This window comes from Phoenix dactylifera, unplaced genomic scaffold (genome assembly GCF_009389715.1).
Source record: "Phoenix dactylifera cultivar Barhee BC4 unplaced genomic scaffold, palm_55x_up_171113_PBpolish2nd_filt_p 000716F, whole genome shotgun sequence".
Classification (NCBI taxonomy): Eukaryota; Viridiplantae; Streptophyta; class Magnoliopsida; order Arecales; family Arecaceae; genus Phoenix; species Phoenix dactylifera.
The window spans coordinates 126000-188667 of NW_024068095.1; the positions used below are offsets into that span (position 1 = coordinate 126000).

The following is a 62668-nucleotide window of genomic DNA, read 5'->3' on the forward strand; positions in this document are numbered from 1 at the left end:
CAACTTATTATCAATCGAATTGATTACTCGTGATTCATAATCACTTTCCAACCATCGGATCGGTCAATACTTCTAGTGTGTGTGACCCCATAGGTTCTATTCTGACTGGTAGTAAGATATATTGTGATCTCTATCACAATATCATTGAAAACTCCTTTCAATGGATTGGAACGATTCCAACTCTACTCATTAGGGTTAATCGATCATCGAGATAATCCCTGTGAGTCCCACCATCCACCAGTGACACCTAGCAGCATGTAGTGGCTACCCAGCAGAATAGAATGGTGAACCTCTAGGTGCAGTCAATATGTGATACAGTCCTACTATCGTGGATCCCTACAGTACGGAGGTCATGGACAACTCGTCAAATCCCATCGTCTGTCATATGTGAAGATTTATTCGACTTAAGTTCGAGAGTGGAAAACTCTTTTTACACTGTGCATACTGCTCCGGCCGAGGTCTTACGAACTCAGTCTTATAAATCACATAGGATCTCTCCTTATCTATCAAGGTCGATAGATTCCTTATAGGTGCATATCCTACTCCTACAGTGAACCTACTGCAGCCAATCTACACTGCATGGACCCATATTGTTGCCCAGAGATGGTCACCCAAGAGGGGGGTGAATTGAGTGTTTTAAAACTCTTCGGCTAATTAAAAATAAAACACACAAATATATGAAATAAGGTAATGATAGTGGGATGAGAAGAGACAATCACAAACACACGGTTTTATAGTGGTTCGGAGCTTCCACCGCTCCTACATCCACTCCCCAAAGCGCCTTTGGGTATTTCCACTATAATCCAAGATTACAGTACAGTAGTTTTGCGAGTTTACTACCCAACTCGTTGTTTTACACCGGGCTCACAACAAACCCTAAACCCCCAATTTCTCTTAGGCTTGGGACGCCTTTCCCTTGTTCCAAGTCCCTTGACTTGAACAAGCACTACAATCAAAGAGTTTACAAAAGAGAATAAAAGCTCTAAAAAGCAAATATATCAATTATGAACAATTTAACCCGGAAGAATCTTTTTGCCGTTGGAAGCGTGGGAGATGTTGATTCTTCCGATGTGGAGCGCGTAGGATCGAGTGTGAGCTTTGAATCCCGAGCGTACGAGAGCGGTTGAGCTTGAAATCACAAGAGAACCTTGAATGCACTTGATTTCTACACTTTAATGCTCTTACTCTCTTGAACTTTTCTCTCTTGAATGATTTTGCTTTTGGGTTGGTGAAGAGTTGTTGAGAACCACTTAAGAGGTCCCTTTTATAGCCCAAAAAGCAAATATAGCCGTTAGAAACAAAAAGAGAAGGATTTGAAATTCAAACCAAACCTGAAAAGCTGTCAGTCGCGTCCCAGGCGCTCCGGGGACGTCTCTGCTACAGCGAGAGACGTCTCGCCTACAGGATTTTACTTTTTACTTTATCTGGGGTCGACTCGGCACTTTACGGGGACGTCTCGGCTTGTCTGCACTTTTTGAGTGGGGACGACTCCGCTTGTTTGGGGACGACTCCGCTTCTTTATCTTTGAAAAATATGTCCTCTGGAATTTCCTGAGAGAGTCGACTCCGCTCTTTCAGGGGACGTCTCGGCTTGTCTGCACTTTATGCATGGGGACGTCTCCGCTATCTCAGGGTCGACTCCGCTTCCTTATCACCGCAGAAACCATTCTCTGGAAAACCCTGAGAGAGCCGTCTCCGCCATCTTGGGGACGACTCGGGAAGTCTCCTTTTTGCTTGCGGGGACGACTCCGCGTACAGCGGGGACGTCTCGCGCATATCCCTTGAAAAACGTCTTTCTGCCGCCACTGAGAGAGTCGACTCCGCTACTGAGAGAGTCGACTCCGCTAACGCGGGGACGACTCGGCAGGTGCCGGGGACGTCTCCAAGTGTGCCAGTTCTTCCTGTTTGTGCCAGAGACGTCTCTGAAACTATCAGGAGACGTCTCGGCTGTCCCTGAACTTTTTCTTTAGCTCAAAATATTCTTCAATAAATTCATAAAAATTATGGGAACTTGCCTAGACATTTCTTAACAATATTCTAAGTAAAACACATGAATTTCTCAATTGAATTGTTAAGATATAATGGAATTTTACTCTAGTGTTTTGTATTCATCAAAATCCATTAGGGGGTCAACAATCTCCCCCTTTTTGATGATGACAAAACACTGAGTATATGCAAAATTTGAAATTTAAACATATACACAGTATTGATCAGATATACAAGTATAATGTTTTGATTTGAACTAGATACAATGTGCATCACTCAAATTTCCTTGTGCATAGGATTGATCTTTATAGTTCTTAAATGATTTTATCATATGAACTGAATTTGAATCAAGTTAGAATGAAATATTGATGCTGAAGATAATTGAAAGCTATATTCTTTTTGACTCCCCCTTTCTTTTCCGGAAGGGCAATTATCTTAAAAATCAATATTCTTCAATAACCATATTCAATATTCTACACCCCCTTTCAATATCCATATCTTTCAATATTCATATTTCAATATTCTTCAATAACCATATTCAATATTCTACACCCCCTTTCAATATCCATATCTTTCAATATTCATATTTCAATATTCTTCAATAACCATATTCAATATTCTACACCCCCTTTCAATATCCATATCTTTCAATATTCATATTTCAATATTCTACTCCCCCTTACAATATTGATACCTCTACTCCCCCTTACAATATTGATACCACCACTCCCCCTTTTTGTCATCAACAATGAAGGGGACAAATTATCCTTAGGTGCTTAAGACTCAATTTATAGTAGAATTCAGCATTCATTTTACTCCCCCTTTGATATTCAGGTTGTGCTCCCCCTGTTTCATATGCTTTGATAAGTTGTGCCAAATTTAAATACTTAATGTATGTTTTGAGATTCTTATGACACATCAAGAGGCACATTCATATTCACAGAAACACATCCACAGAAATGGCAATGTACACACATTTTTCAAAAAGGGATTGTATTCATGTATCATTGTGAGATTTTGAAGTCATTACATAGTCAAAAAGAAGAAATCATTACAAGTATTGATTTCTAATACAAAAGTGTTTCAAAATGGCCTAGGATTTACAAAAAGAAGATCCTACTGGATATCCATCATCGGCGTCGTTCCTCATGGTGCCTACCAGTTGTACTTTGTGCATAAGCCTTACAGGCTGCATCTATGAAACCATTGATAGAATCCATGAGGGTCTTAAAGTGATCTCCCTGTGACTTGTGGAAACCTGCCACAAGTGCTTCAAACTCTAAGGTTGCCATCTCAATTCTGCCTCTAAGTTGGGCAACTAAGGTGCCCACATTGCCATCTGGCTTTGTCAATTCTTTGAGGCTCTTGGAAATGGCCTTCAAGCTGTCCTTGAGCTCTAATGATCTGCAGGTTTCGGTGGCACCCACCCCAATTATTTGTTGCTCTTGGGCTTCAATTTGAGCTTTAATATCTTTCAGCTCTTGTCTGATGGGGGCCAGCTCCGCAGTCATCATGGATCTCATCTCCTCCCTCATCTGCTGACAAATGACAGATGCTAAGGTGTGCATCTGCTCCTCTGATAGGAAGGAGGTCCCACTGACTGGAGGAGGTGGTGGCATGGATGTGGAAGGTCCAGCTGAGCTGGAGGGAATATCAGGGATGTCCATGTGGCTAGGTGGAGGAGAGTGATGGTCAGACTCATGATGTGGGATTTCAGGCTCTATGGTTTGTGCTTTTCTTTTTGGAACCTTGACCCACGACCCATCTATCTTGTGAAATTCCATTCTTCTCATTGAGCCCTCATTGTAATAGTCGGTGTTTCTTAGGGCCTTTGCAGGTTCATTTGGTGGAATGGGAACCTTGAAGTGTTTAAATATTAAGGTAAAGATCATGCCATAGGGTATACTAAACCTAGAATACCTATGACATTGGGCAATGTAATTTAGCATGAGTCTAGGGAGGTTTAGGGGGATCCCTTGTAGGATATGGTGCATTATAACTAAATCTCGCTCCGAAACAAAATCGAAGCGACCGGTTTTAGGAAATAGGACCCGATTGACAATGCTTAAAAGAAGTCTCATTTCTGCATTTAGGTCCTGGGAGTAGACAACATCAAGAGGGCCGCAGTCCTCTCTTCCTAGAATCAAGTTTAGGGCTATTTCCCTTTGGGGATGTGAGGTCGGTGCCTCACCGTCCTTAGGAATTTGTAGGACAGTGGATAGGACATCCTCATTAATTTCTACCAATGTCCCTCGGACATATGCAGTGTACCCTAAGTCCCCTAAGGCCATATCACTAAACATTTCTCTAACAAGGCCGGGGTAGGTTGAGGTTTTGAGGGTGCAAAGGTGCTCCCACCCTTGGGCTCGGAGTCTCTCTCCAATAGAGAACCCCTCATGATCTAGAAAGGAAAAATCGATGTACCTACCAGTCGTGACTGTGCGATTTGCACAGGAAATCGTCGTGGTTGGCGGAGCAACCGGAGGAGAAGGCGCGGAGGGTTCTTCCCGCCGTTCCTCACCGTCGCCCGCTACTCTAGGTCGCCTCCCACGGGTTGTCCTAGCTTTCTTTGGTGCCATGGATGCTAGGGTTTGCGATTTAGGGCAAATGGAAGCTAGGTTTTGAGGTTGAGAGCAAATGGAGGCTAGGGCTTTCCGTTTTGGTCGGGAATGAGGGAGAAAGCTCGAGTCGGCTCGAGCGATTTCGACCTATTTAAAAAGTCCTCATTCGGTCCCCGAGACGTCTCCGCGACTAAGGCGAGACGTCTCCCCCTGGGGGGACGTCTCGGCGACTTGCCAGAGACGTCTCCGGCACAAAAAAAAATTCAGACTGCATTTCCAAAATTTTTGTTTAATCACCCTAATCAATCATGATTTCTTTTGATAAACACAGAGTGAATTTGTTTGTGATCCTCCCCCTTAATATTACATCTTATAATGATTTGATAATGATTTTTAACTTATTAATGTTGAAATGAGGAATGTTTGACCAAATTTCGAATATCCATGATATAGGCTCTGAAAATATCTCTATAAAGAGTCCAAGGGAGGGTAACCATCCTCCGGAAAGTCAAACAGTTCGTCATTTAGCTTAGATGAATTTATGTTTTCACTTATGTTTGCCTTGAGGTGGATTACTAGTTCGAGTAGCAAAGCAATGCAATACAAGTTCAATTCATTTGCTAGGACCATACAAGCTCAAAGCATTCCTTAAGAAATTGAATCTATCTTTACAAAGGGGCTTTGTAAAGATATCAGCTAATTGATTTTCAGTACATACATATTCAATCACCACATCATTTTTCAGCACATGATCCCTAATAAAATGATGCCTAATCTCTATATGCTTTGACTTAGAGTGTTGGACAGGATTTTTTGTTAAGTTGATTGCACTTGTATTATCACACTTAATTGGTATATTGTCCATTTTAATACCGAAGTCTTCAAGTTGTTGCTTAATCCAAAGAACTTGGGCACAACAGCTTCCGGCTGCAATGTACTCAGCTTCAGCTGTGGACAAGGCAACTGAATTTTGTTTCTTGCTAAACCAAGAAACCAAGTTGGCACCCAAGAATTGACATGTGCCACTTGTGCTTTTTCTGTCGAGTTTGCACCCGGCAAAATCAGCATCGGAATATGCAATTAAGTTTATATCAGATTGTTTAGAGTACCATAAGCCTACATTAGATGTCCCTACTAGATATCTAAAAATTCTTTTAACAGCTTGCAAGTGTGATTCCTTAGGACATGCTTGGTATCTAGCACACATACAAACACTGAATAATATATCTGGTCTACTAGCAGTAAGGTAAAGTAAAGAGCCTATCATACCTCTGTACAATTTGCAGTCTATACTTTTACCTTTTTCATCTTTGTCAAGCTTGCAACTTGAGCCCATGGGTGTGCTGATTTCTTTTGCATCCTTCATCTTGAATTTCTCCAACATTTCTTTGATATACTTGGACTGACTGATGAAGATGCCTTCCTCTGATTGTTTTATTTGCAGCCCAAGGAAGAAGTTGAGCTCATCCATCATGCTCATTTCAAATTCTCCCTGCATAAGCTTGGCAAATTCTTGACAAAGACTATCATTAGTAGCACCAAAAATTATATCATCCACATAAATTTGTACAAGCAATAAGTCATTTTCTTTTCTTTTAATAAAGAGGGTTTTGTCCACATTTCCTCTCTTAAATTTGTTCTCAATTAGAAAATTACTTAATCTTTCATACCATGCCCTAGGAGCTTGCTTAAGTCCATACAATGCTTTATGCAATTTATACACATAATCTGGATGTAAGTGATTTTCAAAACCTGGAGGTTGTCCTACATAAACTTCCTCCATTATATAGCCATTTAAGAATGCACTTTTTACATCCATTTGATAGAGTTTAAAATCCATGAAGCATGCATATGCTAAAAGCAGTCTAATAGCCTCTAATCTAGCAACAGGAGCAAAAGTTTCATCAAAATCTATTCCTTCCTCCTGATTATATCCTTTGGCCACTAGCCTAGCTTTGTTTCTTAATACTATTCCATCTTCATCTAGTTTATTTCTATACACCCACTTGGTGCCTATAATTGAAACATTAGGGGGTCTTTTTATTAGAGTCCAAACTTCATTTCTTTCAAATTGGTTTAATTCCTCTTGCATAGCATTCATCCAATTATCATCTTTTTCAGCTTCTTCTAGTGATTTAGGCTCTATTTGTGAAACGAAAGCAAGATAATTACTAATGTTTCTTAAAGAGGATCTAGTTCTTATACCTTGTGAAGGATCACCAAGGATTAGATCCTTTGGATGACCATGTGCATACCTCCATTCTTTAGGAAGATCTTGATTTTTTGATGGAGGTTGACCTTCTTCATCTTGCTGATTTGTATCTTCCTTGACCTCATCCTCATGTTGTTTGTCTTGTATGGAGAATTCCTTCATTCGGTCTTCAAGTATACCTGCATCACCATCTTCTTCTTTTCTAGAAGAATCTCCATTAGTTTCATCAAAAACAACGTGAATAGATTCTTCAACAACGAGAGTTCTCTTGTTGAAGACCCTGTATGCTCTACTAGATGAGGAATAACCTAAGAAGATCCCCTCATCTGATTTAGCACTAAATTTACTGAGATTGTCCTTTCCATTGTTTAAAATAAAGCATCGACAACCGAAAACATGAAAATAACTTATATTTGGTTTCTTACTTTTTATCAACTCATAAGGTGTTTTCTTTAAGATGGATCTAACTAAAGCACGATTTAAAATATAACATGAGGTATTTATTGCTTCAGCCCAAAAATACTTTGGTAGATCCGATTCGCACAACATGGTACGAGCCATATCTGCTAGTGTGCGATTCTTCCTTTCTACCACCCCGTTTTGTTGAGGTGTCCTAGGTGCCGAGAAGTTGTGATTGATACCATTTTCTTCACAAAATTTTTCAAAATACTGATTTTCAAACTCGGTACCATGATCACTCCTAATTGCTTTTAGTTTAAGATTGAGTTCATTCGAAACTCTATTATGAAACTTAATAAAAGCGGGAAAGGACTCATCTTTATGTGCAAGAAATGAAACCCATGTAAAACGTGAAAAATCATCAACAATTACAAGACCAAATTTCTTACCCCCTAGACTAGTAGTTCTAGTGGGTCCAAACAAATCCATGTGAATTAGTTCTAAGGGTTTTGATGTTGAAACTATGTTCTTAGACTTAAAGGAACTTCTTGTTTGTTTCCCTAATTGACATGCAGCACAAATTTTATTCTTTTCAAAGTCTATTTTTGGTAGCCCTTTGACTAGATCCTTTGTAATTAATTTAGAGATTAAATCCATGCTAGCATGCCCTAACCTACGATGCCATAACCAACTAGTCTCATTGACTTTGGGATTCATGGCTACAAGACATTGGCCATCCTTCATGGTGAGATCATCAAGATCTACCATGTAAACATTTCCATGCCTATGTCCTGTGAGTATGATCTCATTATCAATTGGACTACTAATTATGCATAGTGACGATTCAAATGACACTTTAAAGCCCTTGTCACAAAATTGACTTATACTTAATAAATTATGTTTTAGTCCATTAACTAACAATACATTATCAATAAATGAGGAGGGTGATATGGAGATTTTACCAACACCAATAATTCGTCCTTTAGCATTGTCTCCAAATGTGACTAATCCTCCTTCTTTTGATTCCAAGGTGACGAGGAGACTCTTGTCACCGGTCATATGCCTTGAGCAACCGCTATCAAGATACCACATTCTCTTTTTATTTCCGGCTGCAAGGCATACCTGCAAAATGATCATGTGAAGCTCTTAGGTACCCAAGTTTTCTTGGATCCTTCGTGGTTAGTGTGGTTGGTTCCCTTAGGCACCCATACTTTAGTTATGTTTTTGGCTTTCACAAATGTACTCTTGTTAGTTTGGATTTTTCTTTGAATACAAGAGTAGGCTTTATGTCCATTCTTTCCACAATGAAAGCATGTAGGTTTTTCAGTTTTTACATCTTTTGCTTTTACAAAGAAATTCTTTAGATACTTTTGTTGTTTATTAGTTTTATATCCTAATCCGGCTTTATTGAAAACAGCTCTTTGATTTGAAAGAATGAGATTTAATTTTTCAGAGCTTTGTGTGAATTTTTCAACAATTGGTTTGTACTTATGTACCTCATTCTTGAGATTCAAATTTTCTTTAACTAGTTCTTCCTTATCTTTTTTAAGAGATTCAACATTTTGTGCAAGTGAGGTATTATTATCGAATAGGGATTTTACTTGTAGATTTAATTCCTTAATTAGTGTATTTGCCTTTTCATTTTCAATGTTAAGTTTTGAGTTTTTGATTTCTAGGTCAATAGTGTTAATATTTTTAATGCTCTCCTTTTTATTTAATAGATTTTCAATATCTTCCTTTAGTTTTTGATTAGAGGCTTTTAATTCTTTATTCTTTGCTCCTAACATACTACAATCACCCATAAGTTCTTGAAAAGCCTCATATAATTCTTCTAAAGTAAAATTTATAGTTGGGTTTTGACATACCTCATCGTCTTCAAATGCCATGAAGCACAAATTGGTGGTCTCTTCCTTTTCTTCCTCGGAGGATGATGTGTCACTATCATCCCATGTTGCCTTTAATGCCTTCTTCTTCTCCTTTCCAAAATACTTCTTTTGTTGAGGGCATTTGGAACGAACGTGTCCCGGTCTCTTGCAATCATAGCATATGATTGGGTCTCTTTCTTTTTCCTTTTCTTTTTCCCAATCATTTCTCCCTCCAAATTTCTTTCTTGGGAAAGGTTTCTTTCTTCTCATGAATTTCTTAAATTTTCTTACTATCAAGCCCAAGTCCTCATCTTGGCTTTCTTCTTCACTCTCACTACTCTCTTCTTCACACACACTTGAAGTAGCTTTGAGTGCGATTGTCCTTTTCTTCGGCAACTCTTCTTCATGTTGCTTCATTGTGAGCTCATGCGTCATCAATGAGCCCAGTAGTTGTTCTAATCCCAAAGTGTTGAGGTCTTTGGCTTCTACGATTGCCGTGACCTTTGCTTCCCATGCTTTCGGCAAAGACCTGAGAATTTTACTCACAAGTTTCCGGGTTAGTATAAGATTTACCCAAACTCTTTAGACCATTAATTATATCGGTAAAGCGAGTAAACATGCATGTGATGGTTTCATTAGGTTCCATCTTAAACAATTCATATTTGTGAACTAGAATGTTCACTTTGGACTCTTTGACTTGATTTGTACCCTCATGGGTAACTTCAAGCCTATCCCATATTTCCTTGGCGGAACTACATGTAGAGACTCTATTGAACTCATTTACATCTAAAGAACAAAATAGTGAGTTCATGGCTCTAGAATTGAGTTGAGCCATCCTATCATCATTCTCATCCCAATCCTCCTCAGGTTTGGGAACTCGAATGCCATTAACCACATGTGATGGTTCTTGTGGTCCCTTGACTATAACCCTCCACAAGGCATAGTTTTGTGCTTGAATGAAGATTTTCATTCTAGTCTTCCAATAGGTATAATTTGTCCCATTGAAGAGTGGAGGTCTATTGGTTGCTTGCCCCTCGGCAGGAACATTGTTAAAGGGTGTTCCCATCTAGATCTTTGGCTAAGACGGTTAGGTCTTTCAAGAAATACACAGAGCACCAGCTCTGATACCACTTGTTGCCCAGAGATGGTCACCCAAGAGGGGGGTGAATTGGGTGTTTTAAAACTCTTCGGCTAATTAAAAATAAAACACACAAATATATGAAATAAGGTAATGATAGTGGGATGAGAAGAGACAATCACAAACACACGGTTTTATAGTGGTTCGGAGCTTCCACCGCTCCTACATCCACTCCCCAAAGCGCCTTTGGGTATTTCCACTATAATCCAAGATTACAGTACAGTAGTTTTGCGAGTTTACTACCCAACTCGTTGTTTTACACCGGGCTCACAACAAACCCTAAACCCCCAATTTCTCTTAGGCTTGGGACGCCTTTCCCTTGTTCCAAGTCCCTTGACTTGAACAAGCACTACAATCAAAGAGTTTACAAAAGAGAATAAAAGCTCTAAAAAGCAAATATATCAATTATGAACAATTTAACCCGGAAGAATCTTTTTGCCGTTGGAAGCGTGGGAGATGTTGATTCTTCCGATGTGGAGTGCGTAGGATCGAGTGTGAGCTTTGAATCCCGAGCGTACGAGAGCGGTTGAGCTTGAAATCACAAGAGAACCTTGAATGCACTTGATTTCTACACTTTAATGCTCTCACTCTCTTGAACTTTTCTCTCTTGAATGATTTTGCTTTTGGGTTGGTGAAGAGTTGTTGAGAACCACTTAAGAGGTCCCTTTTATAGCCCAAAAAGCAAATATAGCCGTTAGAAACAAAAAGAGAAGGATTTGAAATTCAAACCAAACCTGAAAAGCTGTCAGTCGCGTCCCAGGCGCTCCGGGGACGTCTCTGCTACAGCGAGAGACGTCTCGCCTATAGGATTTTACTTTTTACTTTATCTGGGGTCGACTCGGCACATTACGGGGACGTCTCGGCTTGTCTGCACTTTTTGAGTGGGGACGACTCCGCTTCTTTATCTTTGAAAAATATGTCCTCTAGAATTCCCTGAGAGAGTCGACTCCGCTCTTTCAGGGGACGTCTCGGCTTGTCTGCACTTTATGCATGGGGACGTCTCCGCTATCTCAGGGTCGACTCCGCTTCCTTATCACCGCAGAAACCATTCTCTGGAAAACCCTGAGAGAGCCGTCTCCGCCATCTTGGGGACGACTCGGGAAGTCTCCTTTTTGCTTGCGGGGATGACTCCGCGTACAGCGGGGACGTCTCGCGCATATCCCTTGAAAAACGTCTTTCTGCCGCCACTGAGAGAGTCGACTCCGCTAACGCGGGGACGACTCGGCAGGTGCCGGGGACGTCTCCAAGTGTGCCAGTTCTTCCTGTTTGTGCCAGAGACGTCTCTGAAACTATCAGGAGACGTCTCGGCTGTCCCTGAACTTTTTCTTTAGCTCAAAATATTCTTCAATAAATTCATAAAAATTATGGGAACTTGCCTAGACATTTCTTAACAATATTCTAAGTAAAACACATGAATTTCTCAATTGAATTGTTAAGATATAATGGAATTTTACTCTAGTGTTTTGTATTCATCAAAATCCATTAGGGGGTCAACACATATGGCTAGAGACCATGCATGTGTGCAGTCAAACTACAATAACCTCACTGTGAGTGGCCGAAGCACCGCAGGTCAAAGGACCAGTCACACTACTGCAACATCAAGTAAGTCACTGACGAGTGGATAGACATCCAAGTGACTTCTTGTATTGGTCACGCTCAGTACCCTTGTTCTCTAACAAGCACCTGCACTATTACTTCAGTGTCTCCACACCGTGGACTTAAGTCTTGTCCATCCATAGGGAAAGTAATGTGTGCACTGATCTCATCGGATCGATCACCGTCCTCGTGATGATCCATCGATCAGGAGCGTTTAGAAATTAATCACTAATGATACATGGCTCAAATTCTCAACTCTTGAGAATATGCATCATCATCTTATTAATTCCTTGGACGATTCATAGACACAATAACAATATGAATGAAAAAGATGCCTTTCATTTATTCAATAATAATAAAGTCAAGTACAAATTATGTCCTAGAATTAATAATGTGTCAGCCAAAATTGGCTTCTAGGGCATACATCTAATAGCTTCAACAGCTCAACCGAAAAAAAAAAAGCTGGCTAGAGGCTATTGTCTTCCAGCAATAAATCCACCTCATATTTATGAGGAGAAAGGGCTGTGGTATCTACCAACCACTTGCTCATGCAATTCCCCACAAGGAGTAGAGTAGGAGAAATCTGAGGTGACTAGATGATAGCTCGTCAATGCTACATGGCTACCCTCAAGAGAAAGAAATCCATAGAAACCCTACCGATAGAAGGATTGGACACAAGGGACAAACTGAAGGAGCAGCGAGGAGAACTAGCCGAAGAGTTGGCGCAGGTTCCCTTAAAGAAATATGAGCCTGACCAAACTGTTTGGATCAGCTCCAACTTGAGTGAAGAAAATCGAGGTAAAGTAATCAATTTCTCTACGCCAATGCGGATGATTTCACCTAGTCGGCCCAACAACATGCCGGGTTTAAGCTCCAAGGTGTTGGTTCGCAAGCTCAATGTGGACCCAACTCATCGACTTGTGTAATAAAAGAAGAAAAACTTCATCGTAGAAAAACAACAAGTCATCGACCAAAAAGTTGACAAACTCTTGGATAACAGTTTTGTTCACGAGGTGAACTATTCTGATTGGTCAGCCAATATTGTACTTGTAAAAAAAACTAACAAAAAATGGCAAGTTTGCATCGACTATACCGACCTGAATAAGGCTTTTTCGAAAGACAGCTTTCCACTCCCCAAGATTGATTAGCTCGTAGATGCAACCTTTGGACATCAATTACCAACCTTCATAGATGCAATCTCTAGGTACAACCAGATCCAAAAGACATCCGAAGACGAGTAGAAAACAACCTTTCTCACTAGCAAGGCCTCTACTGCTACAAGGTAATGCCCTTTGGCTTAAAGAATACAAGGGCAACTTACCAATACCTCATCAATAAGATCTTCAAGGAGCAGATCGGCCGAAACATGGAGGTGTATGTGGATAACATGCTCGTAAAAAGCTAAGTAATGGGGCAGCACATAGCCGACTTAGAGGAAACTTTTGCGACCCTCAAAAGGTACCAAATAAAGCTCAATAGGACGAAGTACGCCTTCGGAGTTGTCTTAAGAAAATTTCTGGATTTCATATTGACACAGCGAGGCATTGAGGCAAATCCAGAGAAGATCTGAGCAGTGCAGGACATATAACTCCCAAAGACCGTCAAAGAAATTCGGCGCCTGGCTAGTCAGGTCGCCGCGCTGGCAAGATTTGTCTCCAAATCAGTGGAGTGCTGCCTTCCGTTCTTCAAGATCCTAAAGCATCCAAAGAACTTTCAATGGATCGAAGAGTGTCAAAAGGCCTTCGACCAACTAAAGAAGTACCTCAGCTCTATCGCCTTTCCTCACCAAGCCATAAGTTAGAGAAATGCTTTACTTATAATTAGTCGTTTCTCCTTCTGCTGTGAGTGTGATCTTGGTGCAGGAGGAAGAAGGATGCCAGAAACTGATCTACTACACAAGTAGGATCCTACAAGATGCCAAGACCAGATATTCTAAGTTGGAGAAGGCGGTTTATGCTCTCATCATCTCAGCTCGGAAGCTCCGCCCATATTTCTAGACCCATTCAGTCACAATCTTGACCGACCAGCCAGTGAGGCAAATTATAAGAAAGCCCAAAAATGCAGATTAGTTAGTGAAGTGGGCAGTGGAGCTCGAAGAATTCGACTTGGAGTACCGACCTGGGCCGTCCATCAAGGCACAAGGGTTGGCATACTTTCCGGTGGAATGCACCATCCCTAATGAAGATCCTGCCGAGCTCTCCAAAATAAAGACCACAGAGTGGTTATGGATCCTGCACGTAGACGAGTCATCAGACCTAGGGGGCAGTAGGGCTGGGCTCATACTTTTTTTAAAGCCCAGATGGAGTAATCATAGAGTACGCTCTGCGATTCAAGTTTTCGACCTTAAATAAGAAGGCTAAATATGAAGTGCTCATCACCAGGCTCAAGCTTTCCGGAGCATGGGTCCAGCAGTTGAAGGTCTTCAAAGACTCACAATTGATCGTCGGCCAAGTTCGAAGAGAATTCGAAGCTCGGCGGCCATCGATGATCATATATCTACAGAAGGTAAACGATATCACTTTAGCCTTTCATAGCTTTGATATACATTAGATTTCTTATACGGAGAATGCAAGGGTCGACCTGTTGTCAAAACTGGCCACCTCGAAGATTGTCGACCCGACCAAAGCTACATCTTTCGAAGTCCTGGAGAAGCCAAGCATCAACGAGCCCGAGGTCATGATAAACACTATTGCCGAGCCGAGCTAGATTGATCCCCTCGTCGACTTCTTGAAGGATGAAAAATTGTCTATGGACTAGGGTGGAGCCTGCTGGATGAAGCGACAAGCCTCCCACAATGCTCTCCTTGATGACAAGTTATATTGGAGATCATTTTCATTACCTCTCCTCAGATGCCTTTGTCTGACTGAGGTAGATTATGCACTTCAGAAAGTGCATGAGGGCATCTGTGGAAATCACTTGGGGAGAATATCCTCGGCCTACAAGATCTTACGGCAAAGATACTATTGGCCCACCCTGCAAAAGGATACTGTCGACATCGTCAAGAGATGCAACCAATACCAATGCTAGGCAAGCATCCAATAATGACTAGCTGTGTCGCTGACACCGATTAGTGCCCTTTAATTATTTGCATAGTGGGGAATCGACATTCTTGGACCTTTTTCAAAGGCAATCGGGCAGTGCCAGTTTTTCTTTGTGGCGGTGGACTACTTCACCAAATGGGCAAAAGTCGAGCTAGTGGCTTGGATTACCAAGGTGAAAGCTTGAAACTTTGTTTGGAAGGCCATAATTTCTATATTCGGACTCCCTCGAGTGATCATCACCGATAATGGGCGTCAGTTTGATAATGCCCAATTCACAGAATTTTACACTAAGCTCGGAATCGACCACCGGTTTACTTCGGTGGCACACCTCCGATCAAACAGAGAGGCCAAAGTAACCAACCGAACAATTTTGCAGGGACTGAAGGCAAGACTAGACTGAGTAAAGGGCATGTGAGTTGAAGAGCTCTACAGTGTTTTGTGGGCATATAGAACCACGTCTCGAGTCCCCACCAAAGAGATGCCTTTCAACCTTGCTTTTGGAACAAAGGCAGTAATCCCATTAGAGATTAGGCTTCCGTCACTTCGGGTGAAAAACTTTGATGACCAAACAAATCTCGATCAGCTCCGAGCCAACCTTGATCTATTGAAAGAAACTAGAGAGTAAACTCAAATCTGCATGGCAAAGTACCAGTGGAAAGCAGCTCGGTACTACAACTCAAAGATCAAGAGTAAGATCTTCTGACTTAGCAACCTCGTCTTAAGAAAGACCGAAGTATTCTGACCAAGAGAGCTCGAAAAGCTAAACCCAAACTGGGAAGGCCCATACTGAGTAGCCAAATCAATGCGACCTAGAATATATAAGTTGGAGCACCTTGACAATGCTTTGATCCCATGAACTTAGAATTTCGACAATCTTCATATTTATCACCAATAAGGTTCGTTTGTATTTCAAGTTTATTCCTAATAAACTTTTTCTCGTTATGTCTCTATCTTTTAGATTGGGCAAGTATAACAAGCATTTTGACTCAAGACACCCCACGAATGCCTGGGCTCCGAACTAAGGAGACACCCCAAATCCGTCCAGGACATCCTCAAGCCGAGCTCATTTGGAGTTCTTCTAGACTTGAACTCTAGAGAGAACAACTAAGGAGACACCCCGAATCCATCTGGGACCTCCTCAAGCCAAGCTCACTCAAAATTCTTCCGGACATAAATTTCGAAGAGGTCAACTAAGGAGACACCCCAAGCCAACTTGGGACCTCCTCAAGCTAAGCTCACCTGAAATTCCTTCGGAGACGAACTCCAAAGAGGTCAACTAAGAAGACACCCAAGGCCGACCGAGAACCTCCTAAAGCCAAGCTCACCTAGAGTTTATCTAGAGACAAACTCAAGAAGGATCAACCGAGGAGCCCAAGATAGGGCAAAAACCCTTGCCAATCCTGTGGTTGGAATTGAATATAAGAAGATGCGTCAAAGGAAGGTTCAATGCTACAACCCAAACACAAGCAAAAAGTAGACAACATAAGCAAAATCCGAAGTCAGGTATTTTAGAAAATTCTTTATTTTCATTACTTTTAAATATATACATTGACCTCGACAAAGGTCGGGCAAAAATAGATGTACATCAACCTCGGTAAAAATCGAGCCAAAAATGAAGTACAAGCCCAGTCCAAAGCAAAAAGGTAAAGTAGTGAAGGGCTTCATTCTTTGCCTTCACCCTCACCAACATCGCCGTCCTCGCCATCTTTGCCGCCTCTGCCGGCCTCACTGCCTTCGCCGTCCTCATCGCTTCTTTCACCGAAGTTAGGTTGAAGGTCGAAAAAGTCCATCTCCGGAAAGAGTTGCTGGTCCCGAGCTCAACATTCCTCAAAGCCCTTCACAAAAGCATCAGTCGCGTTCTCCTCGTAGTCGTCCTTATACTAGTCTTAAGGAGAGATATTCCTCAACTGCCTTGGCAGCCCTCTACTTGGCTTGGATGACGAGCTCCTTGGCCTCTACGACTTACCCCTTAGCTCAGATGACAAACTTCCAGACCTTGTTAGCCTTTTGTTCAGCCTAACCTAGCTTCATAAAAAGCTTTGCGGCCTTTTGCTTGATAGCTTTGAAGGCCTATCTGGCCGCAGACAGTTGAGATCTCATTGCATGATTGAACTGATTCATTTTTTATGAGCAAATATTAAACTCATTCTTTCTACAGCTGCATAATTTATACTGTAGCCTTTGAGTGCGATCACTTCTAACTTACCGTCCATAAACCATTAAGGTCTTTATTGAGAGAGCTGCTGAGGTCTTTATGGGCCTCTCCTGTGGTTACCTGAGCTGAGGCTATAAAAAGGCTCTAAATCTTCGAACTTGAGCACAACATATCACACCTGAGACAAGCCTTGTACAACTACTTATCAGATAGAGAACTTCCACTTGCCCACTTATTTTTCCACTCTTTTCCGCTCTCAATTTTTCTATCTTTTCTTTTTGGATAATAAAGGAGAGTTAATTGGATTAGATCTTCACACAATGATGTCATGATAGGAGGACTAAGCTGAATTTATTGTACCTTAGAGATGATCTCACAGTGAAGTTGCACAAGAGGGATATTTATACCCTATCTCAACAATCCAGCTGATGGTTAAGAGCAAGCGCGACGTAGATCAGATTTGATAAAATCCATCACATGACCCTTACTAAATTGAGTAAAGTTTGATTACAATAAAATTCAACATGTGTGGATGCACAGATCGAAGGAGAAGAGTTAGGTCAAAAACAAACCGAAGGCCTAGGACTTGGCTATAATTAGCTACAATATGTAGAAGTAGACTAAGATGACTAAAACATTTTGAAGGATAGCCTCAAATATAAAACTGCATCTTAGCCAAAAAAATACATGATTATCTGTCTAACAGTTGTGGAGCAACTATACTAAGGAGTGTGCATAATGAGGCATACGTAGCGCTAGTTACTAGAATTGCTAAGAATAGAAGCCAGACATGAGAGCAATCATCAAAGTGTGTATACACTATCTATTAGTATAAATAAGTAGAATTGTACTTTGTAATAGATCCTTCAGCAATCAATCCGATGCATATTTATCTCATCTTAGTATTGCTTTACGTTTTATCCTAGAAATAGGCATAACTTAGCTTTTTACTATAGCCGAATGCTATATCCCTACCGTAGCTCGATGCTATACCATTAATCTCTCTTCAAATAGTAGTGTAATGGTGATGCAAATTTTTGAAAATCAAGGCATCCAAACCTACGCTACTTTTATCCTTTCTTTAATCCCGATCATCATATTTCCAGCTGATCAGATGCCGGTGGTATGTCCGCACACAATAACCTTGATGCTGTTGAAGATTTGGTGCCTTTCTCCGCCTACCAATCGAGTTCCTTAGGACCCCAAATTTCCTGGCACTCACTTGAACGGGATAGAAAAATCACAAATGGAGGTGAAATTTGTTCATAAGGTAGCCTTTTAACATGCCTCATTCCAAGAACATCTTCCTTCCCATTTATTTTTTTAAGCTAATCTTGTTATTAATTTTTGAAATTACTATTTTATGTAATTATTGGTAATTTCTAGGAACTACATCTCCAATAAAAAGCACTCCATGGATCAAGGTGGAGCAGAGAAGATGAATGTCGGCGCCATTTTAATTAGACATTTTCGTTATATATAAAGAGTTAACAAATTATATTATTTACTTTGAAGAACATAAACTATGGGATGAATGACCTTCTTATGACACAACGTTTTAATACATTGGAACACAGAAGAAAAAATGTTAACCAGAAGGAACATATGGTTGTTGACAATTACACAGATGGCAAGAGCAAGATAGGTCCAACGTAGGCACATAGCTATAGGCAGTTAGTAACTTCATGAGCTAAGGTGCAAAACCTCTATTGAGGAGTCGAAGAGGATTGCGAGCCAACCGACGCTAGACCAAGCCTTCCAACTCCGACTTGATCAAGTGACTCAATTGACATAATTTGACAACATCCAGGGTGCCATGATATAATCAAAATGGATGTTTGACACGTTATGTCATTTAGGAGGCCGCCAAGTGTCAAAATACAAGCCCCCTTCCCTTATAATAAATTCCAGCAAAAACACGCTTGTCAACCAGCATATATATATATATATATATATATATATATATATATATATATCCACCATCCGATGCTGCCATGCGTCTACATCGAGACACCGAACACCGTAGATAATCTGCTGTCACATGTCACGCGGTAAGGAGCAGAGCCCATGGGTCGCCTCCTCGTAGAAAGACGTCAACGTTGTCCATTTTCCATGCAAAGCCACGCCATTTCGTCCAACTTTCCTTGGGTGGTCGTGCTCCTCAATCGGGTGGAGTTCACGCCTTTCCACAAGAGAGAGCCCTCGAGGTGCCGCCAAGGACCACATAATGCCACTAGCACTAAGAGAGCATAAAATATACGTGCCTAATTGTTCCCTCGAGTCCTCCGAGCAGCTTTGCAAATTATATACATAGCAATTTATGACCCAACCTTAAATTTATTTAAATAAATTTTTGCTTAAGATAAATAGATCCAGCATAAATGAGCCAATCTGTCTGGAACCATTTACTAAGTAGACAGGGTTCAAATTTAAATTCTTGACATGTTCAACGAATTTTAATACTTATTTAATCTATTTCAAACTTATTTAACCTAATCTATTTAATTTATTTAACTCATTTTGAACCTATTTAACCTGTTGAAAACTTATTTTACCTATTTAACCCATTCAACCTGATTTGGCTACTCTTTTTTTTTTTTTCTTTTTTGCTAGAATCCTGATTCGGCTACTTTATCAAATAGATTATACATGTCAGGTGCAACAACCGAGGAAATTCAAAGGAATACTAATCTTGAGGATCAGGTCATTTTAAAGGGTACGAATTGAAGATATCCCCTGGACTGGACGCCAATCAATATTTTCCATTTTAGTTTCCTAGTTTACCGGACTCTGTACAAAACTTTACTGATCATGATATCTGTACAAGGCTTATTGATTTGGAAGCATTCTGGATGTTGGTGGTTGGAATCAAAATAACTGCTTCCCAGAACGAAGCCATTCTTTAAGTGATTCCTTGGAGGATCAACATTGAAAAGACAATGCATGATCATGGTGTCTTAATTAGAAGTTCTATGGCAGCACTTTCTGGAAAAACCTTCAATATGCCTGTTCATACCTGAGTTTATACCCTAATCTTGTCCACTCTTTCCTTCTGCTTTATACTGAGGTTAGATCACGGGCATAACGAGATGTTTGATATGCTGATAATTTTGATAGTAATCAGCTATATCACTCAGATCAGATGAATAAAATACCAAGTACCGACCAATAACCATGTGCTATAAATATTACCAAAAAAATCTATATGCTATAAATGAGTCATTCTCTTTTTTGCAGTATTTCCCCTTTCAATAAGTTATTACTCATCTTGGATGCTTAAAATCAGAGTTACTAGGTCCTCCAACTTGACTCCAAATTTTCTTATAAATTGCATTATTTCAAACCAGAAAAAAGATAAGTTGCAAAGAAGGAAGACTGAGGACATCAAATAAAATAGCAAATCAGCCAATGACTAGAAATTTATTAATTCATTTTCCAGATCACAAGATTGGTTCAGAACATTGTTAAGATCGGAAAGTCCATGGAGTGTGTCTTCAAGATCATTCGTGATCGAATTTTATAGCAACAGCTGCCATCAGCATTGTTCGGGTTGCTATTTGATGGTGCTTTTAACTTTGGCACCAAGAAAACAGAAGCTGTGAGGACATGGCAGAAATTGCCCACCGGAGTAGGTAGAAGTGAAGGTGATGGGTCCTCCATCAGGCATTGCAGGTAATTAAACTCAACAAAGTGGAAGCAAGGAATCATGATAATAAAGCCTCTTATGCCTTAAGGGAGCTAACTTGAGGCAGCCTTCCCAGAAAAAGAAGGGCCTCTATTTCTGGATAAAACTAGAATACAATAATTCTCTTAGGACTCGTTTGGTTCATAGAAAGAATTTTTTCTCACCTAAATATTTTTCTTGGAAAGATTCCTGAGAAAATGGTTTTGGCATATTTAGTTGATCATAAAAAAGTAGCACATTACATAGTGACTTATGTTTGGTTGAACATCTATTTTTATGAAAAAGTTGTATGAAATACCTATTATACCCATAATAAAGAAAAATATCTATTCATAGATTTTAATGGCTTAAGGGTAATTTTGGAAAAAAAAGGATCCCAATTACCAACTGGTGGGAAAGTAGCTTTTTCATGTCCCCCATAGATTTTTTTCTCATGAAACATGAAAATCTTATTCTCATGGAAATGCTACTTTTCCATCTCTCTTTTTTAAAAACTCCAATCAAACAAGAGGCATTTCTTTATTTTTCCGTTGACCACACTTTCTCCCCTTTTTTTTTTCTGCGAACCAAACTGAGTCCTTAGAAGAATTAGTATGTCCATGTCTCTATGACCATGTAATGGGAGAATAAATTAAATTAATCCTTGGAAAAACCATTAAGTAAAAAAGGCAACTAAAAGTCATACTACATCGTAAGTCATTGAAATTATTATGGACAATGACTGGGAAAAATTAATTGCATTATATTAGATGCTTCAAAAAGATGCCAATACTATACAAGGTGGTTGTACACTTTCTAAATTTGATATTGTATTAGGGAATTACCCATTTCCTCATAACTTCTTGCAAAGAGTTGTGCTTCTACTCAATATCCTTCACAGCATCCTGTACCACAATTAATAAAATCAATATGAGAAATACAAGAATGTAGACATTCAGAATTTTTCAGGAAGCATAAATTAAATTCTCAAACATTTCAATTATATCCTAAAACCCTTCTAAGTCATATAGTGAAATTTCCTGTAATCCAAGGTCTGTTCTAATTTGCTTACTAAATACATGCACGGCACATAGTAACGTACATAATTGTTCTTATTCAGCACTAATTTTCAGTTTCACCCTAAATCTTCACTTCCCTGAACTACAAATTGGCAATTACATGCATGACAAGTAGTCAGTGAAACAGGAGTGAGTATAGCCATTACCTTTGCAAGCCGAGTTACATAGGCTGCAGCAATGGCTGTAAATAACAAGCCTAGTCCAAGAGTCACTAATTGGTCGTTTCCTCCTGGTAAGCCCACATCTGACTCTTCTTGCTACAAGGATAAGGGAAACAAAAATCATGGTCAGACAGCAAGCTCCCTCTCAAATGTATATGTTAAAGGAATAAAGATCGAAGCAAAAAGAAAAAAAAAAAAAAAAATCCGAGCAAAAGATAAATAGCATCTATCAACAAGTAAAGAATGGAAAAAAGAGATGAGTTTTTTCATGAGAGTGCAGATGGTTCTATTGCCTGATCAAAGTAACTGATATAGCATATCCTTTGCATCCCGGCAACATGTGAATTATTGCAGCTAAACTGCCATTTATATAATTGAAGATTACAGGTCTCTCTCTCTCTCTATCGCTATCTATCTATCTATCTATCTATATATATATAGACATATACATCCATACATATATATATATATATATATATATATATATATATATAGATATAGAGAGAGAGAGAGAGAGAGAGAGAGAGATACATACATATACATACATATATGTATGTATGTATATGTATACCAATAATTTCTGTCCAGAAGCGATATGAGCCCAAGAATATGATTGAACAAATCCAAGCTATCTAATAAAACAGATTTAATATAGAGCTCATAGCCAGCCCGGAGCATTAACCCAGCCTGACCTGTTATGTTAAAAACTTCTTAGTCAGGTTAGAGCAAAGGAATTCTTGGAATCTGAATCCAACATGCTCACTGAAAGAGAGAAAACAAACTCCCATTCTGTTATCTACTTGGACCATCTTCTACAAAAACTAAACCACTTGTTATGAACAGTTGGGAACCAATTAAGATGAAATAGATTCATTTTTCGGTTCAATTTGAAATACCAATTTCAAAGGGATAAAGAGTACAGACGCTAGGCTTCTCTCCTTCTCCCAACCTGATTTGAAAGTGACTCTCCAAATCTCATGTCAAACTTCATCAATTGAGGAAACCATCCAAATTAATTCAGTGCTAGCAAAGACTCCTATCAATGATTCCTATGCTACATGTACTTGTTACTTTTAGATGAATTTTTCCCAGACTTGGAGCACCACTACAAAGGTCTCATGCACGGTTTCATTCCCAACCCATCATATCCAGTTTTTTTTTATCCATATGAGTGCTCTACTTCTCATGCCACTGAATGAAATGAATGCCATTGGATGAGATAGATGCTTGTAATTATATTGTTCCTTTAAAGCTTGATCTAGAGTTTGCATCTCTTATTTGAGAGGATTATCTAGTGCACATGGTTTAAGGTTTCATTCGCTAATAGTATGCCCTTGAGATTAACTAAGATCTTAGTTTATCTCGATTTGAGATGGAAATCCTGAAAAAAAAACTATAACATAGATAAAACAATATAGGAATTAATATTTTGGCCAGTGTAGTGCAAGCTATCTATTCTATGCATTGGTTGGGTGTCACAACCCAGGACCTCAAAGTATTATTTGGATTCCTTGATCCCATATAAGTACTCAAGATCTACCCAGCAAATAACCGATGTGGGACTAAACACCGCCCGCACGGGTCCTCACACTAGAACCCTTTGTTGATAAACAAATCAACCATACGATCACTAACAAAAACCTAATATTAATGAAGGTAAGTTTGAAGCATTTACACAGTGAAGTTGCACCCCACCCCCTCATTTAGAGGTGGTGCTGGACTGTCTGGTTTCAAGCCTTGGGAGGCATTTCTTAAGGGTAGGACATAGTAACACTTGGTGGCAGTCCATCATTACTTTTAAGAAGAAGAAGAAGATTCAACTATGTAGATACATTATCAGGAGCACAAATAATGACCTTAGTATTTTTTTTCCTTTTTTTGATGTAAAGGATGAAAGATCAATCAGAAATTGATGACTATAATATGGATATTGACATCAAAAATTTGTACTTTGTTTGGATGAGGAAAATTGCCTCATATAGAAACTTTGTTGCCCAACATATTCAAAAATCTCAATAAATTTAGTACTCTTTCACTGAACTTCTCTGTGTTTAAACAAACTATCAATAAATAGATGAAAATACAAAGCGACTTTACCTGAATGATTTTTCAAAGTCAGATTTGTAAATTTTTGAATCATTTTTTCCAATCAATCATTTTATAAGTTTTGCGATGTTAACAAGTTTTTGTTTCTTCATCTATGTGCATTCCTTTGCTGTGAAATCAGATAACCAACTATTTCCATGGCCATATACAAAGAACAAGACCAAGTGCAATAAGTAGTAGAAAACTAACAAAAAATAGATCAAAGCAAGGTTGGCAGAACCGGACCGAACCGTCTGATTCGGCCCACACCAAGCCGACCTAGTGGAAAACCGGGTCGGTTTGGTTGTTAAAATCAGGACCAATCCCGAACCGGCCGAAAGGGGCCAAAATCGGACCGAACCGACCGAAACCAGTCGCAAACTGGCCGAAACCGGAACCGGTTCCATTCGAACTCGATGCAAGCCATCCGGCTCCCTCCCCCTTTCCTTTGTCTTATAAGAGGATGTTGGAAAGGCCTTCTAAACTGGGCCCCTCCTTTCCTTCTTCCGTCTTATAAGAGGATGTTGGAAAGGCCCGAGAAGGTCTTCCCAATGTTATGAACCCTTCTCTAAACATCTCTCCCTTCCCCCCACGACGAAAATTACACTGATTTAGCATGATTTAAGGAAGATCCAAGACTAAATAAAATGTACTTCCTCTTTTTTATCTTATACTCTATTTTTTGGGAGGCTCTAAAAAATAACTCAAAATTTGCAAAATAAGAAGAGATCATGCCAAAATTTTCGATTTTGATTTGATTTTATAATATGTTGTAGATCTATAGATGATCTATACGATGACATAAAAATTTTTAATTTTTGAATTATATATATATTTTTAAAATTAAAAATATATTTTTTGATTAAAAAATAAATAAAAAATCTAAAAAAATATAAAATCAGAAGCGTATTTAGGTGCACGTAAGCTACTCTCCAGCAAAATTTGATGTACATTTACTCAGATTTTGACGCGATCATGCGCACAGTGGCCTAGGCCTAAATTTACAAAAAATTAAGAAATAAATAGTCTTTTGATGAATGCCCAAAACCTAAAAATACATGTAGCATCCATTGTTGGTTCTACATGTATCTAAGCTGAAATTAATTTTTTAAAATATTTATATTTAAATATTATTTTGAATTTGAAAAATAATTAAAAATATATAATTAATACCAAAAATTATGAAAAATTAGTATTACGTAATACATATTTAAGAAGTATTTTATGAAAAAAATATATTTTTCTAAATTTATGGTACTTAAACAATTTTTTTAATTTAAAAATTATTAAACATATATATCAGTAAATAAATAATAAAAAAAATTAGTATTATGTATTAGATAAATCAGATATATTTTTTGAGAAAAAAATTACCTACATTATAACAAAATTTTGCTATTTTTAAATAACTGATAAACTGACGTACTTGATAAACCTGCAGGAATGAAACCATCAAAGAAAAAGAAGCCAGAGCCTGACACTGATTGGGATCATGGACAAATACTCTCGAGTCGGCACCATTGGAAGTGCAACTGGAGCAACACAGACTTCAAGAAAGAAGAGGTAACTAGGTTGAAGCAGCACTTAGCTAGTGTTACCCTGACATATCTATATGCCGAAAATACCCACAGGAGGTTCGATAGCTGATGAAAAAATACTTCGTTGATTTCAAAACAGCAAAAGATAGGGTTGCTAAGAAGGCGAAGGTGGACCGTCGAGCGGCAGAGCCACCTTCCTATCAGCCAAAAAGTCAGAGGCATCCTCTTCAAATGACGAGGTACAGATCCTTACTGTCATTCAAGCGAGTCTAAATGATCAATCAATGGCAGTAGGATGAGCCTGGATGTCTCCTTGTCCAAGACATTCTCTTAGAGATATGATCGAGAGAAGCTTAGACGAGGCCACTATGCTATCCGGTCGACTCAATCAAGAAGACTACATCTATCCTCCCAATATAGCCCGACAGAGAGAGACACGAAGGATAAGCAGGAGAGAGTGGCACAAAAGATAAGCAGGCAGAGAGTGGCACGAAGGGTAAGCAGGCAGCAGCTCAATACATCAAAAAAAATAAAAGGCACCTGCAATCCCATGGAGAGTATGGAAGAGGAGTCAATTCATTCAGATTTAGAGACCAGTAGGAATAGTTTTAGTGATCATAGATCTGCTGGTCAGAGAAGAAGTAGAGGACATGAGACCACCTTTTATGAAACAGCTACAGGGTGGTCTCCAATTCATCTGTGAGTCCTAGTTTACACATGCTACACAGAATAGGGACCACAGTGCACGATTTAGCAGAGCCCGTAAGGATGCGATTACATATAGGAGACGGACTCCTCGAGGTCATTCGGAAGGACACGATGTAGCTGAAATGCCTCACAAGTGAAGTGGAATCCATAGACGTATCAGGTTTCAAGTCGCATACTGGATTCTATTATCCGCAACCACAAGCAGTCTATGACCCACACGAATACGGATATGGATATGGTGCATCTGAGATATCTTCTGGTGGCTACTATCCTACGCAACCTGGAGCATCTTGCAGGTTGGATTTTGCTGCCGGTTTATTTGGATTGGCCCCTTCACAATAGTTTTATCAGCCAAAGGATACCTCTAAAACTCAGAGCTTCAGCGAGAGATCCGAAAGTGCTTATAACCTAGAGCATGTTCTTTATATGATGATCCTACAAGACTACAATCTGCTTGGTTAGAGAGATGGGCTAATGTGCCTTCTGACTATGCTAATGATCTGTATGAGAGGCATCACCACTCGACGAAATTTTAGATATCGGTATATATATTGTATTATAAATATATGTAATCGATTGTATTTTATATTTTCAACTCACTAGTTGATTTTAGGATATGTCATGTTGCTTTTTGTAGTATACAATATCTCGCTAATCATTTTATATTTTGTATCACTTTAAAACAACAAGATGCATCATTTGGAATCATAGAAATATCAAATCATAGAAACATCAAAAAAACATTAAATTAAACTTAAAATCATTGAAAAAGTTGAAAACAATTGATTACCAATTAATTAAATTTGAAAAACTCAAAAAAACGTGTGTCGGTTCCGATCACCCTGCTTGCCGACCGGTATGAGTCCTATTACCGGTTCGGCAGACCTTGGATCAAAGTCACAGGAAAGTATTATGGATGTATTAATAGATAAGGGTGGTGGTTGACACATCTACCCTAAAGAGGCTACGATGGTAAAGCAACTTACAATTTCATCAAAATGCCATATCCAAATATTACTGAAGCATACATAAGTCCACTTAATAGAAATGAAAACCTTTAAAAAACTTACAATGATGGCTCGCCCAAATGCACCTGCACTTACATAAGCCCATGTTCCTGGAAGCATCCCCAACCAACTGCATACGAAGTCATATTTAATTTCTAAGCTACTGATAGAAGTCAAAAACTCAAGAGCATGGAAAAATCAAAATTCTTGATTCCAATCTGTTTAACCAAAAAGTAATTCGCAAAGGCAATAATCAACTAAGGTAAATTATTTAAAAGAGAAACAACCAAAACTTTTAACCTTAGTGAAATCATATAACAATGATTGATCTAATATCCTCATCATACAAGCAAGAAGAATTATAAGTTCCATTTGGGTTATATCACATTCAAACAAGGCAAAATCAACCTGTCACAAGATAGGTACATTTAGTTACACCATATGTTCATAATTACGGTAACTAGGTGAATCAATTGCACATTCGTATAGCTTTCACAAAGTGGGTGCACATTCAGATACAATGATTCACCCTTTACTCTCCATGTTTAGATAAAATTTGAAGTTTTGAACCTTATATTTCCAGAAAATTGTAGAAGGGCTGGTATATTACATTCTCCAGTCTGGTATCTCCCTCAGCAAAAGAGAATGCAATTCGAGAATTTGATCCTATGTTGGAATATACTTGCCTAATGACATACAAATGTTATTCTCCTTTAGATTAACATAAACTACTGGATGCTTGCATAACCTCAAGTGTGATGAGATGTAGAGGAACTTGTTTCCTTTCTGTAATGGTTTAAGTTTTTCTGTAGCTTTAGCATTGTTCTTCTTTTATGTCAGAAACTACCACAGAAAGAAGGGTGGGGCAGAATTAGGGTGAGGAGGGAAATACTGTGGGTTCTGCACATCTATCAAAACATATTATAAGTTGTTATATATGTCTGTTTTTTCCAAATACTTTAAACATGGCAGCCTCTCTTTTTTCTCTCATTTTCTCTATCTCTGCTATTTTATAATTCTCCGATTCTTCTCTCCAATTTGTAGCATCAGTTTGAATTTGAGTACTTAACATTTCCTTTGTCTCTAGGGTTGATAAATATAGAACCAATCAGCAGTTAGTATGACGGTAATATTAAAAATTGTCAACTGACCTGCCTAATACATAAGGCACAAACTTCACTGATGTCAAACCATATAGATAGTTTCCAAGAGAAAATGGGAGCAAAGGACTCAAACGTAGAAGTGTAACAACTCTGAATCCATTCTCTCCTATTGCCTTATCAATTGCCAAAAACTTTTTGTTTCCTTCAACCAATTTGAGAATACGCTCACGAGCAAAATATCTAGCAATAAGAAAGGCCACCGCTGCAGCCACCTAGCAAAGTCAAGAAACCATTGTGAGAATCTTTGGAAAATCACTTTTAGTTTCATTTGAGTCATCATGAAAAGCATTCTCGAAAGAAACTTACTGTCCCACTGATCGAAACGATAATGGTCCCTGTTACACTTCCAAATAAAAGTCCCGCCGACATAGTTAATGGAATTGCTGGAATTGCAAGAATCTAGAATAAGATGAGCAATTCATGTTAGTACTAGCAGGTATAGGATGCTAAGGAATAGATAAGGCAAAATGTGATCCCCCCCCCCTCTTTTATCTGCTTCCATAATTCCTAAAGAAAGTTGCATAGCTATGCAGAGGAGAAGAAAGATATAAATTTAAACATTTAATAATTATAAGGCATATTAATTGACAAGACTTTGTGCAGAACTGTGAAATGCATAGAGAAAATAAGAGATGGGAAAACACAATACATAATTTCCTTCTTGTATTGAAAATAGAAGGATTAGTAGTTGCAGCCTTTCCTACACCCAAAACTACCCATTAAAATCCTTGCTCCATGATATTTCCATGATTCCATCATTTCTATTAGTCCCTTAGTGATTCATTGACCCACTGAACGATAGCTGGTAGAAACACAATTTAACCTCTAGTAGTGCAAATGGGCATAAGCAAAATTTGATTCGTCTAAGAACTCGAGAAACAAATGATGAACTACCTATTTAAACTCATAGAGAAAGGTAAACTACGTGACATGTGAATAGATGCCTGACTAGTTGTTTTAAATTCACGAAGCATCTTCTATGCACTACAGTCATTGAATAATTATAAATTTCATAACCATAAATAGATTGTTACCCCTAAAGAGTAGGGTTCTGTCAATATTATTCTACCCATATTGTCATATCAATTGCCCAAATAAAAGCCAGTGAGATGCTTTCCACTTTCCTACATCCAACTAATACAATATTGTTAATATACTGAATACTAGTGGTAAAATCACATTATTATACAACTAACTCTTCTATAATCACAAAGAAAACAACAAAATAAGCAGGAAACACAAGACAGAAGAAAGCAAGATGAACGGAAAATGGATCGTGATTTTGTGTTAAAGAGCCCACTTAGCTTGTTGGATTTGATGCATGCCCTAAAAGTCATTTGTTTTTTTTTTTTTCACATTTTGATATTGAATATTTTATGGATGTTTCTTGATCAACACACTCATATATTTTTTGGGTTTGTGCTGCAGATTAAGCCAGAAAAGAATCCATGGGTGCATTGTAAGCATGCCTGAGTACTCAGCTTTTTGCTTATCATGAGGATTAAATGATCTAAATATGTCAAATTCATTCTAAACTTTGGATCAAGTTGGCGATTGCAGTCACATGGCTGCCAAAATATCCAATGTTTAATAAGATTAGAATGATATTAGTCCTACCAAAATAGGGACTTTCAGTAGCGCATGGGTGTTTTTCATATTGAACGGCTCAACACTGTGATTCCATCTACGATATCATTGTCAAAGTCAGATTTAGATACCATATGTTTCATGCAAGTGGTCCCTTGAAGTGAGGGCAGAACTACTCTTTGCAATTTAGGATTTTATCTTTGAGGTCAAACACTTGTCCAAGAGTACAAGCCATAGTCCCACTGGTTGGAAGCTAATTGGGTCATTGAGATCAACTATGGGTGAGGACTAAGTTGTGCAACAAGGAAAGCATCTATCCAATATTGGCTAATCAGACACATAAACCTGGACCTAAGTATGGCCACATTTGCTTTATCAAATTTTATGAGATTATCAAGTTTTGATTTGAGCCAGGGTCATAATGGCCATGACTGATAATGGTTAAGGGTTAGATAGTGATCAATTATCACAGCGCCATTTCAGGACAAAAGTGGAGCAATCGAATTGTCATAAATGTTTTATATGACAGGAGAGCTTTTCACCAAGGACCAAATAATAATCATACAAGCTTTTGTAATTTATTTTTTTTATCTGGAGTTGTTCAGCAGTGTCCATGATTTCACATGCCAGACAGCATGTACCATGCCACACATATTCAATACCCGGTGTAGCACCTGTGGAGCCTTTTTATTAAAATGTTTTTAAACTAAAAGAGTTTGTTAGAATTTTTCAATATTTTTTGGTTGAAGCGCAGCGCAATGCATGTTTCGGCACACCCTGTGCCACTGGAACTTAATTCCATTGTTGTGCCCATAGCTAACCTATCTATAACCTAAAATAATCTGGATGCTTATCTCTCTTCCTATCTGACTTATCTCTCTCCCTCTTTGTCTTCACATCTCTTGGGTTTTTGTGGGATCAAACACTTGCTAGAGGGGGCTGGGCACACCCTTATAAGATTAGTGGCTGGTCCACCCTGGTGTGTACACTCCTATTCTCCTTCTAAGGGAGAAAACAGAAGAAAAAATAGGATAAGAGGGAGGGACGGGGGGAGGAGGGGAGGAGGGGCGGAGAGAGAGAGAGGAGTCATTGAAAAGGCTTGCTGATAATTTGGCAAGCTCAGGACCTTCATCATACGCATCTCAAGTAAAGATCGCCGAACCAGTACCGGTAGGCATACCGGTCAGCCACCAAACCGGTTTGGACTGGTACCGAACCGGCCAAAAAGGACACAGCGCGCGCGGCACGCTGTGGCAGATCGAACCGGACTCGGTGCCGGATCGCACCGAATCCTAGCCGAACCAGACGGAACCGGTCCGGTTCGCTCTTGTACCGGCCGGGCCCTTACGAGGCCGAAACCATTTTCTATGCCCGAACCGACCCGATCAAAAACCAAACTAGTTCAATACGGACTGGTTCAGCATTTCTTGACTCAAGGACCTATGTAATCTGACTTTTGCATGATATTATCTGCCCCTTTATTTACTGATGATTATTCAAAATGATTGATCTCTCTGTTTGTGTGCATACTCAAAGAACCATCATTGTTATTATAGGTATCACGACAAGACACTCTTCTTTAATAAGATAACTATTACTTACACCCTGAGAATAAAAATTGGGTATATCATACATGATTTTGACACTCTACTGAATGATTAGATAAGATAATCTTAAATTCTGTATCTCCTAGTCTAAAATCTGATATGTGATAAGGACATGCACATGGATCTAATAAGCAATTCAGAATATGTAAATCTCGGAGCTCTTTTTTATTTCTGGCCTGAAATCCCTATTTCCACAAATCCTTTTCTCACTACAGAAGTTATCATCTTTATGCAAGAAAAATGAGCACAATTGTTCCTAGAATATCAGCTGGGACTCAGATGAAGAAAAAAGGAAAAAACAAAGAAATTCTGAAACATTACTTCTGTTGACAAAAGGCAGCATTCATAACATACTCTTGCAAAATGCTATGTTCTTGCAGTGGACTCTGCAAGATTTCAATGCAATGTGTTGAAGTATTCCGCACAAAGTCAAATCCACCAAAGGGCGAGCTTATTTTGAAAATAAGGAAAACCACAAAAGGCTGAAACACCAACGTGGACCTAGGTACACCATGTGATTGTAGGCCTAAACAAACCCTAACAAGAATTTTATAACGTCACCCAGCTCTCTGGAACTTCTGATCTTAAGGTCTCAGAGTTGTTCTGAATGTATGGTAGTTTAATCACTAAAAATTTAATAATAGGAGTTTATGTGCTGTTAAATCTTACCTCCAATGCAGCATAAACAAGTACAAATAAGGCATATCCAGAAGGGCCATAACCTGATCACAAAGAGCATGAAAATGTTCCAGCATTAAAACCAAGACAATATTACTTATCGAAAAAAACACAAATACCATAAGTCGTACTTCTTGTTGACAGTATGATGCTGTGGTAATCAGTTAGACAAAGTAGAAGCATGTTAGACAATAACAAAAAATCGAATACTTTTTCACTGGACATGCATCTTAAGCAGTCCCATAATGATTATCTGATCATGATTATCATTTTTTATTAGATTCTAAGTGGCCTCGTTCGTAACAACTTATATGTTACAGGAATCACCCTTATGATCACTCTTGGGTAATTTTTGAGTTCACGACGACTTAAAGTGATTCTTAGATGAGCAGTACCGGATATAAATTTTTTCCGTTGATGGAAATTCGTCCATAGGCACTTCGCCGGCTCACCCTCAAATTGGAACCATCTAAAAAAACTCAAGTTTCAGAATGAACCCATTATATAATAGAGCCACCAACTTCCGCCAGAATCACGCCCAAGGCCTTAGAACTTCCAAAGATGACATCCAAAACCACGAAATTCGACCAAAACCACGACAAAAACACGAAGTTCTTAATTCGAAACTTTCACAGAACCACCGAATTGGATCAAAATAGCTTCACAAAAACCACCTTGAGAACAAAGAAAAAGAAAAGGAGATGGAGGGAGTAAGTGACCTTCGATGAAATCCGAGAACTGGGTGAGAAAGGCATTGATCTGGTCTTTGTAGACGTACCCCACCGTACCGAACCCTCCAATGACCCCAACTAGCAGAAGCCCCGCGAGAAGCGTGCCCTTCACGGCCGTCTCTCCTCCCAACGCCCCGTCCCCGTCATCCGAGACGGACCCATCGTCCCTCCCCCTCCGGCCGTCAAACTTGAGGTTCTGGGGGACGTTGGAGGCCTTGCGGAGAGTGGCCTTCTTCGTCTCCCGGAGGGAGGAGAGGGGCCGGAAGGCTTGCGAGCGGCGGGGGCGAAGTGAGGAGAAGGGAGAAGAGGAGGAGGGGAAGTGGTGGGGGGAGAGGAGAAGGGAGGAGCGGGAGAGGGTGGAGAGGCATGGCCTCGTCGGGTGCATCATAAGAGGATATAGTGGCAGCTCATAGGCTTGGACTAGGAAAGAGCGGGTGGAGAGAGGAGGGGTGGGAAGGGGAAGGGGAGGATGGGCTAGTGTTGAGGTTAGCCTGGTGATTGGAAAGGCAATGGGAGAACATGGTTTGTCCACGTGGCATCACTTGATCAGGATGTGATACTTTGTTATATGGGTGAAAGACAATGAATAACAGTTTTGAGGTTGGCCTTGCATCGCCTGGTCAAAAATTTATTATTGTTATGCTCATGGCTGGTAAATTTTTATTTTAAAAAACTTAAAATAGATTTATTTTATATTTTTCAAAATTGTTTGGGCTGAGAAGAAAAGAACTAAAATTATATAGCACAAACACTAGAGAAAATGATATAGGACGGACTTCTTATTTTACAACGTTTTCTCTAATACCCATCTTAAAGAAGAAATCTAAAAGTCAAAAAAATCCTCTTACTAAAGAAACCGTCAATTCCGTAATTAAAAATAAAATGTTGTATCCTTTTTTTTCTTATTTTCGGAACGTATTTTTTACCATCGCATACAACATAATCAGATGATACACACTAAGCAAATTAGTCATCTAGCAAATCAATATACACCTCTAGATAAATCGATATACAATTTTCAGCATATGGTGTTCGCATGTATATAGTATGATGACCCAAAGATTGATTTAAAAATTGATTTTGATGATCACAAAACCTTGAAGTATAAATACTAATGTTTGTGTTGCAAGAAGAAAGATAATTTGTTTTGCAAGGAACATAGCAAATTGGAAAAATACAAGAAGGCCTCAAAAGCTCTCAAGAAAAGTTGGAAGAAAGCCACACTTCATTGGCCTTAGTATCAAGCTTAAAGTATTCAAGCTGGAGAAGCAAATTCTAAAAGAAAAATTTAAAAGAATTGTCCTCGAGTCGACTCCTGGACATTAAGAGTCGACTCCGACTGAGAACAGACAGCTGGACAGAAAGATTCATCTCAGAACCTGTCAACGAGTCGACTCCGGAAGAATTCGAGTCGACTCCAATGCTTGCCGAGTCGACTCCAGGGTAGTACGAGTCGACTCCAGGGAGTAACAGACAGAAACACAGAGAAGCTATTTTGGACTCTGAGAGCCGAGTCGACTCCCGAAGAACTCGAGTCGACTCCGATGATTGGCAGGTCGACTCCTAAGGAAGCGAGAGTCGATTCCCAGAGAAATACAAGGCAAAAAGTCAAAGAGCCAATTTCGGACACTGAGAGCCGAGTCGACTCCCGCAAAATCCGAGTCGACTCCGAGGCAGCGCAACCCCAAAGATAGAAGACGGTATTTTCGTCTCTGAGAGGCGAGTCGACTCCAAGACAGTTCGAGTCGACTCCAAGGCAGCGCAACCCCAAAAGATAGAAGACTGTTTTTCGGATACTGAGAGCCGAGTCGACTCTGAGACAGTTCGAGTCGACTCCAAGACGGCACAAGTCAATAGACAGAAGATCGGGAGTTCGGGCTCTGAGTGCCGAGTCGACTCCCAGAATATCCGAGTCGACTCGAGTGAGCAAATTTGAAAGCAACTTCTCTGAATTCCTTAGAACGAGTCGTCTCCAAAAGTGCCAGGTCAGCTCCAGACATTGGGGAGTCGACTCCAGGTTCAGTCGAGTCGACTCCAAGTCAAGACAGCACTTTAATTCAAATCCAGAACAGTTGCCGAGTCGTCTCCAGAAAAGCATGAGTCGACTCCTGCAACAGGCGAGTCGACTCCAGATCGCGCGAGTCGACTCCGATCCCAACGGAAATATTGTCAGGAGTTTCAGAATGTGCACAACGGCTCTATTTTTGTCTCTAACGGCTAGATTTTTGTTTCCACGACATCTAAAGCTATAAAATCAAGAGGAGGGCTAGGGGAGAGGAAATGGAAGTGGGAGAAAACACTTAGGAAAGAGATCTCAAAGAAAAAATCTCCCAAAAGCACAAAAGGGCCATACAAAGCAAAATAGAGAGAAGAAGAGCATCCGAGTGAATCCCAAAGCTTCCTCTCCAACTGTGTGCTGCCTCAGTGATCCTCTACCTCGTGCGAAATCAAAAGAGGGTCAAGTAAAGAAGAAGCCGAGTTTCCTCATCTACACAACTTGTTTGAGGGCTTCTTTTTACTCTATTTGTTTATATTGTTATATTTGCTTGTTTAAGAAGCTTTGATTTGTTTTAAATTCTTGTTCTAATATCTTGTAACTTGATTCAATCAAGGGATTGAATCAAGGGGTTAAGGTTTGTTGGTGAGCCAAAAGAAAAACCAACGTTGTAAGGTTGTGGTTGGTGAGCCTTTGGAAAAACCAACTGGGTTAATTGTGAACTCGGAAAACAATCGTTGTAAGGTTGTAGTTGGTGAGCCTTTGGGAAAACCAACTGGGTTTGATTGTGAACCCGGAAAAACAATCGGTTGGTTCTAGTCGGTGAGCCAGTGAAAACCGACCGAGTTCGTTGTAATCTCGCAAAACAACAAGTTGGGTTGTGAGCTTGTAAAACAACCGGCTGTAATCTGAAGGATTATAGTGAAATTTCCAAGAGGTCTTGGGGAGTGGATGTAGGTGCTGGGGTGCACCGAACCACTATATGTTTGTTGTGTTTGTGATGCTTTTTGTCGTTATCTAACTTGCTCACTTACTTACTTAGATAAATTGCTTGCTTAACTCTTATCCGCGCATTCTTTAGTTGCAAGCATATTCAATTTACTTAATCAAGTCTCATTCAATAAATCAAACTGTTGCTAAGGTTAAATTCCACTGTGCATCTATACAACTTAGCATAATTAATTGAAAAGTTTTAGAAGTAGTATAAAAGTTTTAAAAGACCCAATTCACCCCCCCTCTTGGGTTGTATCTACTGGGCAACAAGTGGTATCAGAGCAGGTGCTCAAATATTATTTGTAGTCTTAACCGACTAGAGCCAAAGATCATGACAACCCCACATAACGTATTATTTGCTGAGGGACTTTCCACAAACAGACCTCCACTATTTAATGGATCTAACTATATTCAATGGAAAGCTAGAATGAAAATCTTTACTCAATCACAAAACTATGAGTTATGGAATGTCATAACAAATGGCCTATACACACCCACGAAATTGATTGAAAGTATGTTCGATAAAAATTTGGCTGAACTAAATGCTAAGGCTATGAACCTTCTCTACTGTGCATTTAATAAAAATATTTTCAACCAAATCTGTATATGTTCATCTGCCAAACAAATATGGGATTTCTCTTGAAGCAACTTATGATATTTCCGAGGAACCCCATGTTAGATTACTTGAGGATAATTGCAAGACTAACATTGAGCATGCAGGAAACACTCTAAATCAGGAAGAAAGAACAACAAATAAAGAATTTGGTGATGAAAACAAGGATCCATTCCCAAACACCGAAAGATTCAAAAGCTTCCTAAAGACAAAGAAGAAGAGGAAGCAAGAAGAAAGGAAGAAAGAGATGAAAAGGAAGAAAGCCTTGACCAAGAAAGAGTCAAGCAAGAAAATAAAAGTTAGGAGCAACAATGATGATATTAGCTCCAAGGAACTACTAGAGGTAACTAACTTGTGCTTTATGGCACAAGAAGACAAGGTAAAATCTGAATCTACTCTTACATCAAATGATTTTCAAGAAGAATTCTCTTATGATGAATTATTAAATGCTTTTCATGATTTATATGGTGAATGTAGAAAATTAGCTGTGAAGAATAAAAATTTTAAGAAACTAACTCAAAAAATTTCAAAAGAAAGAAATTCTAGTGATGAAATACAAGAAAAACTAAATTCTGAAAATGAAAGCTTAAGGTTAAATTCAGAACAATTGATTCAGAAAAATCAGAATTTAATTAAAGAAAATCAAAACTTAAGTGAAGAAATCAACCAATTAAAATCTTTTATTAACAAATTCACTGTAAGTTCAGAAAGATTAAAAATGATGTTTGAAAACCAACATGCTGTTAGATGTATGCCCTAGAAGCCAATTTTGGCTGACACATTATTAATTCTAAGACATAATTTGTACTTGACTTTATTATTATTGAATAAATGAAAGGCATTTTTTTCATTCATATTATTATTGTGTCTATGAATCGTCCAAGGAATTAATAAGATAATGATGCATATTCTCAAGAGTTGAGAATTTGAGCCATGTATCATTAGTGATTAATTTCTGAACGCTCCTGATCGATGGATCATCATGAGGACGGTGATCGATCCGATGAGATCAGTGCACAGATTACTTTTCTTATGGATGGACGAGACTCGAGTCCACAGTGTGGCGACACTGAAGTAATAGTGCAGGTGCTTGTTAAGAACAAGGGTACTGAGCGTGACCAATACAAGAAGTCACTTGGATGTCTATCCACTCGTCAGTGACTTGCTTGATGTTGCAGTAGTGTGACTGGTCCTTTGACCTGCGGTGCTTCGACTACTCACAGTGAGGTTATTGTAGTTTGACTGCACACATACATGGTCTCTAGCCATATGGGTCCATGCAGTGTAGATTGGCTGCAGTAAGTTCACTGTAGGAGTAGGGTATGCACCTATAAGGAATCTATCGACCTTGATAGAAGAGGAGTGATCCTATGTGATTTGTTAGACTGAGTTCTAAGACCTTGGCTAGGGCAGTAATATAAAGTGGAAAAAGAGTTTTCCATTAGCTTAGTTTCTTTCAACCGCATTTACATTTTCTTTTTTTTTAGAATCATTTGAGTGAGCTGAAATATTTCTAGTTTTAAGATCATTCACTCTATTGATGGAAGTTTTTAATAATGTAGGGGAGAAAAACATATAGATGATCATTGTGGTATATATATTTATAGAACTCAATTTCTTAATCATAGTTTTTCAGCAATGTATACATGAAACACAATAAATCCTTTTAATATCAAAATAAAATCATATATTTAGAAATTTTTGTTTGCAATCAAGATCATCGAAAGACACATCATTTGAACCAATATTAGTATACTTTGAAGATAAGAAATGATATGTTTCGGATGCGTATCGGAGCAATCACCAAAGGCATCAAAATTAATTCTGTTTTTCTTTCAAAATCATACTTTGAGATATGTATCTTCCACATTATAGCTCATCTTAAATGATTACAATTGAAAATACATATTTCAAACATATAAGAGTATATACAGAATCTTTGTATTTAATGTTGAGTTTTGGTACGAATTAGAACATTATATACCAAATTTAAGCAAGTTGAAGGATCAATAGAGATATCCTTCTCTTCTCCTTTTTACAGATTTATTTAACTTTCAGATTTTAACGATGATTGTGAATGACAAATCTGAAATTTCTTTTCAATAAGACCAAACAGAAGATGTTATGTAGCATTTCAAACATTCAATCAAATTATTCAATCATGGAACATTACAACATATAGGGAATTCATAATTCAGAACATCAGGCCACATGCAAAATATGTTATGTGTTAAGTCATGCATTAAAATAATAAGAACACGCATGTCAAGGATCAAAATCAATTCTTTTCAAATAAACTCCCCCTATTTAAATATAATCTTGCATTGATTTCATCCTTAAATTATGTTTTCAAGTGATAAAAAAAATGACTTGATTCTTCTTATATACTTTCATTTACTTTGTCTTTCATTTTTACTTTCTTATGCTCTATACTCTATTTACTCCCTATCCGGTGGAGTTGGGAAGGGGCACGAGGTACTACCACTAGCCTCCCTCTTGTGCCGTCCCTAATATGCCCTACACCGAATAGTTGGGTCAAATAGTGCCGGGTACTACCACTAGCCTCCCCATTGGCACCATCCCTATGATGAGCAATATAGAAAGATTAAAATGTTCACTCCAAACTCTCCCTGTTTGAGTGTAATTAATTATAGATTTTATCCCTTCCAAATGTGCCGAATATATTATGCTTGTTTTGCTTTTCCTTAAGATTGAAGTACTTGCCTTTGCTCAGATTTTTCATCTCTTGAATAATGTCCATTTTCTTTTCTTTATCTCTCTCTCTTTTTGTTATTCTCAAGTAATTTACATGAAAGAGTAGAATAAAGAGATAATCTTATGTATCATATAGATGTATATTATGCAAACAACATTTTCATTGTGCTCAAGGATTCATAACTTCTCACAAGTTATTTTACATCAAAATTTTAAGCATATACTTGTGTATTTCATGGTTATGACATAGGCAAAGATATATTTTAGTTTGGGCAAACCATGAAACAATTTCTAAATGTATAAGTCAGTCAATACACATATAGACATGATATCAAAAATTAATAATTAAAGAATTTAATCATGCCATAATAGAATTTAAGTTATTGACTTTGCTCAATTAATTTGTGAGAAAGGTATCTAAAATTACCTATTCATTATATGTTCTTCAAGCCAAACTAGATTTCTTATGTGTGAACTTTTGGCTGAAGAAGATCCTCTCTCTTGTTTGCATGTGAATGTTTAGTGTATCTTACATGAAGATATCCTTCAAGTTGAAATTTCTCATTTTTCTTTCTTGAAGGAAGGTCATTAGTTTCTTTAAGATACAAAGCATTCATCCAACATATATATATTTTTAATTAGATGACTCAATATGAGATATGCCAATAGTTGTATGTTGAGTCACTTTACTCAAGAGATTGCCTAAATATAAGCAAGCACATATCATTTGAACTAAAGAGATAGATTCATTAACCAAGATAGTTCAAGGACAAGCATGTGAGGCAATAGACAGATTTATCAAGGTCAAATCAATTTAGTTTAGATTCTATTTGCTTAAGATAATTATCAATAAGATGTGTTAACTAAGTTTTAATCAACTTATCTTAAACGTTTGTTTCTATCAAAATTCAGATTATGATTTATTTGTTATCAATAAAATATGATTAATTAAAGTTAGATTGAAGTCTTGCACAAGGTCACATAATGAGCATACAATCTGGTCTACTAGCTGTATGATAAAATAATTATTCTATCATGCTTCAATACAGCTTTAAACAATAGATCTACTTTGCGTATCCTTTTCAATTTCTACAAGATGGGGTCATAGATATACCTTCTTCATGCCAATCTTCTATAAGAGTTTTCTTGTGAACTAACGTTGGTCAATGAAGATCCCCTTTCTTGTTTCTCTTAATTTGGAGTTTGAGAGAAAATGTTAATTCATTCATCATACATATTTCAAACTCACCTTGCATGAGCTTAGTAAAATCTTCATATAAATCCTCGTTTGTAGAACCAAAGATGATGTCATCAATGTATACTTTGAGCAAATAAGATATCACAAATTCTTATTTTTGATGCATAGATTTATCACTATTACTTTCTATCAAAAAGGTTACTCAAGCTTTTATATCATGCTTTTGATGCTTGTTCCAAATCATATATTGCTTTATCATATTTTTTGATTGGTGTTAAAAAAACCTCTTGCGGTCATTCGGGTAATATTTCCAAAGGAGTTTAATGAGTGTTTTCAAATATGGTGGTTATTTAACATATATCTTCTTTAATAAAATAAGCACCTAGGAGTGCATTCTACACATTCATTTGATAGAATATAAAGCTCATAAAGCAATCAAATGATAATGGTGATCTTTACTTCTAATCATGCAAGAATTTCATCAAGATCTATTTCATCTTTTCTTAATTTAGTCTTTTAGTAATCATCAATTTTACTTCATTAAGTATATTTATGAAAAACTCAATTTGGTTCTAATTATTAATAAGTTTTCAGATTGTTATATGTAAAAGATTAGCCATATACATATATAATTTAATTTTAGTATCTTGATAATAAATCATTAGTCTCATAAAATGAGTTCATATTTCTACAACTAGAATCTTTTTATGAATATTCTATATGCATTGCTTGATGAATGATATCCAACGATAGAAATATCTTTATCAGATTTGGCATTGTTTTCAAGAAACCATATCAAGCATAACATATACTACGGAAAAATATGAAAGATATGCAACAGATCATTTTCTATTTTTCAGAAAATCAAATGGAGTTTTCATCAAAAATAGATCTAATAGAAACCATATATATGACAAGCAATGATGATAGTTTTTTTTTTAAAAAAAAAAAAATCATTTAAGTAGATGACGATCATACATCATTGCCTTTTTCATTTCTTCAAGGATTCTATTAATCCTATTTTACTTATGGTGTTCTTGGTGCAGAAACAATTGTATTCAATATTATTTTCTGTGCACAACTTAATAAAAAATTGGTTTTCAAGACTATGCCATGATGCTTCTTTTACTTTCATAGTTTGCAAACCTTTTTCATTTGATCCCTTTCACAAGATTTAGCAAATGCAGAAAATACTTTAATTTTACTTGCCAAGAACAAATCCAATGTAAGCTTGTGAAAACTTAGTGATGGAAACAACATCTTTAGATTTAGAAATTGATTCTTGTTTGTTTCCTTAGTTAACATGCATAGCAAACTTTGACCTTGCAGAAGATAATCTAAGTAAACCAATGACAAGATCTTTTGAGATTAGGTCCATACTAGCATAAGTTAATTTTATATGCCAAAAAGAATTCTTTGATCATAGTATTTATAATGCATATATTCAAAGATATACCAAGTACACATTTTCATATCTATGATCAATGAACAATAATGCCATGGATAAAAACTCTCAGCCAAGCATATAGAGAATTCATAGAGTTATTCTTAGGAGAATTGATTTACCAAATTATCCATCTATAAGTAAAGCATAATCTAGAAAGATGGAGTGATATAGTTTCACTTATATCACAAGAAAAGAATGATTAATACTTGCAAGTTATGTTTTAATCAACTAATAAAACAATTTCAGTATGAGAGGATGCAAGAATTACTAATTTCATTATTTCTTCCATTTTAGTCACTTTTCTTAAGTATATTTTAAGTTTCACTCTTTAATATATGTCTAGAGCACCCAATGTCCAATTTAACATCTTTTGTTGGAGCCTTGAGTGCTAGACACACCTGCAGAAAATATTTAGATTTTCAACTTAGGAACCCAAGCTCTTTTGGGCCCTTGCAGGTTAGCTATTATTGTTCCTTTTGGAACCCATATTTTCTTAATAGCTATTTTGTCCATAGGCTTGCAGATTTTAGGACTACAAGAAGTGTATTTCTGCATCTTTTTATTAAATTTAACAAACATGGATTTAACATGAGTGGTAGATAACCCTTCAGTTTTCTGTTTTTGCCTTTTAGGTTTATCAAATTTGCAATGTACAGATTTAGGAACAGAAGAGATTTTGCATAATCTTTGTTCCTGTTTATCAGCATTATAAGAATCTATTTTAAAATGATTAGAAACTGTTTTAACAAACATATTATTGAAAGATTTTTGGGTGTACCAAGGTTGACATCCCAATCCAATATTATCAAATTCAGCTCTTTGATTATTTATCATTAGATTCAACTTTTCAGAGCTCAAAGTAAATCTTTCAACAACAGGTTTTAATTTGTCAACTTCTTTAGTTAATCTTTTGTTGTCTTCTGAAAGCAATTCATTATTTTTCTTAAGTTTATCATAGCTTTCAGTGAGAAGTTGGTTTTTCTGATTTAGTTCTTTATTTTCCTTAATTAAGATTTCAGTTTCATTTACTAGGATTTTCTTTTCATTCTTCAGGTTCTTGTTTTTACAAATGAGTTTCTTATGTTCTTTCATTAAATCAAGAAATGCATCATGTAACTCATCAAGTGTAAAATCATTTTCAAGTTTATCATATACTTCATATTCAGAAGAGGAGACACTTTGCATTTCAATACATACCTCGTCCTTGTGTGCCACAAGGCATAGGTTTTCAATATCACCTTGTCTCTCTTTTTCTTTAGAGCTAATTTCAGATTCACTAAAAATGTTAGTGCTTTCATATTTAGCTTCTAGCATATTCCACATGTCTTTAGCAGTTATGCAAGAAGATATGCAATTAAACTCATTCCTATCTAATGCACAATATAATAGGTTCATGGCTTTTGAGTTTTGTTGCACCATTTTCTCATTATGACTAGTGTTTGTGTGTGTTCCATTGACTATAATTCTCCATAAATTATAATCAAGTGATTGTATGAAAATGCGCATGCGTGCTTTCCAATGTGTATAGTTTATGCCATTAAATAGTGGAGGTCTATCAATTAATTGTCCCTCTCCTAGAAAACTATCTATTTGAGTTGTCATGATCTTTGGCTCTTTGACGGTTAGGTCAAAAACACAAGGCAAGAAACTATAGAGCACCTGCTCTGATACCACTTGTTGCCCAGTAGATACAACCCAAGAGGGGGGGTGAATTGGATCTTTCAAAACTTTTATGCTACTTCTAAAACTTTTTGATTAACTATGCTAAGTTGTATAGATGCACAGTGGAACTTGAACTTAGCAACAGTTTGATTTATTGAATGAGACTTGATTAAGTAAATTAAATATGCTTGCAACTAAAGGATGCACGGATAAGAGTTAAGCAAGCAATTTATCTAAGTAAGTAGGTGAGCAAGTTAGACAATGACAAAAAGCATCACAAACACAACAAACATATAGTGGTTCGGTGCACCCCAGCACCTACATCCACTCCCCAAGACCTCTTGGGAATTTCACTATAATCCTCCAGATTACAGTCGGTTGTTTTACAAGCTCACAACCCAACTTGTTATTTTACACCGGGCTAACAACGAACCCTACAATCCGGTAGTTTTTCGAGTGAACTACCCAACTCGTTGTTTTACCCCGGGTTAACAACGAACCCTACAATCCGGTAGTTTTTCGAGTGAACTACCCAACTCGTTGTTTTACCCCGGGCTAACAACGAACCCTAAAACCCCCAATTTCACCTAGGCTTGGGACGCCTTTCCCTTGTTCCAAGTCCCTTGACTGGAACAAGCACAATAAAGAAAGAGTTTTACAAAAGATTGGAAAGCTCTAAATAAGCGAATATAACAATGATAAACTTTAAAACCCGGAAGAATCCTTTTGCCGTTGGAAGCGTGGGAAATGATGATTCTTCCGATGTGGATCGCGTAGGCTTGAGTGTGAGCTTTGAATCCCGAGCGCACGAGAGTGGTTGAGCTGAAATCACTTGGGAAGCTTGAAAACACTTGATTTCTTCACTTGAATGCACTCACTCCCTTGAACTTTTCTTTCTTACTTCTCTCTTGAATGATCTAGCTTTGGGTTGGTGAAGAGTTATTGAGAAGCACTTAAGAGGTCCCTTTTATAGCCCAAAAAGCAAATATAGCCGTTAGAGACAAAGTAAAAAGGATTTGAAATTCAAACCAAACCTGAAAAGCTGTCAGTCGCGTCCCAGACGCTCCGGAGACGTCTCCGCTTCAACGAGAGACGTCTCGGCTACAGGATTTTACTTTTTACGTTGTCTGGGGTCGACTCGGCACTTTAAGGGGACGTCTCGGCTTGTTTGCACTTTTTGAATGGGGACGACTCCGCTGCTTTGGGGACGACTCCGCTTCTTTATCTCCGAAAAACATGTCCTCTGGAATTCCCTGAGAGAGTCGACTCCGCTCCTTCAGGGGACGTCTCGAGAAGTCTCCTTTTTACTTGCGGGGACGACTCCGCGTACAGTGGGGACGTCTCGCGCATATCTCTTGAAAATTGCCTTTCTGCCGCCACTGAGAGAGTCGACTCCGCTACTGAGAGAGTCGACTCCGCTAACGCGGGGATGACTCGGTAGGTGCCGGGGACGTCTCCAAGTGTGCCAGTTCTTCCTGTTTGTGCCAGAGACGTCTCTGAAACTATTCGGAGACGTCTCGGCTGTCCCTGATCTGTTTTCTTTAACTCAAAATATTCTTCAATAAATTCATAAAAATTATGGGAACTTGCCTAGACATTTCTTAACAATATTCTTAATTAATCACATGAATTCCTCAATTAAATTGTTAAGATAAATGGAATTATACTCTAGTGTTTTGTATTCATCAAAATCCATTAGGGGGTCAACAGTTATGTTTTGCTAGATCTTCAAGGTCTACAACATATACATTTCCACGTCTAATTCCTTTAAAGACTAAACTATTGTCATTAGGGTTTGTTATAATGCATAGTGATGGTTTAAACATGACATCATACCCTTTATCACATAATTGACTAATGCTTAACAAGTTATGCTTAAGACCATCAACATATCTAACATTATCAATAAAAGTAGAAGGAGTGATTTGAACTTTACCAATACCAATGATGTGACCTTGGTTGTTGTCTAGCTTCAAGGGTGAAAAATTGATCCTTATCACCCGTCATGTGTCTTGAGCAGCCACTATCCAAATACCAGCAGTTTTTGTTGACCTTGGCTGCAAGACACTCCTACACAAGCAAATCATGTCATCTTAGGTACCCAAGTTTTCTTGGGTCCTTCATGGTTAGTCAAGTTGGTTCCTTTTGAAACCCATACCCTTTTAATTTTCCTTTTTGTTTTACCTTTCCTAAAATTACACACATTTGCTTTATGACCTATAGTTCCACAACAAAAGCAGGTTATTTTCTTAGTTTTACTTTCCCCAGCTTTAACAAAGAAGTTACTAAGAAGTTTTTGTTTATTTCTTGGTTGATATCCTAAACCCGCTTTATTAAATACTGCACGTTGACTATTTAGTATCATATTCAATTTTTCTGAGCTATATGTAAATTTTTCAACTAAGGATTTGTATTTGTTAAGTTCTTTGGTTAGTGTTTGATTTTCTGCCTTTAGATCATTTAGTTCTTTTGTGAGATCCTTGTTTAAGATTTGTTTATGGTTTTTAAGTTCTGAGAGTTCCTTAGTTAGTTTTTCATTATCCTTAGTTAAGGTATTAGTCTTTTGAGTTAAAAGTTGGTTGCTTGTCTTAAGGTCTATATTTTCTTTGGTGATTAAATCCTTATCCTTAACTAATGAATCATACTTACGGATATAAGTTTGGTTAGTTACTTTTAATTCTCTGTTTTTAACATTTATAGCCTTATATTCAATCATTAGTTCATTAAAGGCATCATAAAGCTCATCAAAAGTAAAATCTAAAGGCGATTCGAGCGTTACCTCATTTCCATTGGCCATGAAGCAGAAATTGGCCTTTTCCTCTTGTTCCTCATCCGATGAAGAGGATGATGAGTCTGAGTCGGATAGTGTCGTGACAAGAGCCTTCTTCTTCTTGTACTTGCTCTCCTTCTTCAGTAAAGGGCACTCAGCTCTTATGTGACCCGGCTTCTTGCACTCGTAACACCCAATCCCCTCATTTTCCCTTTCCTTACCTTTGTCCTTGCGGTAGGAATTTGAGGGGCCTCTCCTTTGATGATAGGACTTCTTGTGGTTGATGAATTTTCTGAATTTGCGCACAAGAAGTGCCTCACCATCATCATCCTCATGTTCTTCTTCTTCACTGCTGCTACTGCAAGATAAGTCCTTGTTAGATGAAGTAGATTTTAGAGCTATTACCTTTTTCTTATGGGAGGACTCTTCCTCGTTGTGTTGTTTCATGGTTAGCTCGTGCGTCATTAGGGATCCAAGAAGCTCCTCAAGTGGTAATTTGTTCAGGTCCTTGGCTTCTTGGATTGCAGTCACTTTAGCTTCCCATGACCTTGGTAGACACCGAAGGATTTTCCTGACAAGCTCACTGTTAGTATAGTTCTTGCCAAGGTTTTTTAGGCCATTGACAATGTCAGTAAACCTAGTAAACATGCATGTAATTGTTTCATTAGAATCCATTTTAAATAGTTCATATTTATGAACCAAAATATTTATTTTGGATTCTTTGACTTGATTCGTGCCCTCATGGGTCACTTCAAGTCTGTCCCAAATCTCTTTTGCAGAATTGCAAGTAGAGACCCTATTAAATTCATTTCTATCTAAGGCACAATAAAGCACATTCATAGCTTTAGAGTTTAGTTGTGCCTTCCTCATGTCATGTTCATCCCAATCCTTTTCTAGTTTGGGTACCGTGACACCCTCTATATATATGGATGGGATGTATGGCCCATTTACTACAATGGTCCACATCTCATAGTCTTGGGCTTGGATGAATATTCTCATCCTAGCCTTCCAATATGAGTAGTCGGATCCATTAAAGAATGGGGGTCTTTGGGTGGACTGACCCTCAATGTGGGAAGATCCAAATGGGGTTGTCATTTTGATCTTTTACTCTTGGGTGGAAGAGTTTAGGCTCTAATACCACTTGTTGCCCAGATAGACAACCCAAGAGGGGGGGTGAATTGGGTTTTAAAATAATTTTAACTATTAAAGCGTTTGTGGGTGACTAATTAATGCTTTTTACAAGATGATTAATTAGTTGCTGTGATGTGTATGAAATGAGAGTAATGGTAAGAGACAAGCAATCACAAACACAAAGCTTTTATAGTGGTTCGGAGCTAACCCTTGCTCCTACGTCCACTCCCCAAGTCTCTCTTGGGAATTCACTATAACCCCTTGGATTACAGCCGGTTGTTTTCCAAGCTCACAACCAAACTTGTTGTTTTACGAGCTCACAACGAACTCGGTCGGTTTTCCCAGGCTCACCGACTAGAACCAACCCCGATTGTTTTCCCGGGATCACAATCGAACCCTTACACGTTGGTTTTACACTCGGCTCACCAACCAACCTCAATACTCTTGATTCAATGCCCCGATTGAACCAAGCAAAGACAAAGGTGTAGATAAAAGAGACAAACAGAAAAATACAGCTTCTCAAAAGCAGATAAATGGCAATATGAACAATAACGAAGTTAAGAGCCCTCAAACGCTTTTAAGTTGGAGAAGAGGAAGGGCTTCTTGAACTTCGGGTCTCCTCTTGAATGTGTAGTCGACTTGAATGCAGGAGAAGACTCTTTCAATGTTGGGAAGAAGTAGGTGGATGTAGTTAATGCTGCTCTTCCCTCTTTTTCGTTGAAGAACAAGTTGCAGAGATTGAAAGCTTGATTACTTGGAGTGGAATGGTTGTTCTCTTCCTTGCTACAGTCTTCTGTGGCTATTTAAACCAACCCCCACGGAAACTAGCCGTTAGAGAGCTTTTTCTGCCCGTTCTGCACACTCTGCGCAGCCTGACAATGTGTCCGTTGGTGGGTTAGAGTCGACTCGCGCGATCAGGAGTCGACTCGGCTGTAGCGGGAGTCGACTCAAGCTTTTCCGGAGTCGACTCGGCAACTGTTCCAAATTTGAATTAAAGTTGCCTTCACAACTGGGAGTCGACTCGTCTTGACCTGGAGTCGACTCGCCAACTTCTGGAGCTGACTTGGCAATTTCGGAGTCGGCTCATCCACTGAAGTCCGTGGATCCAATTTTGAATTTGATCCACTCGAGTCGACTCGACAATCTTGGGAGTCGACTCGAATCTCAGAGCCCGAACTTCCGATTCTCTGTCTTTTGGCTCGTCCAGTCTTGGAGTCGACTCGAACTTCCTCGGAGTCGACTCGGCTCTCAGTTTCCGAAACTTGGTCTTCTGCCTTTTTGATGTAAAGCTGTCTTGGAGTCGACTCGAGCTGTCTGGGAGTCGACTCGAATCTCAGAGGCAGTAACTTGATCTTCTGTCTGTTAATGGTCGCGGAGTCTTGGAGTCGACTCGCATATTGCGGGAGTCGACTCGAATCTCAGAGTCCGAAAATTGCTCTCTGACTTTTTCTTGTGTTCCTCTGAGAGTCGACTCTTACCTTCTTTGGAGTCGACTTGCCATCCATCGGAGTCGACTCGCGTTTCACTGGAGTCAACTCGAATCTCAGACCCGAAAACTGCTCTCTGACTTTTTCTTTGTGTTCCTCTTGGAGTCGACTCTTGCTATCCTGGAGTCGACTCGGTGAACATCGGAGTCGACTCGCGCACTTTGGGAGTCGACTCGTTGACAGGTTCTGAGTTGAAGCTTTCTGTTCTTCTGTCTGTTCTCAGTCGGAGTCGACTCGTACTGATCTGGAGTCGACTCGAGCCCGTGCCAGTGAACTTGATACGCTTGGAGTCGACTCGTGATACTCAGGAGTCGACTCGAGTCTCAGACTTTGGTTCAGGCTGACTTCTTAACTTATCCAAAATACTATGAACCAAGTCTAGAGACACGTAGACAGGATTTTCACTGAAACACTTAATTGAATTCATTAGTAAACAAGAATTATACTCAAATGCTTTGAGCTCATCAAAATCAAATGAGGTTTTAATCAATCACTCCACTAAGTTATAAAAAGTTTTTAATCCTTACCTATCTACGAACGGTTATCAAACGATGTTCATGCGATGAACGTCGATCCCGCGCATGCCCCTTCCGCTGCCATCTGATTTTTGTTTTGAAATATCAGCGGCATGGGCGGGTTTCTAACAGTGGTATCAGAGCCTAGACTTCGTAGATTAAGGTAAGAATTAATTATCTAAAGGCTTATTAGATCTGAAAATTGAATGATCATGCATGCTGAAAATTTCTGCGTGCGGATTTTTCAGGGTTGCTGAATTTTTGCATGCTGATTTTTATGTGATAAGATGATGATTCTAATTGCATTGATAATGAGATTACAAAGTTTAGAATCATGATTAGCATGATCAGCAACCTATGTCATAACATAATCAATTAATTCTCAGATCTGAAAATTATAATTGTTGCATATGGTGATGATCATAGGATTCAAACCCTTTTGGTATTAAATGTAAAGACCTGCGATGTGATTTGCAATGTCATGTAATTTTTCAGATGCTTGCATGCATCTTATTTAATGTTTTGAGAGGCCTGCGTGCCTCCTAAAAGGGAGATGTAATTTATTTTATTTTTATTTTATATCTGGTTGTATTTCTGTGATGTGATGGACGTCAACGATCAAGTCGAAGATGATGCATGAGATGAGCAGGGGTCTAAGCGGTTGATGGCGATTGGATCAAGAGTTGGTCAAGGATCGAATCAAGGAGGCTTGGAACCAATTCAAGAGTTGAAGACCAGTTGATCGATTGACGTGCATGTGCTTGTAATACGACCTAACTAGAATCTATGATCATCACCTATTTAAAGTTTAGCTTTAATTATTGCTGCAATTATAACTGCCTGCAATGTGCCGTTTGCATGTGATGTGAATGAGAGTCGGGCAGATAGGTTTACATGTGATGTAACAAACCCAATTGAGACCTAAATTAAAACTTCCTCAATCAAGTCGAGAGTGAACCGACATGAGCAAGTCTTATTAGATTAATTGATCTAATTGGTGTCTAGGAAAGCATGAAAGGTGGTTACTTAATTAGGACCTTACTCTCTGAGTAAGGGGAGCCTCCCACCTGCTTACCTGGCCAATTGTTCGATTATCTCTTATGAAGAGCTCAAGTTGCAAACACTAAGACCTGATTAACCAATATTAAGTCAATAGGTCTTCCACTGTAGTAGGCTGCTAAGGCCTTTCTGATGTTGATTTGTCTCGGCTGGACACAGTGGTCAAGTTGCATCAGAGGGCTGGATCTCTCTATAGACATGAGATGTTGTAGGGTAAAGGTGGGGTTGGGCACCAATAACTGTTAGGTGAGGACCCAATGACGACTTTATTCCTACGGTTATACGGTGGGTCTGACTTAACTAAGAAATGGGACCAATAACTGTTAGGTGAGGTTTTCATGGCTTAGAGACCAAGTTGTACTGCAACATGCTTGAGAAGCATTGTACAAGAGTTGTACATTCATCAATCTATGTGTCACCAATAACTGTTAGGTGAGGTGGCATATAAATCGGTGGGACCGCAGTACCAACTAGAAATCCTAGTCGTGTGGGATTTCCGTTTCCCTACCAGGGGAGTGTGAGGGATTCGAGAAAATAATGGGAATTACATTTGTTCTAAAAAACCTTAGAACAGATTAATGATCAAGTGCAAAAGTCTAACTAGAATCTTTACTCTCTGCAGATCATAATGTCAGCTTCAAACCCTTTGACCCGTATTCTTGAGACCAACCGACTGACCGGAACCAATTACAAGGACTGGCTTAGAAACCTCAAAATTATTTTGGACTGTGAGAAAATAGGCTACATACTCGATTCAGATATCCCCACACTACCAACACGTCCTACTGATGTTCAGCGACAGATGCATCAAAAGTGGATGGATGATGACATTAGAGTTAAATGCTATATGATGGCATCTATGTCAAATGAACTCCAATGCCAGCATGAAAATATGAAGACTGCTAGGGACATACTGGCACACCTGCAAGAGTTATATGGTGAGCAGAGTCGCACAGCTCGTTTTGAAGTGTCCAAGAGGCTCTTCAAGACAAAGATGCGCGAAGGGCAGTCTGTCCATAATCACGGTCTGACTATGATCAAGGACCTAGAGGAGCTTGAGAAGCTCGGAATGAACATGCACAAAGAATTGCAAGTGGATTTGATCCTACAGTCACTTCCTGATTCATTTGGTCAGTTTATAGTAAACTACCACATGAATAAGATTGAATGCACTAAGACTGAACTGATCAACATGTTGGTAACCGCTGAGGGAGCCTTGAAAGGTTCAAGGGGCAATGTCTTGCTGCTGAGTTGACTTCTGGTTCCAAGAGAAAGTCTACTTGGAAGAAAAAGAAGCCTGCTAAGAAGCACAAGAAAGACAAGAAGCCAAAGAAGGAAGTTCAAAAGAAAAAGGCTAACGATAAAGAAAAATGTTTCCACTGCAATGTCGACGGTCACTGAAAGAGAAACTGTCCTTCATACCTCGAGAGCCTGAAGAACAAGAAAGGTGACACACCTTCAGAAGGTATAGACTTGCTCATAATTGAAACTAATCTAACGGTTTCTTCTACTTCTAGTTGGGTTATAGATTCTGGTTCTAGTGCTCATTTGTGCACTACCATGTAGGATCGAAAGGAAAGTAGAAGGCTGGCGGAAGGTGCGGTAACCCTTCGGGTTGGCAACGAGGCAAAAGTTGCTGTTGTGGCTGTGGGCACCTACCATCTGCGACTACCGTCTGGTTTTAGTTTATTGCTTAGAGACTGCTATTATGTACCTGCTGCTAGCAAAAATTTGATTTCTGTTTCATGTCTAGCACAGGAAGGTCATGTTTTTACTTTTGACAAAGACTGCTGTTCTATTTATTTTAAAAATAAAATAGTTGCACGTGGTTTTATGATTGACAGTCTCTATCATTTGCATATGGATGTATCTATAAATGTGTCTGAGTAAAAAGTGAGTGCCAAAGGATCCAAAAGATCCAGGGATGAGATAAACCAAAAGTATTTGTGGCACCTCAGGCTTGGCCATATTGGAGAGGACAGAATGAACAAAATGGATAAAGATGGGCCTCTTGGCTCATTGACTTCCGAGTCATATCCAGTTTGTGAGTCCTACCTTCAAGGAAAAATGGCCAGATTGCCCTTTGTAGGACATGGGGAGAGGACCACTGAAATACTTACCCTGATACACACAGATGTGTGTGGCCCATTCGATGTGCAAACCAGGGGACGTTATTCGTACTTCATTACCTTTACCGATGATTATTCACGGTATGGGTATGTGTATCTTATGAGACACAAATCTGAATCCTTCGAAAAGTTCAAAGAGTTCAGAAATGAAGTAGAAAAACAAACTGGAAAACCCCTTAAGGCTCTTCGATCAGATCGAGGAGGAGAATACCTTAGTGGAGAATTCCGGGACTATCTCAAGGACAATGGCATAGTCTCACAATGGACTCCTCCGGGTACACCTCAACTCAACGGGGTGTCAGAGAGGAGAAATCGGACTCTATTGGATATGGTCCGGTCCATGATGAGCTTCACTGATCTACCGATGTTTCTTTGGGGAGATGCCTTACTTACCGCAGTATATCTACTGAATAGAGTTCCCTCTAAATCCGTTCCTACCACACCGTATGAGATATGGCATGGTAAGAAACCAAGTCTTGGTCATCTCAAGATTTGGGGATGTCCGGCCCACGTCAAAAGACTACAGGCGGACAAACTAGAAGCTAGGACCATAAGTGCTCATTTTATAGGATATCCTAAAGAGTCATTAGGATACAGTTTTTACGTCTCAGAGGATCACAATGTGTTTGTGAGCCGTCATGCCATCTTCTTAGAAAACCAGTTTATCCTTGATAGAGGCAGTGGGAGGAAAATTAAGCTTGAAAAGAAAGTCTCTGAAAAGCAACGAGTCATGGATCCTATCGAACCCATTCATACAGAGCCAGTACACGATGTCCCTCGACCACCTCGTAGATCAAGTAGGGTCTCCCATCCTCCCGATAGATACTTAGGTATACTAGAAGAGGATACCGAGGCAATGTTCCTAGTGGGAGATAGGGATCATACACAAGATCCCAAAACCTACGACGAGGCGATATCTGATATCGATTCCGAGAAATGGCTGGAAGCCATGAAGTCAAAGTTAGACTCCATGCATTCCAACCAAGTCTGGACCTTAGTAGACCCACCAGAAGGTATTGTACCTATTGGATGCAAATGGATCTACAAAAGAAAAATAGGTTTGGATGGAGAGGTAGAGACCTATAAGGCAAGGCTTGTGGCGAAAGGGTATAGTCAGCGCGAAGGCATTGACTATCAGGAGACCTTTTCACCTGTAGCCATGCTAAAATCCATCTGAACATTGCTTGCCATTGCAGCATTTTATGATTATGAAATCTGGCAGATGGATGTGAAAACTGCTTTCCTGAATGGATATCTTGATGAAGATATCTATATGGAACAGCCTTTGGGTTTCACTTCCAGTGATGGAGATCACAAGATTTGCAAGCTGCAAAGGTCCATTTATGGACTAAAGCAAGCATCTCGGAGTTGGAGCACTCGTTTCGATGACGCAATCAAAACGTTTGATTTCATCAAAAACGAAGAGGAACCGTGTGTTTACAAAAAGGTTAGTGGGAGCGCTGTCGTATTTCTCATACTGTACGTGGACGACATCCTCCTGATAGGGAATGATATTCCCATGCTAACCTCGGTCAAGGTCTGGTTGTCAAAAGAGTTCTCCATGAAAGACCTTGGGGAAGCATCCTATATTTTGGGAATAAAGGTCTATAGAGATAGATCTAAAAGGATGCTTGGCCTATCACAGAAAATGTATATAGAGGAAGTACTGAAAAGGTTCAGCATGGAAAACTCCAAAAGGGGTCTCTTACCCCTTAGGCATGGAATTCATCTCTCCAAGAAGATGTGCCCCAACACATCTGAAGAGATTCAACGCATGAGCAAGATTTCCTATGCATCGGCAATAAGGAGCCTCATGTATGCCATGCTATGTACACGACCTGATATAGCTCTTGCTGTGAGTATCACAAGCAGATATCAGTCAAATCCAGGTGAAGAACACTGGACAGCTGTGAAGAATATTCTTAAGTACTTGAGAAGAACTAAAGATTTATTCTTGGTCTTTGGAGGATCATCAGAGTTGAAGGTAGAAGGATACACAGATTCAGACTTCATGACTGATGTCGATGATAGGAAGTCAACATCTGGATATGTGTTCTTGTGCAATGGTGGTACGGTGAATTGGAAGAGTTCTAAACAACCGATCATTGCTGATTCTACTATGAAAGTTGAATACATCGCCGCCTCTGAAGCTGCTAAGGAAGGCTTCTGGTTCAAGAAATTCATTGCGGAATTGGATGTAATGTCATCAGATGCCATAACACTCTACTGCGATAATAATGGCGCCATAGCTCTTGCTAAGGAGCCAAGGTCTCATCAGAAGTCCAAGCATATAGAGCGGCGCTTCCATCTCATACGCGACTATGTTGAGAAGAAGTATGTCGAAGTACAGAGAGTAGACTCCGCGGATAACGTGGCAGATCCGTTCACTAAACAGCTAAGTCAGCAAAAGACTGAAGCCCACCTTGAGAAGATGGGACTAAGATATATGACTGATTGGCTTTAGTGCAAGTGGGAGATTGTTAGATGTATGCCCTAGAAGCCAATTTTGGCTGACACATTATTAATTCTAGGACATAATTTGTACTTGACTTTTTATTATTGAATAAATGAAAGGCATCTTTTTCATTCATATTATTATTGTATCTATGAATCGTCCAAGAAATTAATAAGATGATGATGCATATTCTCAAGAGTTGAGAATTTGAGCCATGTATCATTAGTGATTAATTTCTAAACGCTCCTGATTGATGGATCATCACGAGGACGGTGATCGATCCGATGAGATCAGTGCACAGATTACTTTCCTTATGGATGGACGAGACTCGAGTCCACAGTGTGGCGACACTGAAGTAATAGTGCTGGTGCTTGTTAAGAACAAGGGTACTGAGCGTGACCAATACAAGAAGTCACTTGGATGTCTATCCACTCGTCAGTGACTTGCTTGATGTTGCAGTAGTGTGACTGGTCCTTTGACCTGCGGTGCTTCGGCTACTCACGGTGAGGTTTTTGTAGTTTGACTGCACACATACATGGTCTCTAGCCATATGGGTCCATGCAGTGTAGATTGGCTGCAGTAAGTTCACTGTAGGAGTAGGGTATGCATCTATAAGGAATCTATCGACCTTGATAGATAAGGAGAGATCCTATGTGATTTATAAGACTGAGTTCGTAAGACCTCGGCCGGGGCAGTATGCACAGTGGAGAAAGAGTTTTCCACTCTCGAACTTAAGTCAAATAAATTTTCACATATGACAAACGATGGGGTTTGACGAGTTGTCCATGACCACCATCCTGTAGGAATCCACGATAGTAGGACTGTATCACACGATAACTGCACCTAGAGGTTCATCATTCTATTCTACTGGGTAGCCACTACATGCTGCTAGGTGTCACTGGTGGATGGTGGGACTCACAGGGATTATCTCGATGATCGATAAAACCCTAAAGAGTAGAGTTGGAATCGTTCCAATCCATTGAAAGGAGTTTTCAATGATATTGTGATAGAGATCATAATATATCTCACTACCAGTCAGAGTAGAACCTATGGGGTCACACACACTAGAAGTATTGACCGATCCGATGGTTGAATCGTGATTAGGAATCACTAGTAATCAATTCGATTGATATTCAGTTGAAGAAGGAACAAAGGGAATTGATTAATTGGACTTAAACACAAATCCTACTTTGAGTAGGATTCCTAAAGTCCTAATTGGATTAGGACTGGAAATTCTAGTTGGAGTAGGACTGGGATTCCTACTTGAAATAGGATTCCTATAATCCTAATTAGATTAGGAGTTTTGAATTAAGTTTGGATTCCTACTTGGAGTAGGATTCCTAGAGTCCTAATCGGATTAGGACTCCGAATTCAAATTAAAGTCCTAATTGGATTAGGACTAGAATTAAACAAATCCTAATTGGATTAGGATTCCTTAAGTCCTAATTGATTATTAATCTAACGAATCAATATGACTCCTAATTGGATTAGGATTGAAGAGTTCAATTGAGTCATGGTTCATTCAAGTTCTAATTGGATTAGGACTAGCATAGATTGAACCCGATTGATTCATGATTTGGTTAATCCTAATTAGATTAGGACTAAACCATGAAAAGGGCACCCAATCCTCATTGGAAGAGGATTAGGTTAACCAAGTGAGAGGGGCATGAGCCCCTCTCCTCTTGATTGGTGCGGGATGAAGAGAGAAGGGGGTCGGCGCCCCCTCTTAAGGAATCTAGTCTAGGGCTCCTAAATTGTACGAGCCCTAGATGGCTATAAAAAGGGGAGGGATCATGGGCTGACGCCCTAAGGTGCTTCCTCTCCTCTCTTCAGCCGTCATCACCCCCTCTCCTCCCTTGGTTCGGCTGCAAGCAAAGGAAGAACAACTCCAAGTGTTGGCGGCCTCCTCCCCTTCCCTTCCTTCATCCAACGCAAGGAAGAAAAGAAGGCTGCGTGGGGATTCTTCTTCTTCCTCTTCTTCATCCTTCTTCTTCTTCCTCTCAAGTACATTCAAGAGTTGAAAGAAAGAGAGGAGATCAGCCATCAAAAGAAGTCTTTGCAAGGGAGCTAGCACCCCGGGAAGACGAGAGAGCTTTGATCGGATCTCTGCTTCGTGTGGATACCTGTAGAGGCCGGACACTTGAACGGCTTCAAGCGAACCCTCTTCCTAAAACCACGAACTCAGATTTGCGGTGATCATCTACCCGCACAAGGTGAAGATTTGATCTTCTTAAAGTTATAAAAAGTTTTTAATCCTTACCTATCTACGAACGGTTATCAAACGACGTTCATGCGATGAACGTCGATCCCGCGCATGCCCCTTCCGCTGCCATCTGATTTTTTGTTTTGAAATATCAGCGGCATGGGCGGGTTTCTAACACATGCTGTTTTAGATAAATCAAAATTTGGCTTGACTCCTTCGCTTAGCAATGAATCCCTAAAAAAAAAGGTTATAAATTCGTCAAGCAAATCATCAAAGAGGATAACATATTTCAAACATCAAAAGAATGGGGATAACAACTTTACCTATCGTTCTAACATGATTAAATCAAGTGGTAAAGTTATTACAATTAAACAAATTTGGATTCCAAAAGGAACTATATGTCCTAACTCTCAAGGACCCAAGCAAGCTTGGGTACCCAAAATGATAATATGAGGATGTAGATGTAGGTGTGCCAAGATACCCATGGAACAAATAGAACTTTCATACAAATGGGTGTTCTAGACACACGTCAAAAAAATGAAACTTAAAATATACTTATGAAAAGTAATTAAAAAAATAATAATAATGAAATCAGTAACCCTTGCATCTCATCATTATTTTTGCTTTAGTATTTGATTAAAATATGAATTGCAAGTATTGATCAATTTTGTGATGTAGAAAATATTTTTGGAAATATAATCAAATCACTTCATTTTATAGTATACTTTACTCACTATTGGATAAGTTGCTAAATGATTAATCAATATATTAAGAATAACTCTATGAATTCTCTATATGCTTGATTGAGAGTTTTATCCATGGCATTATTGTTTATCAATCATAAATATGAAAATATGTACTTGGTATGCCTTTGAATATATGCACTATGAATACCAAGATTAAAAAAACCATCTTTGGCATATAAAATCAACTCATGCTAGTATGCACTTAATCTCAAAAGACCTTGCCATTGGCTTACTTAGAGTATCTTCTGAAAGGTCAAAGTTTACTATGCATGTTAACTAAGGAAACAAACAAAAATCAATTTCTAAATCTAAAGATGTTGTTTCCATTACTAAGTTTTCAAAAGCTTACAGTAGTTTTGTTCTTGGAACTCAAATTGAAATAATTTCTACATTGGCACAAACTCACAAAAAGGGTTCAAATGAAAAAGGTTTGCAAACTATGAAAATAAAGAAGTATCATGGCATAGTTTTGAAAATCAATTTTGTATTAAGTTGTGCACAGAAAATAATATTGAATACAATTGTTTCTGCACCAAGAACACCATAAGTAAAATAGGATTAATAGAATTCTTGAAGAAATGAAAAAGGCAATGTTGTATGATAGTCATCTACTTAAATTTTTTTTTGTTAAAAGCTATCATCATTGCTTGTCATATATATGGTTTCTATTAGGTCTATTTTTGATGAAAACTCCATTTGATCTTCTGAAAAATAGAAAATGATCTATTGCATATCTTTCATATTTTTCAGTAGTTTATGTTATGCTTGATATGGTCTTTTAAAAATAATGCCAAATCTGATACAGATATTTCTATCTTTGGATATCATTCATCAAGCAATGAATATAGAACATTCAATGAAAAGATTCTAGTTGTAGAAATATCAATTCATTTTTATTCTTTATGAGACTAATGATTTATTATCAAGATACTAAAATCAAATTATATATGTATATGGTTAATCTTTTACATATAACAATCTGAAAACTTGTTAATAATTAGAACCAAATTGAGTTTTTCAGAAATGCACTTAATGAAGAAAAATTGATAACTACTAAAAGATTCAATCAAGAAAAGATGAAATAGATCTTGATGAAATTCTTGCATGATTAAAAGTAAAGATCACCATTATCATTTGCTTGCTTTATGAGCTTTATATTCTGTCAAATGAATGTGTAGAATGCACTCCTATGTAGATATTTCATTAAAATAAGTAGATCTATTATTTTAAAGTTGTATTGAAGTATGATAGAAAAATTATTTTATCATACTGTTAGTAGATCAGATTGTATGCTCATTATGTGCCCTTATGCAAGACTTCAATCTAACTCTAATTTTATTGATAACAAATGAATCATAATCTGAATTTTGATAGAAACAACTATTTAAGATAATCTGATTAAAACTTAGCTAGCATGTCTTATTGATAATTATCTTAAGTAAATAGAATCTAAGCAAAATTGATTCTGAAAATAAGAAATTGATTTGACCTTGATGAATCTTTCTATTGCCTCACATGCTTGTCCTTGAACCATCTTGGTTAATGAAACTATCTCTTTAGTTCAAGTGACATGCGCTTGCTTATATTTTGGCAATCTCTTTAGTAAAGTGACTCAACATCCAATTATTGTCATATCTTATGTTGAGTCATCTAGTTAAGAAATATGTTATATGAATGTTTTGTATCTTGAAGAAACTAATAACTTTCCTTCAAGAAAGAAAAAAAACTTTGCTGATAATGCAGGATGTATGAGCAAGAAATAAGAAATTTCAACTTGAAGGATACCTCCATGTAAGGTACAATAAACATTCACATGCAAACAAGAGAGAGAACTTTCTTCAGCCAAAAGTTTACACATAAGAAATCTAGTAGGTATTTGACTGGAAGAATGCAGAATGAATCGGTAATTTTAGATACCTCTCTCATAAATTAGCTGAACTAAGTCATTAACTTAAATCTTATTATGGCATGATTAAAGTCTTTAATTATTAATTTCTTGATATCATGTCTATATATGTATTGATTGACTTATGAATTATTTTATGGTTTGCCCAAACTAAAATATATCTTTGCCTATGTCATAACCATGAACTACACAAGTTTATGCTTAAAATTTTGATTTAAAATAACTTGTGAGAAGCTATGAATCCTTGAGCATAATGAAAATGTTGTTTGCATAATATACATCTATATGATACATAAGATTATTTCTTTATTCTGCTCTTTTATGTAAATTACTTGAGAATAACAAAAAGAGAGAGAGATAAAGAAAAGAAAATGGATATTATTCAAGAGAAGTAAAATCTAAGTAAAGGCAAATACTCTAATCTTAAGGAAAAGCAAAACAAGCATAATATATTCGGCACATTTGTGAGACTTGTGTGAGCATTCTTTTGGAAGGGATAAAATCCGTAATTAATTACGCTTAAACAGGGAGAGTATGAAGTGAATTTTTTAACATTTCTATATTGCTCATCATAGGGATGGTGCCAATGGAGAGGCTAGTGGTAGTACCCGGCACTATTTGACCCAACTATTCGGTGTAGGGCATATTAGGGACGGCACAAGAGGGAGGCTAGTGGTAGTACCTCGTGCCCCTTCCAACTCCACCGGATAGGGAGCAAATAGAGTATAGAGCATAAGAAAGTAAAAATGAAAGACAAAGTAAATGAAAGTATATAAGAAGAATCAAGTCAAACTTTTTAATCACTTGAAAACACACTTTAAGGATGAAATCAGTCCAAGATTATATTTAAATAGGGGGAGTTTATTTGAAAAGAATTGATTTTGATCATTGACATGCTTGTTCTTAATATTTTAATGCATGACTTAACACATAATATGTTTTGCATGTGGCATGATGTCTTGAATTATGGGTTCTCAATATTTTGTAATGCTTCATGCTTGGACAATTTGATTGAATGTTTGAAATACCACATAAAATTTTTTTTGGTATTATTGAAAAGAAAGTTCAGAATTGTCGTTCACAATCATCTTTAAAATCTGAAAGTTGAATAAATTTGTAAAAAGGAGAAGAGAAGGATATCTCTATTTAGGCAAAATGAATTGATTTTGTTTTATCCTTCAACTTGCCTAAATTTGGTATATAATGTTCTAATTCGTACCAAAAACTCAACATTAAATATAAAGATTCTGAATATGCTCTTATATATTTGAAATATGTGTTTTCAATCGTAATGATTTAAGATGAGCTACAATGTGGAAGATACATATCTCAAATTATGATTTTTAAAGTCTCTATTGAAAATCTTTATGAAATTTAGAATCTGATTTTGGATAAAAGCTTAAACTCAATATGATTTCTAGATAAAAACTACAGTTTAAGAAAAATAGAATAATTCTGATGCCTTGATTGTTTGTCCCGATACGCATCTGAAACATATCATTTCTTATCTTTAAAGTGTACTAATATTGGTCTAAATGATGTGTCTTTCGATGATCTTGATTGCAAACAAATATTTTTAAATATATTATTTTATTTTGATATTGAAAAAATTTATTGTGCTTCATGTATACATTGCTGAAAAACTATGATTAAGAAATTGAGTTCTATAAATATATATACCTCAATGATCATCTATATGTTTTTCTTTCACACATTCTTAAAGACTTCCATCAAAATATATATATAGAGTGAATTATCTTAAAGCTAGAAATATTTCAGCTCACTCAAATGATTCTTAAAAGAAAGAAAATGTAAATGCTTTTGAAAGAAATTGAGCTTCAAATGAATTATTTTCTGATTAATATTTCTATATATTTTCTCAAAGATTAAGAGAAAGTATAACTTGTTCTTGAAGGATTAAAAAGAGTGATTGCTATAAATTTTGAATAAATCTAGATCACTCTACATTCTTGATATCATAGAATTTCTGTTTTTATTTACGCTTATCATTAAAATCTGAAATTCAACAAAAAGAAAAGAATGATTAAAGAAGAATGCATCCTTTGAGGGGGAGCTTAGACATATCAAGATTTTACATCTTATTCAAAAGCCATCATCACTTGATGCATTTCTTGAATGTTTTATGGATTGATTTTGATAAACCTCTTTGTGTTGCCATTATTTGTCTTAATTCTATAAAGTTCGTCTTATCTCAAATATTAAGCTTTATAGAAATATGCTCTCATTAGTGTAAGCTGTGCTGAAACTTATAGAAAAATATATTTTCGAGATTGACAACTTGAATGTTTTATTGAACATTATCTTCAAATTCTAAACTCTTAAGTGGAATGATCAATTAAGGAGGGAGAAAGAAAATTTCAGAATGAGAGATCATATGGAACTTAATCGCATAAATCCATAACTAAAGGAGAGGGAAAGAATACTAAATAAAAAGTGATCCTAATACTCTCCAATATGTATCATCTGAAATTTAATCTAAAAATCTTTACGATACACCTTGAGGCTTGTTATTTGGTTAGTATATCTTATGCATCAATCATGAACCAAATTGCAATTCAAATAGTTGATCTTAAGAGCCTCTAATTTAATGAAAAAGGGGGAGAATAATGTGTTGAATTTTTTCTTGAGATTCCTCTCTCTCTCTCTCTCCTTTACTAATGTG

The 62668-nt window shown here is 38.0% G+C and overlaps 1 protein-coding gene across 1 annotated transcript; it reads right to left on the minus strand.

The window, feature by feature from the left end:
* Positions 1–21348: 21348 nt before the first annotated feature.
* LOC103699036 (TVP38/TMEM64 family membrane protein slr0305-like) lies at positions 21349–33429 on the minus strand. Its single transcript, XM_039120126.1, has 7 exons — positions 32949–33429; positions 32221–32273; positions 28664–28756; positions 28346–28569; positions 27258–27324; positions 21842–21952; positions 21349–21521 (listed from the first exon to the last, which is right to left on the minus strand). Exons 1-7 carry the CDS (start codon positions 33346–33348, stop codon positions 21498–21500), a joined length of 972 nt encoding a protein of 323 aa, XP_038976054.1. The 5' UTR covers positions 33349–33429; the 3' UTR covers positions 21349–21497.
* Between the last annotated feature and the right edge of the window lie 29239 nt (positions 33430–62668).

Coding starts and splice junctions, on each gene's coding strand:
- LOC103699036 (XM_039120126.1), bottom strand. CDS start 33,348: ATGATGCACCCGACGAGGCCATGCCTCTCCACCCTCTCCCGCTCCTCC. Junction 28,757..32,220: donor TTGTTTATGCTGCATTGGAG/GTAAGATTTAAC, acceptor ATCTTATTCTAG/ATTCTTGCAATTCCAGCAAT. Junction 21,953..27,257: donor CATTTGGGCGAGCCATCATT/GTAAGTTTTTTA, acceptor TTATCCTTGTAG/CAAGAAGAGTCAGATGTGGG.